Below are 72089 nucleotides of genomic sequence, written 5' to 3'. Positions count from 1 at the left end.
GCTATTTGTAAAGATATACGAGATAGGCAGATTAAAATTTGAACGAAACAAAATACCCTTCAGACGAATTTTGAAATGCTCGACAAGAGCCAGTCAGATCTCCATTATAACATGGACAGCGCCAGGTTGCGCATTATACAGAGATGAAGGCAAATATGGAAGCACAGTGCCTGTTCCGAAAGTAGAGATTCTACGATGCATGCCACCCCTGGAGGTTTCTATTTCACATGAGTCTGAGAGGCATGAGCATCGTCATCAAAGGACGAATGGCTCGGGCCCTTCTTCATCTCATGCCCCATCTTCATCCCAGGCCCAATCCCCATCTTAGGGTCCATCTTCATCACGTGGCTAGGTTTTCTAAAAATATGTAGTTTCAATGTTATTTAGTTGTTTTTATTGTTTTTCTAAGTTCGGATATTAAGTTGTTTAAATTCAGTAGTTAAATTTAAAATCGGTAGTTAATTGTATTTGAATTTTAATATAATTTGGGTCTTTTCAAATTGCGCATTATTTTTATTGTTAATCCCACCTTCCTGAATTGTTTGGGGGTGGTATTATTTACTTTAGCATAATTTGTTATAGGATCCTCCATTTTAGTAGTTGTTTCGGGGTGAGGGTTGAGAATATTATCGATATGGGCATCGCTATGAATAGATATTGTGGTAGGATGAAATCTCGATGAGTTAGGCAGTTTCTATCCTAAATTCAATCTAAAAGATATTAGGGTTGTTTTAGAATAAAAAATATGAGTTGTTTCCATTTTTGGTTTTGGAATTTTTTTGTTTCCAGCAATTGCCTTAAAGCTTTTTGGCAACTTTCCGATTCGTTTTCGCAACTTAAAACCTATAAAAACTTCATTCATTCTACACTGACAACCCACACTACACCTAACATTCATCTCTCACCTTTCACTCCCACGTTTCCCATTTTTCTTCTCCATTTTAGCAACACAGCAGCTAGGAGCGCGCCTGCGCCCCAGTGGAGAACCACCTGCGCCCTAGGCACTGTCAGTCAGAATTTCATCAGAGCGCGACCCGCACCCTACCAAGCCCAAAGCTGAGCGCGACCTGCACCCAAAACACTGACATTCCAGTTTTCATCCTGAGTGCGACACACGCCCATCCCAGGCAAAGAGTGAGCGCGACCTGCGCCCAATTAAGTGCCTGGAACTCGAAATTCTTCGGAGGGCACCCCGCGCCCATCTCAGGCATGGGTTGAGCGCACCCCGCGCCCTAAACTCGTGGGCACGAAAAAATCCAATTTTTTGTGGGTTGTTCCAGGATCCTTTGCAGCTATTCCAGCGAGTTTATTTGAGGATGACATTCCCTCGTATCATACCGGAATAGTCTTTTGAAGACTTGCTCCAAACTGACACCTATGGTGCGTGGTTTTGCAAAGTGATCATTCTAGTAGGCTGGGAGCCACTATTGGTAAGTCCTGATGAACTTTATTCTCCCGCACTTACATCTTATTTTTATGATAATTGTAAGTTCTTTGATAGACTAGATGGAGAACAAGTGTTCTCCATCACCATCGGGGATGAACCAATGGAAATTTCCAGGTTCTTGCTAGCCTTTGTGCTTGGACTTGCTATGCAGGCCGAATACAAGACTCATGGGCCTATTTGGTAGATAATATATACATGTATAACTATAATGATTTGCATGAGCATTACGGGGTAGGAATCTTTAGGATAGAGGGCCAAGGGGATTATAACGTCGCCCTTGGTAGCCTGTCTATGAACGTGGGCACTGCTATGTTTTGGATCATGCTAAACATTAGAGGGGAATGGCATTATTCTTCTGTGAATGACGAAACTTGTGATATTTTCCTTGGTTTAGCTGGGGGACGTACACTCTATGATATTCCCCAGACCCTAATGTCTAGTTTAGCCCGAGGCCATAGCAAGAGGCATGAGTATATTCTTATGCCTGCTTTAATTTGCCATATAATGCTATGTTTCTTCCCAATTTTTTGTGCCCGTTTCACGGATTGGGTTGTGGTCGACATTGTGAGACCCACCAATTGTATTATTCGATCGTTCCGTGCAATGACTTGGCAAGGGTGGAGGATACAACCTCATCAGGTTGCGCCTTACACCCCATCTGACCAAGTGGTGCTTGACAGGTTAGCTATAGTAGACGATAAGTGGCGTGAAGCCTGGCAAATTACCATGGCGCGGTAGGATGCAAAGGAACCTCATTTCTTTATTAAGGATGAGGAGGAAAATGCTTAAATAGGAGTTAAGGTTAGTTTTTATTTCAATTAGTGTCTGCTTATGTCCCAAGCAATTTGTTTCTCATTAACCCCATTATGGGTGGAACTCTTATAGAGTTGCGTCAATTTTTCTTTTCTATATTAGTATGTTTAACCTTGTTTTCCAGATGTTCCAGAATTTCACACGTTTCAATGGTATTTCTCTAACATATTTATTTAAATACTTTGAGGACAAAGCATGCTTCTTGTTTGGGGGCATATAAACACGTGTAATTAAGGAATCTGTTAGGATATACATATGTATAATATGCACTTGTTTTCTAGTTAAAAAAATTCAAAAATTTTAAAAATATAAATTAAAAGTATGTTATACACTTAGGAATATTGGTATTGATTTCCTTCTCTAGACCCTTGATAATTGATAAGAGCCCAAAACTGTAGTTTTAACCCCTTAACAATCGCACTTTTAGACCAATTATGTGAATAATAAGTAAGAGTTAATACTGATTATCTGTTTTTATGCATTCCAGGCTTCAAAGTCCACTATGTGCATAAATGTTCCAGTTTAGCGAGATAAAGGAGCAAAGGTCGGTTGCTAAGGAGTTCTGTGATTAAAGGCCAATTTTCAAGAAGACAAAGCCTCTGTAAAGCCCGGTCAAAAGATGAAAAGTCAAAGTCCACGAGGGCAGAAACAGTGCACAAAGTCAGTAGAACTTCCGAAGACCATATCTTTGGACTCAGACCTCGGAATTGGGCCTACCTTACTTCAAAACGACCGGCTCGGAAAGAGCTTTTCAATGGTCGAAGCCTTGAACCAATCAGAGGAGCATAAGTGGACGTTTGTCGAAGCCAATTGCAGCTGAAGAGCCCATTTTGGACTAAAGAAATTGGGTTTTGGGCCCGATTTTCCGGCCCAAAACATGGCTCCAAGCCCATGCACGATTTTTGGATCTGAAAGTATAAAAACAAAAGCTTGACTCTTTGTTAATGGTAGCTAGTTAGACCTAAAACTATAGATAATTCTAGATCTAGTTTTCATTAAATAAAATTAAGTTTAGTTCATTTCAATTCTTGTTTTAGATTAATCTTTAGAATCATTGTTCCTCATTAGTTTGATAAATAAAATAGCTAGTTTGTCAATTTCGATTTTATCATTTCAATTTATAGATCTAATTTTAATTCTTGTTGAGTATCAATTTTGAGTGGTTAAATTAGATTGAAGTATTGTTAGTTAAATTAGCCAAGTTAGAATTTTGGTATGATGTTTAGTTATAATTCAATGAGAAATAATGGTTTGATGAATCAAGGCTAAAACCTCCATTAGAAGGGTTGATGAAGCCTTGATGAAAACTTAGTTGTTTAGTGTAGAGTCGTTGTAGAGTCTATTCCATTCTAGAAGGTCGTGTTTCGCCATGAGAATGGCTGGACGACCTCACATGCTAGTTATAATTGGCAGAAATGCTATGCTAATTAGGGATTAGAATGAGCAATTCTTACCGTAAGAACATAAGAATTGGATTACAACAGCCTATGCTAGGTGATTAAGTTGGATTCGAGGTGGATTCACTTCCCCTCTAATTCTTTATCTAGATTCACATTTCAGTATTCCGTAGCCTTCCGTTATTCGTAACTTGTCAATTGAATCCACCCCGTAGTATAAAATTCCCCTTGTAAATCTCTCACTAAACTTATGATTGATTAGTTAACACGAAAACATCGCATGCTAAAGAACTAGGAGTGGAACGAATTTGTTACTCCACTCTATTTCGATAGAATTGAGAGTAGAAAACTTGATAGCAATTAGTAAAACAAGTATTTAGTTTACTTACATTTTGAGTTTCATCGTTCATTTCGTAGGTAAACTTTATCTTTTTACATTTATCAAATGGCGCAGCTGCCATCTTAGTTACCTTTAGCATTGTTTTCTTACTATAATTAGTCATTTTTAAGTCCAATTAAACCTACCTACCCTTGTTCGATTCTAACTGTGGTTGTCTTTTTCAGCATTAAACTTCCTCGAAAAAAATTTGCGGGCCTTTTCGGGCGCCTAAAGGAGCGCTAAAGCTTCTTGGAATCGAATCGAGCATGATGACCTGCGCCCAAACCGAGTGCGACCCGTGCTCAAACACTGTAACTTGAAGTTTACACTGAGCGCACCCGCGCCCTGAGCTGAATTTTGCCGGATTTCCATAGGTTTCTTTCGAACTTCGGTTTTTTAAGTTTTTCAGTGTTCTAACTTGTTATATACACTGAACACGCGTAAACAAGATGCTATTTATAAGCGAAGCAAGGACGCAATCAGATATTCCTTTCTTCCATACCTCGCATCTCCAGCTAGAGGTTTATACTAATATATCAAGATTGTTTGGAGTGTTGTCGTGTTTAGACTTAGACTTGCATGAGATTAAGGTCTGGTCGGAGAAAAACACCGAACGTAATTAACCGTCAACGTCAACAAACAAGTCTATCGAGTATACCAATCACTACACCTCTAGCTACTATCCCACCCACCACACCTGACATAATGGCTGAAGAAAGAGAGACTCCTCTCTCCGACTTTTACAAAGCCTTGAGCGATAGCCCTAAATCTTGCATCGTTCTAGCAGACCCAGTGGGGGATTTTCAAATCCCCCCAAACATATTTAATTTGTTACCCGTTTTTCATGGTTTTGGTTTAGACCATGAAAAACCTTATCAGCACATGCGTAGGATTGAACAAGTCCTTACAACATTCCATCATCCTACGGTTGGTGCGGAACAAATTAAACTGAGGGTATTTCCCTTCACCTTAGCCGATAAGGCAGCGTCTTGGTTAACTGCCCAAGCGCGTAACTCTGTGGACTTGTGGGCTAAACTTGTTCAGCTGTTTATGGAACATTTTTACCCACCCCAAAAGACGGATGAGATGCTTTCCAAGATTCATTTTTTTCGACAGAATCCTCATGAATCATTTTCGGATGCTTGGAATCGTTTCACCGATCTACTTATAGAGTGTCCACACCATAACCTAGCAAAAGACACGTTAGTTCGTGCCTTTTTCAATGGACTTCTACATCACCATAAAAGAAGTCCTTGACATAATGAATGGGGGTAGTTTCCTAAGTCAAGGAGCCTCGGAGGCTTACAAATTTTTAGAAGATCAAACTAAACATAATAATAATTGGGGGGGTAGTGATGATATCCCCCGCTCTGCTAGTTCTTCTTCAAGTTAAGGTCGCCGGTATGTTTGAGATGAAACCCGATCCAGAAATTAAAAATTTAATCGAATCTCTAACTAAAAAGGTTGAGGCTATTTCTGTTCAACAAAAGCCTATCCCCGTCATGAATGTAAACTCCAACCCATGTAATTTCTATTTGAGTGCTGAGCACCCTGACTCCTATTGTCCTCTCGCCTATGAACAACAACAATCAGAACAAGATAATGCTTGCTCCATTAATAGCAATCCTATTCCTAATGCCCCATGGAGACAAAATCCCAACTTCAGTTGGCGAAACAATCAACAAGTTACACCTCCAGGGTTTAATAACCAAAATGTTAGGCAAGCAAACAATTATAACCAAGCTCCACCCAGGCAAGGACAAGGAAAAGGTCAGGGGAATTATAATAATTATAACAACCAAGTGCAACCACGACAAGGTCAGGGTAATTATAATAGTTATAATACCAATAGAGGTATCGTTCCGGTTAACAATAGTAACTATCACAACCCACCCATAAATAATCAACGTGAGATAGTTCGGTCGCACCACAGTGACTACTACACCTACACAACCGGATCGCACCGGCGCCATTATCTGAGGTTACCCAACAACTTTTCCAAACAATGACTCAATCAAACCAACGGATCATACAATCCATAAATCGGGGGCATACAACGGTTAGCCCAAGAGAAAGCCAACCAAAAGGCGTGTTTCGGGGACAAAGCGATACCAAACCCTAAAACGAAAAACACGACCTTTGAGGTAAACGATAATACTAGTACGGAAACTACAATCGTAGGTGACCTAAATGCCATCACCACTCTCCGTTGCGGAAGAGTGGTTGATAACAAAGTAACTATGCCTATAGTTACCCCATCGATACTCCACACACGGATATCGAACTAGATACGAAATAGAAACTGAAGAGCCTATCACTGTAGAGGTACCAGTTAAACCACAACCTAAGAAATAGAAAGCCAAGGTTACACATCAAGTCAAGCCATACGCTAAATATAGAGCGAAATCACCGTTCCCTCATAAATTAGCCATGCTAACCAGGGATACAAACTTTGAGGAGATTAGGAATGTTTTTAAAAATCTAACGATAAACCTTCCTTTTCTCGAAGCTATTAAAAAGCTACCTAACCACGCTAAGTTTCTTAAGGAGTTGTGCACTACTAGGCGTAAGACCAACATACCTAAAGACGCCTTTCTAACTGAACAGTTCCCAACTTTATCCGAAAATAATGGAATTGTTAAGTACAAGGACCACCCGGTCATCCCTCTTGTAAAATGCACCTTAGGAGATTCCCACCGCGACGACCGCTTTATTAGACACGGGGCGAGTGTTAACTTACTCCCGTATTATTTGTATAAACAAATAGGTCTACAGAAATGCAACCTACAAAAATAACGTTGCAGTTAGCGGACAGGTCAATTAAGTATCCTAAGGGTGTAGTGGAAAACGTGCTTGTTAAGGTTCAGGATTTCTACTATCCTGCTGATTTTGTTATCCTCGATACAGAAGTCGCTAATGACTTTGTACCGATCATCTTAAGGCGTCCATTCTTGGCAACTGCCAACGGGCTTATAAATTGCCGCGATGGTAAGATGTTCTTATCTTTTGGCCATCTTTCTGTTGAGGTAAATGTTTTTAAAATGATGAAACAGTTACTAGAATCGTCTATAGATGGGGAGGTTAACATGATTGAGAGCTTAGCTCAAGATTATTTTAACAACACTTTTCCCGAAAACAATATGTACAAATTCCTTTCTTTTGGAATTTCAGATTTTGTAAATGACTCCTACTTAGAGGAAGTCAACACCATCCTTGAGTCCACACCAATTGTAAACCCGCTAGTTGCTCCATATACTGAGTATGAAGACTTGCTACCTAAGCAAGTATTCATTATGCAAAATGGGGACCCTGATGAAACATCTATTGGCATTCCTTCCACCCTAGTGCTTAAACCTCTTCCCCCGGAGTTAAAATATATTCAACTTGATCCGGATGGTAGTCATCCGGTAATTATATCTTCTCAGTTAACTAAGGATGAAGAGACACGTTTAATCAGGGTGATTAGGGAACACCGGTCTGCGATTGGTTGGTCCCTAGCCGACATTAAGGGAATTGACCCTAATGTTTGCACTCATCGCATCCATTTGGAGGATAACGCGAAGACTTCTCGCGAACCTCAGCGTCGTTTGAAACCTGCCATGAAAGAGGTGGTTAGGGAAGAAGTCTTACAATTACTCGATGTGGGTATCATATACCCAATCTCTGATAGCGAATGGGTAATCCCCATTCATGTAGTTCCTAAGAAATCGGGAGTTACCATGGTACGTAACGGAAAGGGTAACTATGTTGTCACACAAGGTCCTATGAAATGGAGAATCTGTATTGATTACTGAGGCGTTTAAATGCTATGACACGAAAAGGATCACTTTCCTTTACCTTTTATAGATCGGATGCTTTCGAGCGCCCTAGGCTGGTCATGTTTTTATTGTTTTCTGGATGGCTACTCGGGCTATTTTCAGATTATTATTGATATTGATGACCAAGAAAAGACTACCTTCACATGTCCCTTTGGAACGTATGCCTATAAACGAATGCCTTTTGGCCTTTGTAATGCTCCCCGTACCTTCCAAATTGTGTATGCTTCATATATTTAGTGACATGGTAGAAGCTTTATGGAAGATTTCATGGATGATTTTTCTATCTATGGAGACTCCTTCACAGATCGCTTGTCTAACTTTGTCTAAGGTTTTGACCGCGGTGTGAAGAAAAGAGCCTCGTTTTAAACTGGGAAAAGTGTCATTTCATGGTGAAAAGGGGCATAGTACTAGGTCACATTGTATCTAGTGATGGCATCGAAGTAGATAAGGCCAAACTAGACAAGATAGCGACTCTACCTAAACCATGGACTGTTCGTGATATTAGAGCCTTTCTAGGCCATGCAGGTTTTAATAGGCATTTTATTAAAGATTTCTCGAAAATAGCTAGGCCTTTAACTAATCTGCTTTTGAAGGATGCAATGTTTGATTTTAATTTTAACTGTAAGAAGGCTTTTGAAACTTTAAAAGCCGCCTCTAACCTCTGCACCAATTATCTGACCTCCCCGATTGGTCTAAACCTTTCGAACTCATGTGTGATGCTAGTGATTATGCACGGTTGGTCTTTGTCTTGGGACTGAAACTAGATAATAAGTCCATCATTATTTATTATGCTAGTAAAACCTTAAACGATGCTCAACGGAATTATACAACTACTGAAAAAGAATTCTTAGCTGTCATTTATGCTTTAGATAAGTTTCGTCCTTATTTGGTTGGTTCTAAAACTTTAGTTTACACGGACCATGCAGCCCTTAAGTACCTTCTTGCAAAGAAGGATGCTAAGCAGAGATTAATCCGATGGATTCTTCTCCTACAATAGTTCACATTAGAAATAAAGGACAAAAGAGGGGTCGAAAACGTAGTTGCCGACCACTTATCTAGACTTACAAACGATGATAATAGTGATTCTGAGTCCATACCGGACTCTTTTCCTGATGAGCATCTGTATGCTATTTTTTCAGCACCATGGCATGCTGACATTGTAAATTATTTAGCGGCTGATGTTATGCCTTATAATTGGTCAAGAAATGAACGTAAGAAGTTCTTGGCCAGAGTTAAGTTATACTACTGGGATGAGCCCTACCTTTTTAAGTATTGTGCGGATCAGATTATTTATTGTTGCATTCTCTAGTGGGAATATAATGAAGTTCTATCGTTCTGCCATGACAAAGAGTGTGGTGGCCATTTTAGTGGAATGAAAATAGCCGCTAAAGTTCTTCAATGTGGATTTTATTGGCCAACCCTTTTTAGGGATGCCTAAGTGCATTGCAAGACGTGTATTCATTGCCAACAACTTGGGCGAATCACGAAGCGTAATATGATGCCATTAAATCCAATCTTGATAGTAGAAATTTTTGACGTTTGGGGCATTGATTTCATGGGTCCCTTCCCTATTTCCCACGGTTTCATTTATATTCTAGTTGTCGTGGACTACGTGTCTAAATGGATAGAGGCCATGGCTTGCCGTAGCAATGACCATAAGACGATGGGTATTTTTATTAAGGAGTATATTTTCTGTCGTTTTGGCATTCCTAAAGCCATCATTAGTGATGGTGGAACACATTTTTGCAACAGAGTTGTTGCATCCCTAGTGAAAAAGTATGGAGTTACACACAAAGTAGTAACTCCTTATCATCCACAAACTAGCGAACAAGTAGAAGTTTCTAATAGGGAAATCAAAAAGATTTTAGAAACAACTGTAAATCCTGATAGGAAAGACTGGTCGAAGCGTCTATCGGATGCCTTATGGGCGTATAGAACTGCTTCAAAACTCTTATAGATATGTCTCCCTTTAGACTTGTATTTGGGATACCTTGTCATTTGCCCGTTGAAATAGAGCACCGTGCTCTGTGGGCTATAAAAAGTCTTAACTTCAATATTGATGAGGCGGGTGTAAAACGCAAATTGCAATTGAATGAGATTGAAGAAATCCGTAGCGATTCTTACGATCTCGCGAATGATTATAAAGCTAACATGAAACGTGTTCATGATAAGCAAATCTTACACAAAGAGTTTGTGGTTGGTCAAAAGGTTTTACTTTATAACTCCCGTCTACATATTTTCCCAGGGAAACTAAAAACCCGTTGGTATGGTCCTTTTCTTGTTACTGAAGTCACCCCTTACGGGGCAATCACCTTGGTAAATCCCAAGGATAACAGTACCTTTCAAGTCAATGGCCAACGGTTAAAACATTTTCACGAGCTTCTGTCCCCTAATGTAGAGGAAGTCCTTTTACAGGACCCTGTAAATGAGGACTGACATTTGTCTTTTGGTGTACTTCCTTTCACTTCCATATAGTGGTAAGTGCACCATTCAGGCAATCGGGCCCTCCCTATAGAGTGTGTGGCTATAAGTACCGGATCTTAAGTCCACGTTTCACATAATTCACGTCTCCAACTTTTGCATGTGTTCTCGATTTTTGAGTCATGTTCCTCTATGGGGTGAATTATGTATTTATTGTTTTTCGTTTTTCTTATAATAAACTAATAAAAAAAAAAAAATAATAATAATAATAATAATAATAAAAATAAAAATTTTAAAATCATAGAAATAGCAATCCAACAAGTCTTGAGAATCTGACTTTAAACGACCCACGGTTAAAACAAATTTTGTGTTTAAAAATTTGTTTGGGGGTGGGCAGTCGATCTTTCCATCCGGATTGCTCGAACTTTCCATTGTGTTGCTTAGGCCCGTTAGTCGTAGTTCTTTCGGGTTGACATTATCTATAACATAGATTCCCTTCGTTCGCCTAACTTACGTCACTCATACACTACGAGGCATTTTCCACCTTCTTATACGTCATCCATGGTTGGAATTGAGTGTTTTATGGATCATTGGATTGGAAATTCTCTGCTGATCATTTCCATAACTCATTGGCCAAAATCGGACTAGTAACGAAGCGGCAAATTGAATTTGAAATTGCGAGAAATATTGGAAAAGTCCGGAATTCGAATTAGGCTTGGGCCCAAACCGCACGCATGTCTGTGCGTCTCCTTCCTTCCTAAAAACACACAGTTTGTTTCCTTCTCCAATCCCACCAGTTACCAAAAGTTAAAACAAAACTTAAACACCAAAATAAAAAAAAATAAAAAAAAAACACAAAAACACACCTATTTACACCACGCCCATTGTAACCAACAGCCCGAGTCCTCTCAAACAAAATTTCCACACCACCGAAAACAACCACCAATTCAAGCTTCCAACCTACCACCGTACCCACCATCGCCACCACCAGTGTTTTAGGTTGTTTTACATCAAACTCGCCTCCTCCACCGTCTACAAAACCATTGGTTGTTTCAAAAACATCAATGGCGCTACGACGAAGAATTTTGTCGGAACAAGCATTTAGGCCCGACCATTTCACCCCATTTTATGCGGTGGAGATGATTAGAAAGGATTGGAATGGACTCTGGTACTCGACTGAGGAGTTCTACCACTTTGATTTGGTAGAACAGTTTTATAAGCGAAATGGAGGGGGATAGAATTTTCATTAAGGTAGCGAGGAGCGAAAAGGAAATAACGCTGCGGCGATTACTAGGCTAAAAAGCTATTAGGCGTTACGCTGAAAGCAACCTAAAACGACCATTCGGGAATCGATTATCTTTGGAGTTCCTGCTTTGATGAAAGATACTGTCGTGGAGGGTGAATACAATACGATTTCTCATTGCGTCCGCCAGGCAACCCTGAGAACCAATCAACTGGCTGTAGCTCAGTGGATTTGTAGGACCGTCCTCGGGAAAGAAAAAGTCAGCAACATCGGTCTGCGCAATGTCGCGCGTTCTCGGATTTTGCAAACGAATAAGTATAATTTCTGCATCCTCGATTTAATTTTTAAGGTGATTAGAGGAGTGGGAAAGAGCATTAAGCGCTCTTCCCGTATTGATCACTAAGATCATGCTCTCATTTAGAGTTGTCACAAAATCTGCCCCTATTATGATCAAGTTGCATTCAAATGCAACTATTTATCTTGAAGTGCATCAAAAAGACTTGGCGGTTGTTCGGGAAGATGATGTGGTTGAGTCGGAGGATGAAAGGGAGGATATGACATGTCCGATGATGACGATGCATTAGATAGTTGTAGTTCTAATTTAGAACGCGTGCAAGTCTTTAAACCGGCTTGCATTGCGTTTATGGTATTTGTGAAGATATCCGAGATAGACAGATTGTACTTCGAAATAAACAAACGAACTTTCAGACGAGAGTTGAAATGCTCGAAAGGGGTCAGGAAGATATCTTGTCTAACATGGAGACTATCCACCAGCATCACCAAGCCCAGTATGCAGTACTCATGAATGAGATGGAAGCACGGCTCTTGTTCCGAATAGAGATGCTACGACCCATGCCACCCGTGGAGGATTCTGTTTCAGCCGAGTCTGAGAGGCATGAGCGTCGTCGCCGAAGGACAGATGGCTCAAGCCATTCTTCATCCCAGGACCAATCTCCATCTTAGGGTCCATCTTCATCACATGGCTAGGTGTTCACCATCAGTTTGTGTTCGCTGTTATTTCATTGTTTTTATTGTTTTATTAGTTGGATTTTAATTCAGTTGTTAAATTTAAATATTAATGTGTTTGTTTTATGTTGTTTGGATTTAAATTTTTTTTAATATAATTGGTTATTTTCGAATTGTGTGTGTCTTTATCATTAATCCCACCTTCCCGAATTGTTTGGGGGTGGTAATATTTATACCGAGCATAATTCCTTATATGATCATCTTATGTAAAGTTGTCTTGGAGTAAAGGTTGAGAATTTGGCCGATATCGGCATATCTATGATTATGTGTGGTGGTAGCAGGAAATCTAGGAGAGTTTAGAAGTAACTATTCTAAATCTAATATAAAAGATACCAGGGTTGTTATAAAATCTAAAATATGGTTTGTTTTCGTTTTTGGGTTTGGAAATTTTCTATTTCTGGAATTTGCCTTAAACAATTTGGCAACTTGCCGATTCGTTTTGGAAGCTCAGAACCTATTTAAACTTCCTTCATTCTACACTCACAACCCACACTACACCCCACCATCATCTCTCACCTTTCACTCCAAGCTTTTCTTTCTTTTTCCTTGTAAATTTCTGTTTTCAAGATTTTACTTACGAGCGCTTTTTCGCCTCGATGCAGAAACACACTTAGCCCTAAACACTGTTAGAAATTTTACTCAGAGCGCACCTGCTCCCAAGTTGAGTGCGACTCATGCCCAAACACTGTAAATCCAAAACACCCGGCGTACTGCGCATTCAAGTGGAAGCGCTTTCGCTGCCCTCTCCAGTAAACACAAAAATTTCCAATTTTAGGGGGTGTTCCAGGATTTTTGGAGCTGTTCAAAAGAGTAGTTGAGATGACATCTCCTATAGTCATACCTGAACAGTCTTTCAAGAGACGTGTTGGGAACCGAGACCTATGGACATTGGTTCCGAAACAGGATCCTGCGCGATTAGGATGGCGCCATCTCTTGGTAAGTGATGACGATTCATATTCAAAGACAAATACTTCTTTGCTTATTTCTACGACCACGTTAGATTCTATTGTAATCAGGATGGAGAACAAGAATTCTCCGTCGTAGTCGATGACACGACACTAGAATTCAATAAATATGTGGTAGCTTTAGTTTCGGGATTACCAATACCTAATCCTGTTCACACATGGGGATATATGACCGATAATGCATACTTTTATGATATACATATTTCCATGAGTATTATGGGGGAGGGGTATTTCGAGTAATGGACCAGGGGAGATATAACATTGCCCTTGGTAGCCTGTCCCTAAACGTAGGCACCACCATGTTATTCATCCTGATGAATATTTTGGGGGAATGGCAGTTCATTTCTGTAAACAGTACTGCTGGTGAAATTTTCCTCGCTTTAGCTGAGGGACGTCACCGATATGACATTCCCGAGTTTTAGTTATTAGTCTTAAGAGAGCCCAAAGCATGAGGCGTAAGTATCTTCTTATGCTTGTTTTGGTAAGCCGCAACATGCGTAGTTGTTTACTTGTATTCTGTGCCCAATTCACAGATTGGAAAAGGGTTGAAGTCATGAGACCCACCAATTGGGTGGTTCGCTCATTGCGAATTATGACTTGGCGGGATGGCGGTCAAGACCTCATTTGGTCGCCCAAGACATCCCATCGGACATAATAACACGTAACAGGTTAGCATTAGTAGATGATAAATGGCGGCAAGCTTGGCAAGTTATAATAGCCTGGCAGGCTGCGAAGGAACCTCATTTCTTTGATGAGGAGGAGGATGCTTAAGCGGGAGATAAGGTAAGTTTTCATTCTAGTTAGTGTGCGCTTATGTCCCAAGCAATTTGATTCTTGTTAACCCCATAATGGGAGGAACTCTTATAGAGTTCGTCGGTTTTATATTAATATGTTTTAACCTTGTTTTGCGGATGTTCGAATTTCCACGCGTTTCCATGGTATTTTTCTACCCTCTTTATTTAAATGCTTTGAGGACAAAGCATGCTTCTTGTTTGGGGGGGGGCATAGAAACACGTGTAATTAAGGCATCTGTTAGGATATAAATATGTATAATATGCATTTGTTTTCTAGTTAATATTTCAAAAATTCAAAAATATAAATAAATAAGTTATCTTATACACTTAGGAATATGGGTATTGTTTTCTTTCTCTATGCTCTTAACAATCTAGAAGTCTCACGTAGCTTTTGCATCAAAATAATTATTAGAAACTTAGGTTAATATGTGGGTAATAATCTTTGCATCTATCTATAAATATATTACATGAGTATCTATGATTGTTAGCAGTAAGTTTCTAAAATCTAGGCTAAAATACTTATTCTACAAATCCTGTGAGAATATAGCCTAAAGCCTTATATGAGCAAAATATTTGAGAAATAACACAAGGGAGAAGTAAAATCCGGATAGAGAAATCACACGTCCACTTGCTTGATCACTATGCCATATCCTAAAAGCGAATTTTAGGCCCTCTTCGATTGATATAGCCAGAAATTCAAACCTATGAATTATTTTCCGCTAGTTAAGCCCCTCGAGCCTTTCTTTAGCCTTCCATAAACCACAATTCCTTTACCCTGTTACAAAAACAAAACAAAATAAAAAATTCAACTTACCCAATTTAGAATAAGTCTGAGAATAGAAAGAGTGAAGAAAGAAGAAGAGAAAAACCTGTGTAAACAAAAATTAGTTAGTTGCTTCAGAAAAAGAAAAGAAGTTTCCATCCAAGGAATAAAAAGGAGTCAAAAGCCAAGGAAAAGAAAAAGAAAAATTTGGCTAAGGATGGAAACAAAGTATAGAAGCAAAAGAAAATAACAAGGTTTTCTCTAAGTTACATAATATGAAGACTCTATTATCTCATACTTGTCCTTTTGAATATCCATTTCCTTCCTTCTTAAACCATCTCCTAATCCCCGCAACACCTAATAAAGACCTCTAGCTCAATTAGGAATAGGTTAGTGTGATAGTAAGTGGCAGATGTGTTTGATCGACTCCTGCTTCCTTGTTTGTCATTGAGATTGTAAGGTAAAGTGTGCCCACTACACACTGGAGTAGCGAAACTTGAGCGGAAAAATCAGAGTGGTTTTTGTCTTGACATTTATGTAAGGACCTACTTAAGGACGCTATTCCAAGTTTTCATAAATGAACCTGCTAGGCATTTCATAGTATTACTCATAGTATATATATTTGTATCATAGATGATTGATTATTATGCATATATTAGCTTAGGTTTTTGACTTGGTTATTCTTATTCATTTGCTAGTAAGATGTATAGATAGTTGAGACATGAATGAGGAAACAATAGTTTTATTTCTTAGTCGTTGTAGTATAGATGAAGTTTGTGACGTACCTTCACTAGAAAACTCTCACGAGGCTATAACTCATCCACTAGGGAATTCCTAGTGGTTTAAGGCCTTATTGCATATGGTAAATGCAATCGCACTCAGCGAAACGAGAGTAGTTAGAACTCCATTTTTGGTCACTTATTCTAATTTCTCATATTTGCTTGAGGACAAGCAAAATATGAAGGTTAATACTTACATTTAGTTTTTATTAACCTACAGTTTTGGGCTCTTATAAACACGACCTTCTAGAATGGAATAGACTCTACAACGACTCTACACTATACAACTAAGTTTTCATCAAGGCTTCATCAACCCCTCTAAGGGAGGTTTTAGCCTTGATTCATCAAACCATTATTTCTCATTGAATTATAACTAAACATCATACCAAAATTCTAACTTAGCTAATTTAACTAACAATACTTCAATCTATTTTAACAACTCAGAAATGATACTCAACAAGAATTAAAATTAGATCTATAAATTGAAATGACAAAATCGAAATTGACAAACTAGCTATTTTATTTATCAAACTAATGAAGAACAATGATTCTAAAGATTAATCTAAAACAAGAATTGAAATGAACTAAACTTAATTTTATTTAATGAAAACTAGATCTAGAATTATCTATAGTTTTAGGTCTAACTAGCTACCATTAACAAAGAGTCAATCTTTTGTTTTTATACTTTCAGATCCAAAAATCGTGCATGGGCTTGGAGCCATGTTTTGGGTCGGAAAATCGGGCCCAAAACCCAATTTCTTTAGTCCAAAATGGGCTCTTTAGTTGCAATTGGCTTCGACAAACATCTACTTCTGCTCCTCTGATTGGGTCAAGGCTTGGACCAATGAAAAACACTTTCTGAGCCGGTCATTTTGACGTAAGGTAGGCCCAATTCCGAGGTCTGAGTCCAAAGATATGGTCTTTGGAAGTTCTGCTGACTTTGTGCACTGTTTCTGCCCGTGTGGACTTTGACTTTTCATCTTTTGACCGGGCTTTAGAGAGGTTTTGTCTTCTTGAAAATTGGCCTTTAATCACAAAACTCCTTAGAAACCGAACTTTGCTCCTTTATCTCGCTAAAGTGGCACATTTCTGCACATAATGGACTTTGAAGCCTAAAATGCATAAAAACACGTAATCAGTATTAACTCTTACTTATTATTCACATAATTGGTTTAAAAGTACGATTGTTAAGGGGTTAAAACTACAGTTTTGGGCTCTTATCAAACCCGTAAAAACCTTTTTAACACGTGCGCTAAAGTATAACAGTGAAGGTTAATACTTACATTTATAAGAGCCCAAAACTGTAGTTTTAACCCTGTAACAGTCATACTTTTAGACCAATTATGTGAGTAATAATTAAGAGTTAATATTGATTACGTGTTTTTATGCGTTCCAGGCTTCAAAGTCAATTATGTGCAGAAATGTGCAACTTTGATGAGATAAAAGAGCAATGGTTGGTTGCTAAGGAGTTCTGTGATTAAAGGCCAAGATTCAAGAAGACAAAGCCTTTCTAAAGCCTAGTCAAAGCTGAAAAATCAAAGTCAACACGGGCAGAAACAACACACAAAGTCAGCAGAACTTCCGAAGGCCGTATATTTGGACTCAGACCTTGGAATTGGGTCTACCATATGTCAAAACGACCGGCTCGGAAAGAGCTTTCCAATGGTCCAAGTCTTGGCCCAATCAGAGGAGCAGAAGTAGATGAAAAATCTGTCAAAGCCAACTGCAGCTGAATAGGCCTTTTTGGACTGAAAGAATTGGGTTTTGGGCCGGATTCTCTGGCCCAAAACATGGCTCCAAGCCCATGCACAATTTTTGGATCTGAAACATATAAAAACAAAAGCTTGACTCTTTGTTAATGGTAGATAGTTAGGTTAGAAAATAAATTAGGTTAGGATAAGAAAAGTAGCCATTAAACCTTAGTTCTAGATCTAGTTTTAGATTAATTAATTAGTTTTTATTCTTGCCTTAAATTCAGTATTAAATTATTGTTATTGCTATTCATTAGATAAATAAAGTTAATTAGTTCTCCATAATCTAGTTTCATTTTCATTTATTTATTAGCTTAAATCCTTAGATTTACTTATTTGTCATTATTAGTTTAATTCAATTATTGCATGAGTAGTGTCAAATTGACTTTAAACAAGTAAAGTTCAAATCTTTATATTATGTCTTGTTTAGATTCCATGAGAAATGATAGTCTTATGATTCTCGGCTAAACGTCCATTAGAGTGGGTTGAAAAACCTTGATGAAGCTTGATTTCGATTAGTGTAGAATAATCATAATTTCCCATTCAACTCTAGAAGTAATTAGTCCACCATGAGAATGGGGTTGAATACTTCACATGCTAGATGTTAGTTGGTAGAGAATACCATGAACACTAGGGATTAGGAAGAACCAATTATTCAAATCCCCCCTAATTCCTTATCATTGAATCATTTTAGTTCATACCTTGTTATTTGAATTATCGCGTCTTGTTAGTATAAATTGAATCCGTAGTATAATCGTAGAATAGAAATTTCACATAACACATTACTCTCACCATTGTTCTTTATGTTTGTTCAATTGAATTTGTTTAAGTCTTGAGAGTTAAGAGTAGAACGATTCCGTACTCTATATATTGCATGAATATACATGTGAGAGTAGGAAATAAATTATTGATACCGTAAGAATAAGGTTAGAGTAATATAATTGAGTTTTTACGGGTTATCAAATAGCGCCGCTGCCATCTTAATCTCGTTCAAGACAAGAATTCAATTGATTGAATCCAAGGGGCAATCCCCCATTCTCTACCCACCCACCCTTTTAATTTTTCATTCTTATTTCTTGAATTTTTGGAACTGTTCACTGTTTAGGCATAGGGGCTGCGGATTCACGGAGGAAAACACTGCAGTAAAGGTTTGTTCCAAATTTTCATTTCTTCAAGTCATTCAGTGTTTCTAACATCATACAAACACTGAGATCGGCATAAAGACGCTATTCATTAAGTAAGCAAGGAGCCATTCAGGTACTCCTTCTTTCACTCCTTGTTTCTTACGTCGGAGAGTTTTTAATTCTAGTATAATCAGGCTTGTTTTCTTAAAACGAAATACCACACGCCTATCTAGAAATGTATGCTTAAAGTTGTGGTTGCATATTGATTGCCCTATAATATATTTGAAAAACCAATATGGCATATCAATATGTAGACCAACAATCATATGATAATTATGCAAACCCTTCACCATGTTCATGCTGTGGTAGTCCTGACCATTGGGCTTCTCAATGCCCATCATATCAACAACAATCATGTAATTATTATGAAAACCATTCACCATGTTCATGTTGTGGTAGTCCTGATCATTGGGCTTCTCAATGCCCATCATATCAAGAGCAATCTTGTAATTATTATGGGAACCCTTCACTATGTTCATGTTGTGGTAGTCCTGACCATTGGGCTTCTCAATACCCATCATATCAAGAGTCTGAGCCTACTATAGGATATAATAATAAATATGAGCCTCAATTTTTAAATTTTTATAGTGACTTATACAATCAAGAGTTTTCTAGTCATCCAAACTATTCATGTAATTCCACCAATAACAATCAACCATTATTCAAATTTCAACCTAACCCATCACAAGATGACATCAACCGAGTCACTCAAATGCCAATAACTATGACTATCAAACACCATACCAACCAGGACCCACACCACCAAGCTTCCCTCAGCTAACAACATTCGATGAAATAATGGCCCAAAACAAAATAATACTTGAGAAATAAACGGAACCTAAAGATACTAGGTTCACCTACATTACATTTCTACCATGCGGAGATCGACACTATTCCCATAACTAACCCAGTCAACCTAGTTCACACCTACCCTACATTTCATGAACCATTACCTTCCAAGACCCTCCCATTAACCATGATATTAACTCCACACCCCACCTGGATGAGGAAATTCTTGTAGATCGACTCTTTAGGACTAGTTTCGGATGACCACTCAAACTTGAGATGTCTCCCATGAACTTCTTCCCATCCATCCACTTGACGATGAATATAATGATGACACTTTAGAAGATATTTGTAAAGGTGTGACGAAGGAAGAATTTGATAACTATTGGCATTCTTGTAATATGGACCCTCCTGTTGAGCATGTCCAGGCCTTTGAGTTTGCTAACCGCACTCGGCTGGATGATGTCTCGACACATTCGAATGAGGCCATTGAGGATACTTGTAGTGTTTTAGAGGAAGAGGGTGAGGACATGGAGATTAACAATTCAAATCTAAGGCAAGAACAAGTTAATGTGCAAGAAAATGAGGAAGTTACATCTTTAGAGCAATGTGAATCTCAATTCAGTTTGGCAGCTGAGGAAATAACAAGGAAAGAAATAAAGGAAAATCTTAAAGATAAAGCCACGAGCCACAACCTTGTGGATTCAGCTAAGCCAGATGTAGAGTTCTTAAGAGCATGTGAGGATCCACCACTCGATGAACCACCAACCAACCACCAACCACCATCCACCTGAGTTACCACCTCCTATAATCTAACCATCTACCACAACAAAGCCATCCATTCACCCACCATTTAAAAGGAACCTCAATTTTGCCCTTGAGCCAATTGCCTCAGAGACCATCTATAATTTTTTCAACCCTCACAGTGAAGAGTGTTTGCCTAGCACACAATCCCATGAGTACACCATTTTCAGGTAATGAGAGACAAGCTCGACCGAGTGTAGTGAGAAACCTAGTTTGCCTTATTTTTCCTCATCTGAGCTTCATGAAAGACATCAGGATCCACACTTCATTCCCTTCTCACCTAAAGTATTGCTAATTCATATTTTTGGTCATTCCAACTATTTAAAACAATTACAACATGATGGTTTGCATATGTTCTTTGATAGGATGCATAATTTTTCATTCCTTCGCTTACATGTTTGCTTCCAATTATACAACATTATTCTATTTAGGGGTGCATTTAGTATCATGTTTTTATGGCTAGACCCCCAACTCTTCCGACTATTTGTTTATAGTTGACCACGCATCATCCACTTTGTGCCACCCCAGTTTCGTGCTTGTTTGGGGGTGTGCACAGTCTAGGGGAATCTGACATAAAATGACCCCACATTAAGTCTCGGGAATCTGACTTTAAAAGACCCACATTTTAAAACAAATTTTTACAAACCTGTTTTCAAAATTTTGTTTGGGGGTGGGGGTGGGGTGTTTGGTTTTTCCATTCTTGATCACTCAAATTCCTATTCTTACCCCCACCTCGCTCCCCTGAAGAGTAGCCAGATTTCTTCTTGTTTGTTGTTTTGATGTTGTTTTTTATTATTATTAGTAGATAGGATGTTACGTTGTTAAATTCCATAGTTAACTTTGAATTTGGTAGTTAAATGTTGTTTGAATTTCAATTTTAATATAATGTGGTTCTTTTCAAATTGTGCATGGATTTTATTGTTAATCCCACCTTCCCGAATTGTTTGGGGGTGGTATTATTTATTCTATCATGATTTGTAGAAGATCCTCCATTTTAGAGTATGTTTTGGAGTGAAGGTTGAGAATATTGCCGTAATTGGCATACCTATGATTAGATGTGGTGGTAGGATGAAATCTAAGAGAGTTTAGAAGTTACTAGTCTAAATCCAGTATAAAACATATTAGGGTTATTATAGAATCAAGAATATGGGTTGTTTCCATTTTCGATTTTGGAAATTTCTGTTTCCGGCAATTGCCTTAAAACGTTTTGGAAATTTCCCGATTCGTTTTTGGAAACCTAACCCTATATAAACTTCATTCATTCTCCACACACACACACATCTCTCACATCCATCCCTCATTTTCACTCCCAATTTTAAAAGCTTAATTTTCCTTCGCAAGACTTCGCACTTCTAACACCCCGAAAGCACCTACTTCCCTAATCAATTTCAAAAAATTCTACCCTCGAAAGTGCACTGGCCCAAGTTGAAGCGACTCGCAAAACACTGTAAATCCAAAACACCCGAGCGAAATTCTTGTGCCCAGAACTCGATGAAGCGCTAAATTTCCGATTTTTGCATGGGTTGTTCGGGATAGTTGCAGCTGTTCGAGAGTAGTTTTGTGATGACATCCCTCACAGATCATACCGGAACAGTCTTTCAAGACTTGTTCCAAAGTGACACCTATGGTGCTTGGTTTCGCGAAGTAATCATACAAGCAGGATGGCAATCTTTAATGGTAAGTTCTTATGAACTTTACTCCCCTACACTTGCCTCGTATTTTTATAACCATTGTACATTCTTTTATCGAATGGATGGAGAACAAGTGTTCTCCATCAACATTGATGATGAAACAATGGAGATAACTAAGTCCTTGTTGGCTTTTGTTATTGAGATTCCTATACCTACTAAGATTCAAGACCTATGGGGCTACATAGTTGATAATTTCTCTGCCTACAACTATGAGCTTTTACATGAGAATTATGGGTCCGTCATTTTCCGTGTAGAGGACCAAGGGACATATAACGTAGCCCTTGGTAGTTGTCTCTTAATGTGATATGGTAATGTTCTTTATCATGCTAAACATATTAGGCGAGTGACATTTTTCTTCTGCGAATGATGCCACTTGCGATGTTTTCCTTGCTTTAGTTGAGGAACGCCTGCTATATGACCTTCCTAAGACCTTAATGTCTAGTTTAGCACGAGCCCATAGCATGAGGGATAAGTATCTTCTTATGCCTATATTAGTTTGCCGTATTATGCTATGTTTCTTCCCTGTTTTTTGTGCCCATTTCACGGACTGGGTTGGGGTCGATATTGTGAGACCCACCAATTCTATTATTCGATCTTTCCATGCAATGACTTGGCAAGGGTGGAGGATACAACCTCATCAGGTTGCACCTTACACCCCATCCGACCAAGTGGCTTTACGTTAGCAGCATCCGTAGATGATAAATGGCGGCAAGCTTGGCAAATTATAATGTCATGGCAGGGATCGCGAAGGAGCCTCACTTCTTTATAGAAGAGGAGGATGACGAGTAAACGGAGTGGAGTGGAGGTAAGTTTTAGTTTCAGTTAGTGTCTGCTTATGTCCCAAGCAATTTAATTCTGCTAACCCCATAATGGGTGGAACTCTTATAGAGTTCGCGTCGGTTTTTATTTCCTATATTAGTATGTTCTAACCTTGTTTTGCAGATGTTCCAGAATTTCACGCGTTTCCATGGTATTTTTCTACCCTCTTTATTTAAATGCTTTGAGGACAAAGCATGCTTCTTGTTTGGGGGTGGGGGTGGGCATAGAAACACGTGTAATTAAGGCATCTATTAGGATATAGATATGTATAATATGCATTTGTTTTCAAGTTAAAAATTTCAAAAATATAAATAAATAAGTTTATGCTATACACTTAGGAATATTGGTATTGTTTTCTTTCTCTATGCTCTTAACAATCTAGAAGTCTCACGTAGCTTTTGCATGAGGATAATTGTTAGAAGTTTAGGTTAATATGTAGGTAATAATCTTTACATCTATCTATAAGAGTATCTATGATTGTTAGCAGTAAGTTTCTGAAATTTAGGCTAGAGTACTTATTCTACAAATCCTGTGAGAATATAGCCCAAAGCCTTATATGAGCGAAACATTTGAGAAATGGCACAAGGGAGAAGTAAAATCCGGATAGAGAAATCACACGTCCACTTGCTTGATCACTATGCCATATCCTAAGTGAGAATTTAGGCCCTCTTTGGATCGATATGGCCAGAAATTCAAACCTAGGAATTATTTTCCGCTAGTCGCCCCTCTGAGCCTTTCTTTAGCCTTCCATAAACCACAATTCCTTTACCCTGTTACAAAAACAAAACAAAATAAAAAATTCAACTTACCCAATCTAGAATAAGTCTGAGAATAGAATGAGTGAAGAAAGAAGAAGAGAAAACCTGTAAAACAAAAATTAGTTAGTTGCTTGAAAAAAGAAAAGAAGTTTCCATCCAAGGAAAAGAAAAAAAAAAATAGAAATAAATAAAAACTCCAAAAATAGAATAAAAGGGGGTCAAAAGCCAAAGAAAAGAAAAAGAAAAATATAGCTAAGGATGAAAACAAAGTATAGAAGCAAAAGAAAATAACAAGGTTTTCTCTAAGTTACATAATGTAAAGACTCTATTATCTCAGACTTGTCCTTTTGAATATCCATTTCCTTCCTTCTTAAACCATCTCCTAATCCCCGCAACACCTAATAAAGATCTCTAGCTCAATTAGGAATAGGTTAGTGTGATAGTAAGTGGCAGATGTGTTTGATCGACTCCGGCTTCCTTGTTTGTCATTGAGATTGTAAGGTAAAGTGTGCCCACCGCATTGGAGCAAAAAAAACTTGAGCGGAAAAATCAGAGTGGTTTTTGTCTTGACATTTATGTGAGGACCTACTTAAGGACGCTATTCCGAGTTTTCATAAACGAACCTGCTAGGCATTTCATAGTATTACTTATAGTATATATTTGTATCATAGATGATTGATTATTATGCATATATTAGTTTAGGTTTTTGACTTGGTTATTCTTATTCATTTGCTAGTAAGATGTATAGATAGTTGAGACATGAATGAGGAAACAATAGTTTTATTTCTTAGTCATTGTAGTATAGATGAAGTTTGTGAGTACCTTCACTGGAAAACTCTCACGAGGCTATAACTCGTCCACTAGGGAATTCCTAGTGGTTTAAGGCCTTATTGCATATGGTAAATGCAATCGCCTCAGCGAAACGAGAGTAATTAGAACTCCATTTTTGGTCACTTATTCTAATTTTTTATATTTGCTTGAGGACAAGCAAAATGCTGTTTGGGGGTGGTTTGCTAAGAGCCCAAAACAATAGTTTTAACCCCTTAACAATCGTACTTTTAGACCAATTATGTGAATAATAAGTAAGAGTTAATACTGATTCCGTGTTTTTATGCATTTCAGGCTTCAAAGTCCATTATGTGCAGAAATGTGCCACTTTAGCGAGATAAAGGAGCAAAGTTCGGTTGCTAAGGAGTTCTGTGATTAAAGGCCAATTTTCAAGAAGACAAAGCCTCTGTAAAGCCCGGTCAAAAGATGAAAAGTCAAAGTCCACGCGGGCAGAAATAGTGCACAAAGTCAGCAGAACTTCCAAAGACCATATCTTTGAACTCAGACCTCGGAATTGGGCCTACCTTATGTCAAAACGACCGGCTCGGAAAGAGCTTTTAAATGGTTGAAGCCTTGACCCAATTAGAGAAGTAGAAGTGGACGTTTGTCGAAGCCAATTGCAGCTGAAGAGCCCATTTTGGACTAAAGAAATTGGGTTTTCGGCCCGATTTTCCGACCCAAAACATGGCTCCAAGCCCATGCACGATTTTTGGATCTGAAAGTGTAAAAACAAAAGCTTGACTCTTTGTTAATGGTAGATAGTTAGGTTAGAAAATAAATTAGGTTAGGATAAAAAAAGTAGTCATTAAACCTTTGTTCTAGATATAGTTTTAGATTAATTAATTAGTTTTTATTCTTGCCTTAAATTTAGTATTAAATTATTGTTATTGCTATTCATTAGATAAATAAAGTTAATTAGTTCTCCCTAATCTAGTTTCATTTTCATTTATTTATTAGCTTAAATCATTAGATTTACTTATTTGTCATTATTAGTTTAATTCAATTATTGCATGAGTAGTTTCGAATTGACTTTAAACAAGTAAAGTTCAAATCTTTATATTATGTCTTGTTTAGATTCCATGAGAAATGATAGTCTTATGATTCTCGACTAAACCTCTATTAGAGGGGGTTGAAAAACCTTGATGAAGCTTGATTTTGATTAGCATAAAATAGTCATAATTTCCCATTCAACTCTAGAAGTAATTAGTCCACCATGAGAATGGGGTTGAATACTTCACATGCTAGATGTTAGTTGGTAGAGATTACCATGAACACTAGGGATTAGGAAGAACCAATTGTTCAAATCCCCCCTAATTCCTTATCATTGAATCATTTTAGTTCATACCTTGTTATTTGAATTATCGCGTCTTGTTAGTATAAATTGAATCCGTAGTATAATCGTAGAATAGAAATTTCACATAACACATTACTCTCACCATTGTTCTTTGTGTTTGTTCAATTGAATTTGTTTAAGTCTTGGGAGTTAAGAGTGGAACGATTCCATACTCTATATATTGCATGAATATACATGTGAGAGTAGGAAATAAATTATTGATACCGTAAGAATAAGGTTAGAGTAATCTAATTGAGTTTTTACAGGTTATCAAATGGCGCCGCTGCCGTTTGACATAACCCGTAAAAATCAAATGGCGATGATAACATAAATGGTCCCCGGCATCTTAAATATGATTACATTTAGTATTAACTCTTAAATAAATAAGTTTATGCTATACACTTAGGAATATTGGTATTGTTTTCTTTCTCTATGCTCTTAACAATCTAGAAGTCTCATGTAGCTTTTGCATCAAAATAATTGTTAGAAACTTAGGTTAATATGTAGGTAATAATCTCTGCATCTATCTATAAATATATTACATGAGTATCTATGATTGTTAGCAGTAAGTTTCTAAAATCTAGGCTAGAGTACTTATTCTACAAATCCTGTGAGAATATAGCCTAAAGCCTTATATGAGCGAAACATTTGAGAAATGACACAAGGGAGAAGTAAAATCCGGATAGAAAAATCACACGTCCACTTGCTTGATCACTATGCCATATCCTAGATAGTAACTTCTAAACTCTGGTATCTTTTATACTGGATTTAGAATAAGTTTGTGAGTACCTTCACTGGAAAACTCTCACGAGGCTATACTCGTCCACTAGGGAATTCCTAGTGGTTTAAGGCCTTATTGCATATGGTAAATCCAATCACACTCAGCGAAACGAGAGTAGTTAGAACTCCATTTTTGGTCACTTAATCTAATTTCTCATATTTGCTTGAGGACAAGCAAAATGCTGTTTGGGGGTGGTTTGATAAGAGCCCAAAACTGTAGTTTTAACCCCTTAACAATCGTACTTTTAGACCAATTATGTGAATAATAAGTAAGAGTTAATACTGATTACATGTTTTTATGCATTCCAAGCTTCAAAGTCCATTATGTGTAGAAATGTGCCACTTTAGCGAGATAAAGGAGCAAAGGTCGGTTGCTAAGGAGTTCTGTGATTAAAGGCCAATTTTCAAGGAGACAAAGCCTCTGTAAAGTCCGGTCAAAAGATGAAAAGTCAAAGTCCACGCGGGCAGAAACAGTGCACAAAGTCAGCAGAACTTCCGAAGACCATATCTTTGGACTCAGACCTCGGAATTGGGCCTACGTTACGTCAAAACGACCGGCTCGGAAAGAGGTTTTCAATGGTCCAAGCCTTGATCCAATCAGAGGAGTAAAAGTGGATGAATCGTTTGTCGAAGCCAATTATAGCTGAATAGCCCATTTTGGACTAAAGAAATTGGGTTTTGGGCTCGATTTTCCGGCCCAAAACATGGCTCCAAACCCATGCACGATTTTTGGATCTGAAAGTATAAAAATAAAAGCTTGACTCTTTGTTAATGGTAGCTAGTTAGACCTAAAACTATAGATAATTTTAGATCTAGTTTTCATTAAATAAAATTAAGTTTAGTTCATTTCAATTATTGTTTTAGATTAATCTTTAGAATCATTATTCTTCATTAGTTTGATAAATAAAATAACTAGTTTGTCAATTTTGATTTTGTCATTTCAATTTATAGATCTAATTTTAATTCTTGTTGAGTATCATTTCTGAGTGGTTAAATTAGATTGAAGTATTGTTAGTTAAATTAGCCAAGTTAGAATTTTGGTATGATGTTTAGTTATAATTCAATGAGAAATAATGGTTTGATGAATCAAGGCTAAAACCTCCATTAGAGGGGTTGATGAAGCCTTGATGAAAACTTAGTTGTTTAGTGTAGAGTCGTTATAGAGTCTATTCCATTCTAGAAGGTCGTGTTTCGCCATGAGAATGGGTGGACGACCTCACATGCTAGTTATAATTGGCAGAAATGCCATGCTAATTAGGGATTAGAACGAGCAATTCTTACCGTAAGAACCTAAGAATTGGATTACAACAGTCTATGCTAGGTGATTAAGTTAGATTCGAGGTGGATTCACTTCCCCTCTAATTCTTTATCTAGATTCACATTTCAGTATTCCGTAGCATTCCGTTATTCGTAACTTGTCAATTGAATCCACCACGTAGTATAGAATTCCCCTCGTAAATCTCTCACTAGACTTATGATTGATTAGTTGACACGAAACCATCGCATGCTGAAGAACTAGGAGTGGAACGAATTTGTTACTCCACTCTATTTCGATAGAATTTAGAGTAGAAAACTTGATAGCAATTAGTAAAAATAAAGTTTTAGTTTACTTACGTTTTGAGTTTTATCGTTCATTTCATAGGTAAACTTTATCACTTTATGATTATCAATAATCTAGAAATCTCATGTAGCTTTTGCATTAGAATAGTTTTTAAAAACTTAGGCTAATATGTAGGTAATAATCCTTGCATCTATCTATAAATATGTTACATGAGTATCTATGATTGTTGGCAGTAAGTTTATGAAATCTAGGCCAGAGTACTTATTCTACAAATCCTGTGAGAATATAGCCTAAAGCATTATATGAGTGAACATTTGAGAAATGACACAAGGGAGAAGTAAAATCCGGATAGAAAAATCACACGTCCACTTGCTTGATTACTATACCATATCCTAAGTGAGAATTTAGGCCCTCTTTGGATCGATATACTTTCTTGATTACTCATTGTATATATGTTTATTCGTAGATGATTGATTATTATGCATATATTAGCTTAGGTTTCGACTTGATTATTCTGTATTCATTGCTAGTGAGATGTATAGATAATTGAGACATAGATAAGGAAACAATAGTTTTATTTCTGAGTCATTGTAGTATAGATGAAGTTTGTGAGTACCTTCACTGGAAAACTCTCACGAGGCTATAACTCGTCCACTAAGGTATTCCTAGTGGTTTAAGGCCTTTTTGCATATGGTCAATGCAATCGCACTCGGCGAAACGAGATTAGTTAGAACTCTATTTTTGGTCACTTATGCTAATTTCTCATATTTACTTGAAGACAAGCAAAATGCTGTTTGGGGGTGGTTTGATAAGAGCCCAAAACTATAGTTTTATCCCCTTAACAGTAATACTTTTAGACCAATTATGCGAGTAATAAATAAGATTTAATGCTAATTATGTTCTTTTATAATTTTAGGCATTAAAGTCAATTATGTGCAGAAATATGCCACTTTGGCGATATAAAGGAGTAAGGGTTGGTTGCTAAGAAATTCTGGGATTAAAGGCTAAGACGGGCAGAAACAGCACACAAAAGTTAGCAGAACTTCCAAAGACCGTTTGTTTGGACTCAGGCCTCAGAATTGGGCGTACCTTCTGTCAAAACGATCAGCTCGGAAAGGTCTTTCCAATGGTTGAAACCTTGACCCAATCAGAGGAGCAAAAGTGAACAAAAAGCATGTTGAAGTCATAGCCAGCTAAAAAGGGCCCTGTGGACTGAAGAAATTGGGCTTTGGGAAACACTACGAAAATGTGGATCTGGTCTCCTCTATTTCCACACACAAGACTTAGCTCTTAAGTATCAATTAGTTTAGGATAGAAAGTAGCCATTAGAGTAGCCATTAAAGCTTAGTTCTAGATCTAGTTTTTCAAGTAATTAATTAGTTGTTATTATTGTGTTAATTTTAGTATTGAATGATTGTTATTTAGTTGTTAGATCAATAAAATATTTAGTTATTGATAATCTAATTTTGTTTTCCATTAATTATTAATTTCAATTCTTAGATTTACTTATTTGTCATTATTAGTTTAAATCAATTATTGCATGAGTAGTTTCCATTTGAGTTTAAATAAGCAAAGTTCCAATCTTTTTATGATGTCTAGTGTTAATTCATATGGAAATAATAGTTTGATAAATCAAGGCTAAACCTCCATTAGAGGGGTTTGATGAAAACTTGATTGTGTAATGTAGAATCGTTGTAAGAGTCTATTCCACTCTAGAAGGTCGTTGATTCGCCATGAGAATGGGTGGACGTCCTCATATGCTAGTTATGAATTGGTAGAGATGTCATGTATAATTAGGAATTAGAACGACCAATTCTTACCGTAAGAACGTAAGAATTGGATTACAACAATCTATGCTAGTCTATTAAGTTGGATTCAAGGTGGATTCAATTCCCCCCTAATTCTTATTCTAGATTCAAACCTTAGTATCCCGTAGCATTTTGTAGTTAAATCATTATAGTTAGTATCTTGTTCTTAGAATTCCCTTCGTAAAACTCTCGTTAGACTTTGGATAGATTCGCAATTACAGAAAACTTAAATGCTAAAGAACTAAGAGTGGAACGAATCTTCTATTCCAACTCTACTTCAATAGTATCGAGAGTAGAAATCGTTAATAAACACTGTCTTCGTATAAGTTTAGTTTTACTTGTGTTTGAATTTTATCATTTATTCGTAGGTAGAATTATTCAATTTTTACGTTTATCATTTGTTATGCAAGAGGAGCGGGAGATGAAATGGGAGAAAAGGTAACAGTCTAACAGAGAATTTGTCAGAAGGTCACAGCTTAGGAAGCAGGCAAATGAAAATGTTTTAGTTTGTTTCTTGACATTTTGTTGAGCAGCTATTTTGATTATTTTGTTATTTTCTGAGTGTTATCCTCTTCTTCGGTTCTTCCAGGCCAAGGCCGAAGAACTTGCTGTAAAAGTTGACTCTCTAAATGCTGAGAATTTGGGCCTTAGGTCTTAAATTAACCAATTAACAGAGAACTCGGACAAATTGAGGCTCGAAAATTCTTCATTAATGGTTTTCTTCTTTAGCTCATTTATCTATCTTTTGATCATCTATCTTGATTTAAGTTCTCTTTCTATTTTATTAGTATATATATATTTTGGTTGGTAAGCGACATGTAAATGCATTGCATAATTTTTTTTTAGTAAATGTAGTTTATTATTGGGTTGATGTATTTGTTAGTGTGTAAAGGGCAAATTGCTTGTGGTTGGTATGATCGACTCTTATTGCAATTTGTTACAAGAGAAATTGAAAAGTAGACAACATGAAGGGGCAGGAGGAATGGTCTCCAATAATATGTTGCCACAAGAGGGGCAACCTGTTAGTACAGAGAACTTCTTATCCAAAGTAGAGAATTTCCTGTCCAATAGTCCAATACTACTAAAGGCGTTGAAACCAATGACAATCCAAATTATGGATCCAAGCTACGGCAGCTCTTAGAATCTAGTCCAAGGGGTGATGCTGTGGTAGAAAGCTGATCTAGTAACTGACAATTGTACAATGGACTTTTTGTTATTTTCTTTTAATTATGCTAGTTCTTGCAAGGCACAGGGAAAAGTGGAACCGGAGGATGAAACGAGGAATGAGACTTTCATGCAGGTCAAACAACTCTGATATCCTTCTATTTGTTTTTCCCTTTTTGGGTGATTGCTAAATATCTATATTTGGACCATATACCAGAGAATACAGGGTCGGAAGATTCTCTTGCTAAGAAGGAATACTACACTAAAGAGCTGGAGAATAAATTGACAAAGGACACCAACAACATATGCAAGATCCGTTCAGGTGATAGTCAAGTGATCTAGTGGCCCATGTCAGAGATGCAAGCTGGTTAGACATTTAATGGTGGTGTTACTAGTAATCTTGTTGTGCTTTAGAGTTGACCAGTCTTAATTTTGAATTTCAACAAGTTGTTAACCAATTGGTGCTTAGTCATTGCTAGGGTACTAGAGATTACTAGGACTGGTTGCTAGATAGATGGTGTGGTGCTAATTTTTGGTTTCTGAATGAAGTAATATGCATACTTAGTGAATGACATGTTTTATTCCTATTTTTTTTTATGAATACATTGTTTCTTTATGAATACATTGGCGTTTGTAGTATTTGAGTGGGAACTTGCAAGAATGTAATTGGTGTAGGAAAGAATGTAATGTTGGGATACCTGAAATAATTATTATAAGAAATATATTTTTTTTAAATAAAGAACTAATACCCGACGGATAAAAACTATCTAGTAGCAAACTACCCGAAGGCCAACTATTGAAATACCCAACGGTCAGTAGCAGTTAGCATATCCGATGGCTTATGACACCTGTACTATCCGACGGCTAGTGACAGCTGGTCTAACCAATGGTTTATAACAGCATGCATATCCGATGGGTTTTCACAGCAGAAATTATCTGACGGTTTTTTACACAGCCAGAAAATCCGACAGTTTTTAACAGCAAGAATGTCCGTCCGGCAAAGATCATCAACCCCGATGGCCTGTTCGGACCAATATTAACCGTTGGAAGCCTATGCCGACCAAGCATTTTCCGACGGTCTTGCGGCAGTTTTGGTTTATCGGGTAATACCTTTCGTGACAGCCATATTCAGTCGGGTAAAGTCGTTCTTTTTGTAGTGCATTCACATCTTCTCATTAAATTGATATAGAATAATTTATAATATCTTAATTATTTATTTTTACCATATTAGTATAATTAAACCATTGCTCTCATTGATATTGTAGAATTGTTTAAGATAGAGAAATTGTCACGTCTAAGCAACTAGGAGTGGAACGAATCTTTACTCAAGTTATTGCATGATAATCGAGAGTAGAAATTTTGATCTAAACCTACATTACTAAAAGAAGGGCTTTTTGTGTAACTTTTTTTTTAAGCCTCGTGTCACTTAATGAAAAAAAGTGACACACCAAAATCTTATGTGTCACATTTTAAGAACATTGAGCTAGTTGTGACACTTGTTAAGAAAGTGACACAATTGAAATCACATTTATGTGTCACTTTGGTCAAAAGCAGCACGGGTAGAGATATTTAATGTGTCACTTGGTCAGATGCGCCACCTGTAGAGAAATTTAATGTGCCACTTATGGATAAGGCTAGACGTTAACTTTTTACCATATTTTGAATTTGAACAAAAGTGACACAAGAAAATGTTTCCAAACCCCCTTGCGTGCACGTGCCTTACCTCCATCATCCCCAAACAGGATAGAAATCCGCAATACGAACCCACAAAATTACGTAAAGCCCAAATAGTAAAGTTTCTACCCAATAACTCGCCTCTTTCAAGCTCGTATCTCAAACTTTTTTTTTTTTTGATAATGTATCTCAAACCTAGGTTCAACGAGGAAGACAATGTTTTCCTTCCCAATCTATCAGTCGAATCGAAGAGAAAATGGTTCGTCCTTATTGAAGAAACTGAGGTACACTACTGTTTACCTCGGTTGTCTAAATAAATAAAAGAGGAATAAAAAAAGGGCAGAGGGTAGTTAGTTGTATTTTCATTTAAGAAGAAGAAGGGGGGGGGGGGGCTGCTGTCGATAAAGGAGTAAGTGAGCAAGAGAGTCAAGTTAAAAAAGTCTTTGGCTCAACAAATTCCTCTTTATTTCTTTCGGGTATTTGGTTTTTTTCTACTGCCTACCCAATACCTGATATTCTTCTTCTTCTTCTTAAATTATTATTATTATTATTATTATTATTAAATTCTTCCTGGTTGAGAGAGATACAAGGGCTGGTTGCATCCATTTATTAATGCTGTTTGGAGATGCTCTGTCTCAAGGTGGCAGGGGGAGAGGTCTCGATGAAGAAGAAGAAGAAGAAGAAGAAGGATAATGGAAAATTTCGAATGAAGGATAATGCAACACTTGGTCTGCTGACATTTGTTTCTATCCATATCTTGTAGATTACAGCATTGCAGAAGCAGCTCAAATAAGAGATTGATTTACATTAAGTGCTCGCAAGTGCAATTGACCAATCCAATGTTACTTTCTCGAATTCTATTGGTCACCTCCCAGATAAGGTTAGTATATCTAATTCAAAACTTGTTTTCCAATATTTTGAGTCCGCGTCGCACTATATGATGATCCAATTGCAGGCTCAAGAGCTTGTGACTAACATAGTTGTGCTGGAGATTACTGTATCAAAGCTTGAAGAGGAATTGGTTGCATTGCATTTTCAGCTTAGTCAAGAGAGGAATGAGCATCGTCTTGTTGAGTACCATTTGAGACAGTTGCCATCTTCTTTACCATCACCTCGCCCTTATTGTCCTCCTATATCTTTATCTCTACGTGCTTCTTGTTTAATTTGTTTGTTCTTTTTGAATTTAGAAAATGCTCTTTCTATAATCTTCTCTTCAAAATTTCTTATTGTTTAGTGATAAACCATAAAATGATTAATCTACCTACGAAATGAACGGTGAACTCAAAACGTAAGTAAACTAAAACTTTCTAAGTGTCTATTTTTATCAAAGTTTCTACTCTCGAATCTATCGAAATAGAGTGGAGTAACAAATTCGTTCCACTCCTAGTGCTCTAGCATGGAATGTTTTCTAATCTAATTAGTCGGTCTTAAGTCTAATGAGAGCTTTACGAAGGGTGTTATACTACGATACCTATATGGAATATATTATGTTGAATTTAACTACGAATGCTATGGAAATATGATTGTTTTTGAATCTAGATAAAGGATTAGAGGGGAATTGAATCCACCTCGAATCCAACTTAATAACCTAGTATAGATTCTTGTCTCTCGATTCTTACGTTCTTCGGCAAGAATTGAGTTCTAATCCCTAGTGTTCATGGCATTTCTACCTAATATTAACTAGCATGTGAGGTCGTCCACCCATTCTCATGGCTTAATCACGACCTTCTAGATTGGAATAGATTCTACAATGCTTCTACACTATACCACTAAGTTTTCATCAAGGCTTCATCAACCCCTCTAATGGAGGTTTTAGCCTTGAATCATTCCATAATCATTCCCATATGAATCTAAACTAAACATATTATCAAAGATTCGAAATTTACTAATCTAAATTAAACAATAATTAAATTCTAATTAACAACTAAGAAATGGTAACCAACAATAATTAAAACTAGATCTATAAATTGAGATGACAAAATCGAAATTAACAAAATAACTATTTTATTTATCTAATCAATCAAGAACAATGATTCAAGGACTTAATTTAAAACAAGAATTGAAAATGGAACTAAAACTTAATTAAAATACTGGAAACTAGATCTAGAATTATCTATATTGTTTAGGTCTAACTAGCTACCATTAACAAAGAGCTAAGCTTTTCTTTTTATATGTCCAGATCCAGAAATCGTGCATGGGCTTGGAGCCATGTTTTGGGCCAGAGAATCAGGCCCAAAACCCAATTCTTTCAGTCCGGAAAGGCCTCTTCAACTGCAGTTGGCTTCAACAGACTTTTCGCCCACTTCTGCTCCTCTGATTGGTTCAAGGCTTAGACCATTGGAAATCTCTTTCCGAGCCGGTCGTTTTGACATAAGGTAGGCCCAATTCCGAGGTCTGAGTCCAAAGATACGGCTTTCCAAAGTTCTCACGACTTGTGTCTTTGCTTCAGCCAATCGACTTTTCAGCTTTTTTGACTGGCTTTAGAAAGACTTTGTCTTCTTGAATCTTGGCCTTTAATCATGGAACTCCTTAGTAACCGACCTTAGCTCCTTTATCTCGCTAAAAGTGGCACATTTCTGCACATAATGGACTTTGAAACCGAAATGCATAAAACACGTGAATCGTGTTAACTCTTAATTATTACTCACATAATTGGTCTAAAAGTATGATTGTTATAGGTTAAAACTACAATTTTGGGCTCTTATCAAACCACCCCCAAAACAGCATTTTGCTTGTCCTCAAGCAAAGATGAGAAATTAGAATAAGTGACCAAAATGGAGTTCTATCTACTCGCTTACTTGAGTCGCGATTGCATTGACCATATGCAACAAGGCCTTAAACCACTAGGAATTCCTAGTGGACGAAGTTATAACCTCGTGAGAGTTTTCCAGTGAAGGTACTCACAAACTTCAACTATACTACAAACGACTAAGAAATAAAACTATTATTTCCTCATTTATGTCCCAACTATCTATACATCTCACTAGCAATTGAATAAGAATAACTAAGTCAAAACCCTAAGCTAATACATGCATAATAATCAATCATCTATGATACAAATATAAATACTACGAGTAATGCTATGAAATGCCTAGCAGGTTCGTTTCTGAAAACTCGGAATAGCGTCCTTAAGTAGGTCCTCACATAAATGTCAAGACAAAAACCACTCTGATTTTTCCGCTCAAGTTTCGCTTACTCCAAAGGTGTAGTGGGCACACTTTACCTTACAATCTCAATGACAAACAAGGAAGCCGGAGTCGATCAAACACATCTGCCACTTACTATCACACTAACCTAATCCTAATTGAGCTAGAGGTCTTTATTAGGTGTTGCGGGGATTAGGAGATTGTTTAAGAAGGAAGGAAATGGATATTCAAAAGGACAAGTCTGAGATAATAGAGTCTTCGATTATGTAACTTAGAGAAAACCTTGTTATTTTCTTTTGCTTCTATACTTTGTTTCCATCCTTAGCCATATTTTTCTTTTTTTTTTTTTGGCTTTTGACTCCCTTTTATTCTATTTTTTGGAGTTTTTATTTATTTCTATTATTTTTTTTTTTCCTTTTCCTTGGATGGAAACTTCTTTTCTTTTCCTCAAGCAACTACTAATTTCTGTTTTACACGTGTTTTTCTTCTTCTTCTTCACTCATTCTATTCTCGACTTATTCTATATTGAGTAAGTTGAATTTTTTATTTTGTTTTGTTTTTGTAACAGGTAAAGGAATTGTGGGTTATGGAAGGCTAAAGGAAGGCTCGGAGGGGCTTACTAGCGGAAAAATAATTCATAGGTTTGAATTTCTCGCTATATCGATCCAAAGAGGGCCTAAATTCTCGCTAGGATATGACATAGTTATCAAGCAAGTGGACGGTGATTTCTCTATCCGAATTTTACTTCTCCCTTGTGTCATTTCTCAAATGTTTAAACCATATAAGGCTTTAGGCTATATTCTTACAGGATTTGTAGAATAAGTACTCTAGCCTAGATTTCAGAAACTTACTACTAACAATCATAGATACTCATGTAATATATTTATAGATAGATGCAAAGATTATTACCTACATATTAACCTAAGTTTCTAACAATTATTCTGATGCAAAAGCTACGTGAGACTTCTAGATTGTTGAGAGCAAAGAGAAAGAAAACAATACCAATATTCCTAAGTGTATAGCATAAACTTATTTATTTATATTTTTTTTTAAAATTTTTTTAACTTGAGACAAATGCATATTATACATATATATATCCTAACAGATGCCTTAATTACATGTGTTTCTATGCCCCCCCCCCCCCTCCCCCAAACAAGAAGCATGCTTTGTCCTCAAAGCATTTAAATAAAGAGGGTAGAAAAATACCATGGAAACGCGTGAAATTCTGGAACATCTGCAAAACAAGGTTAGAATATACTAATATAGGAAATAAAAACTAACGCAACTCTATAAGAGTTCCACCCATTATGGGGTTAATAGAATTAAATTGCTTGGGACATAAGCAGACACTAATAAGGTTAATAACTTACCTTATCCCCCGCTTAAACATCCTCTTCCTCGTTGGTAAGACGAGGTTCCTTCGCATCCCACCAGTCCATTATAATTTGCCAAGCTTGCCGCCATTTATCATCTACTAATGCTAACCTGTTAAGTGTTATCATGTCTGATGCGATGTACGGGGCGACCAAATGAGGCTGCACCTACCATCCCGGCCAAGTCATTATTCACAACGAGCGAACCACCCAATTGGTGGGTCTCATGACTTCAACCCTTTTCCAATCTGTGAATTGTTCACAGAATACAGGTAAACAACTACGCATGATGCGGCTAACCAAAACAGGCATAAGAAGATACTTATGCCTCATGGTTTGGGCTCTCTTAAGACTAATGACTAATACTCGGGGAATGTCATATCGGCGACGTCCCTCAACTAAAGCGAGGAAAATGTCACCAGCAGTACTGTTTACAAAAATGAACTGTCATTCCCCCAAAATATTCATCAGGATGAATAACATGGTGGTGCCTACGTTTAGGGAAAGGCTACCAACGGCAATGCTATATCGCCCCTGGTCCATTACTCAAAATACCCTCCCTCATAATACTCATGGAAATATGTATAATCATAAAGATATGCATTATCGGTCATATATGCCCATGTGTGAACAGGGATCGTATTGGTAATCCCAAACTAAAGCGACCACATTTTTATCTAATTGATGTGTCGGGTCTTCTTCGACTACGACGAGAGAATTCTTGTTCTCCATCCCGATTATAATAGAATTTAACATGGTCGTAGAAAATAAGCAAGAAGTCGTGGTGAATATGAATCGCCATCAATTACGGTAGATGACGCCATCCTAATCGGGATCCCGTAGTCGAACCAATGTCCATAGGTCTCGTGCCCAACACATCTTCGAAGGACTGTTCGTATGACTATAGGAGATGTCATCACAACAACTCTTTGAACAGGTTCAAAAAATCCTTGGACCCCTCAAAATTGGAATTTCCCGCGTTATCAGAAGGCGCGGGCGGAGTGCGCCATATATAGGGCGGTCGCTCGCTGGGGTTTTAGAATTACAGTGTTTTGGGCGCGGGTCGCGCTCAAGGAGGGCGCGGGTCGCGCTCTGACAAAATTTTGTGAAAATGTAGAGGGCGCAGGCGCGCTCGTAAGTGCTGAACCCGGAGTTTAGAGCAAAAAGAAAGAAAAACTTGGAGTGGAAGGTCCGGGATGATGGTGGGGTGTAGTGTGGTTTGTTAGTGTAGAAAGAAGGGAGTTTAAATAGGTTCTGAGCTACCAAAACGAATCGGCAAGTTCCCAATTTGTTTGAAGGCAATTTCCGGAAATAGAAAAATTCCAAACCCGAAAACGGAAACAAACCATTTCCATGATTTTCTATAAATCCTGGTATCTTTCATACTTGATTTAGAATAGTAACTTCTAAACTCTCCTAGATTTCATGCTACCACCACACAAATCATAGATATGCCGATATCGGCCAAATTATCAACCTTTCCTCCAATACAACTTTACAGCAGATGATCATATAACGACTTATGCTCGGTATAAATATTTCCACCCCCAAACAAGTCGGAAGGTGGGATTAATGATAAAACAAGCAGTACTCGAAAATAACCAATTATATTAAAAATAAAATTTAAATCCAAACAACATTAAATAAACACATTACTATTTAAATTTAACTACTGAATTAAAATCCAACTAATAAAACAAAATTATGAAATAACAGCGAACACAACTGATGGTGAACACCTAGTTCTGTGATGATGATGGGCCCCGGATGGAGATTGGCTTGAACCATCTATCCTTTGGCGACAACGCCATGCCCGGCCGACTCGGCTGAAACAGAGTCCTCCACGGGTGGCATGCGTCGTAGCATCTCTATTCGGAACAAGCGCTGGGCTTCCATCTCAGTACCGAGTACTGCATACTGGGTTTGTTGATGCTGGTGGATAGTCTCCATGTTAGACAAGATATCGTCCAGAACCCCTTCGAGCATTTCAAATCTCCTCTGAAGGTTCCCTTGCTTCTTTTGAACTACAATCTGTCTATCTCGGATATTTCCACAAATACCATAAACGCACCGCAAGGCAGTTTGCAACACTTGCATGCGTTCTAAATTATAATTACAATTATCTAATGCATCTTCATCCAGACATGTCATATCTTCCCTTTCGTCCTCTGACTCAACCATTTTTTCTTCAGACAACAGCCAAGTCTCTTGGATGCAATCCGTATAGATACTTGCATTAGAATGCAATTTGATCTTAATAGGAGCAAATCTTGCGACAGCTCTAAAGGTGAGCATGATCTTAGTGTTCAATACGGGAAGAGGCGCCAAGCTCTTCCCCACTCCTCGAATCACATTAAACATTAAATCGAGGATGCAGAAATTATACTTATTTGTTTGCAAAATCCGAGAAACGTCACGCGACATTGCGGGGCGATATCACCGACTTTGTCTTTCCCGGGGCGTTCCTACCAATCCACCGAGCTCTGACCCGATTGATTGGTTCTCGTGGTGGATCGGGCGGACGCAATGAGATGTCTGATTGTATTCACCCTCCGGACAAGTATCCTTCATCAAAGCAGGAACTCCAATATAATGGGATTCCTGAATTGTCGTTACCAGGTTGCTTTCAAGCGAAATTCCTAACAGTTCGGCCAACAACTGTCTCGTTACTTCCCTTCTCGCTCCTGCTACCTTTATGAAAATCCTATCCCCCTCCAATTCTCGCTTTTTATAAAACTGTTCTACCAAATCATAGTGATAGAACTCCTCGACGAAATACCACAAATCCGTTCAATGCCTCTTAATCATCTCCGCATCGTAAAATGGCGCGAAACTGTCGGAAACAAACGCGTGCTCCGGCAAAATTCTACGTCGTAGGGCCATTGAAGTTTCTTAGATAAGTAATGGTTTTGTAGACTGTGGGGGAGGCGAGTGTGAAGAAAAACTACTAAAAACACGGTGGTGGCGGTGGTTACTTGAACTGGTGGCTGTTTTTTCGGAGTTGGGGTGGTGGTGGTAATGGTTTAGAGAAGATTTAAGTTGGCTTTGATTATCTTGGTGTGGGTGTAGTTAGGTTTCCTTCTCTCTCTATATATATATATATTTTTTTTTTATTTTGGTTTTCAAAGTTTATTTAACTTGTAACCGGCCGGATTGAAAGGGAAACACCGCGGCGCGGTTTGGGAAGGAAGGAGACGACACCGTTAGTGGAGTGCGGTTTGGGCCCAAGCCTAATGTAAATTCGAAATTTTCCGATTTTTCGCAATTTCGATTCAATTTGCCGCCGTTCTTGGCCGATTTTTGGCGAATGAGTTATGGAAATGATCAGTAGAGAATTTCCAATCCAATGATCCATAAAACATTCAATTCCAACCATGGGTGACGTATAAGAGGGTGGACGAATGCCTCGAAGTCGTGTGTGACGTAAAGTTATCTTAACGAAGGAAATCTAAGTTTAGATTACGTCAACCCAATTGAACTACAAGTAATGGGCCTAAACAACACAAATGGAAAGTTCGAGCAATCCAGATGGAAAGATCGACTACCCACCCCCAAAAAAATTTTTAAACACAAAATTTGTTTAAAACGTGGGTCGTTTAAAGTCAGATTCCCAAGAATTGTTGGATTGCTATTTCTATGATTTTAGAATTTTTATTTTATTTTATTTTTTATTAGTTTATTATAAGAAACACGAAAAACAATAAATACATAATTCACCCCATAGAGGAACATGACTCAAAAACCGAGGAAACATGCAAAAGTGGAAAACGTGAATTATGTGAAACGTGGACTTAGGATCCGGTAGTTACAGCCACACACTCCATAGGGAGGGCCCGGTTACCTGAATGGTGCACTTACCACTATATGGGAGTGAAAGGAAGTACACCAAATGACAAGGTCAGTCCTCATAGACAGGGTCCTGTAAAAGGACTTCCTCTACATCAGGGGACCATCAGGGGACAGAAGTTCGTGAAAATGTTTTAACCGTTGACCATTAACTTGAAAGGTACTGTTGTCATTTGGATTTACCAAGGTGATTGCCCCGTAAGGGGTGACTTCAAGAACGAAAAGGGGCGGACCAACGGGTTTTAGTTTTCCGGGAAAATATATAGACGGAGTTGTAAAGCAAGACCTTTTGACCGACCACAAACTCTTTGCGCAAGATATGCTTATCATGAACACGTTTCATGTTAGCTTTATAATCCTTCGCGAGATCGTACGAATCGCTACAGATTTCTTCAAGCTCATTCAATTGCAACTTGCGTTTGACACCTGCCTCATCAATATTGAAGTTAAGGCTTTTTATAGTCCACAGAGCACGGTGCTCTAATTCAACGGGCAAATGACATGGTTTCCCAAATACAAGTCTAAAGGGAGACATACCTATAGGAGTTTTGAAAGCAGTTCTATACCCATAATAAGGCATCCGATAGACGCTTTGACCAAATTTTTCTATCGGGGTTTACGCTTGTTTCTAAAATCTTTTGATTTCCCTATTAGAAACTTCTACTTGTTCGCTAGTTTGTGGATGATAAGGAGTTGCTACTTTGTGTGTAACTCCATACTTTTTCACTAGGGATGCAACAACTCATTTGCAAAATGTGTTCCACCATCACTAATGATGGCTTCGAATGCCAAACCGATAGAAAATATATTCTTTAATAAAAATACAACGGTCTTATGGTCATTGCTACGGCAAGCTAGGGCCTCTATCCATTTAGACACGTAGTCCACGACAACTAGAATATAAATGAAACCGCTTCGCGGAAACCAAGCTGAAAACTTAAAGCACCTGTTCTTTGACCGCAATTTCTCCCAAAAGGTATGGGCTCATGGTGAAAACAAGGTCAATAGGCCAGAAGGTAAGAGTCAAATCTTGAATGGTATCGCCTCCGAGAATTACTCGACCAAACTCTACTGCCGATTGAGATAACTCGGACACTGATTTGTGCTACGGTCTATGGGATCTGGAATGAAAGAAACTGCCGCAAGTTTAAAAGCAAGACCCACACGGAAGCCGCGATCAGCAGAGATATAGTAAAACAGGATGAGGATTTACTTACAAAGGGTGATAAAAGAAGATGACGATTCTACGGAAACTAAAAACATGATGAGTGCTCTTGGGATTGAACTCTTGGTTAAGCGAAAACAATCGATACAAGGACAATGGGTAAAGCCACCACCGGGCACGACAAAGATTAACTTCGGATGGAGTCAGAAATGCCGCGGAGCAGGATATGGGGAGTCCGAAAACCATGAGGGAGCACCTTTGATTGTGTTCATGGGTAATACCAATCTCAGGTCAGTGATTATACAGAGCTAAAAGGGATCGGCGGATCGATAGCGGCTTTGCTACATGAACTGTAAAAAGGATCATGTTGGAGTCGGACTCTTTGGCGAAAGCAAAGAAATGTGATTAATCGAAAGGAGGACTGTCCTTGGTATTGTTGGGACCTAGTCGAGTCCATTAGGAAAAGCATGCGTCTCTTTGAGACAGTGGAGGTAACTCATGTATACAGGGAGATGAATAGAGTAGCCGATTGGCTGGCAAAGTCTAGTACAGAAAGTGATTGTATATATCCTGGTGTGAGGCTAGGTACTGTTTTTAACACTCCTCCACTTGTCTATGAGCTGTTTGTAATAGTGGAGGAGGATGCAAGAGGTATGATGTATCAAAGAGTTTAAGCTAATACAGGTTGGGGTCTGCCTAACCCCTAGCTGTTTCAAAAATAAAAAATAAAAAAAATAAAATAAAATAAAAATAAATGAAACCGTGGGAAATCGGGAAAGGACCCATGAAATCAATGCCCCAAATGTCAAAAATTTCTACTATCAAGATTGGATTTAATGGCATCATATTACGCCAGGATTCGCCCAAGTTGTTGGCAAACTAATACACGCCTTGCAATGCACTTGGGCATCCTTAAAAGGGTAGGCCAATAAAACCACATTGAAGAACTTTAGCGCTATTTTCATCCCACTAAAATGGCCACCACACTCTTTTGTCATGGCAGAACGATAGAACTTCATTATATTCCCACCGGGAATACAACGACGAATAACTCGATTCGCCTGATACTTAAAAAGGTATGGCTCATCCCAAGAGTATAACTTAACTCTGTCCAAGAACTTCTTACGCTTCATTTCTTGACCAATTATAAGGCATAACATCAGCCGCTAAATAATTTACAATGTCAGATACCATGGTGTTGAAAAATCGCATACGATGCTCATCGTGAAAAGAGTCCGGTATGGACTCGAATCACTCGATCGCCGCTTGTGAGTCTAGATAAGTGGTCGGCAACTACGCTTTTCGACCCCTCTTTTGTCCTTTATTTCTAATGTGAACTCTTGCAGGAGAAGGATCCATCGGATTAATCTCTGCTTAGCATCCTTCTTCGCAAGAAGGTACTTAAGGGCTGCTCCGTGTAAACTAAAGTTTTAGAACCAACCAAATAAGGACGAAACTTATCTAAAGCATAAATGACAGCTAAGAATTCTTTTTCTGTAGTTGAATAATTCCGTTGAGCATCGTTTAAGGTTTTACTAGCATAATAAATAACAGTGGACTTATTATCTAGTTTTTGTCCCAAGACTGCACCAACTGCATAATCACTAGCATCACACATGAGTTTGAAAGGTTTAGATCAATCGAGAGGCTATATAATTGGTGCAGAGGTTAGGGCGGCTTTTAAAGTTTCAAAAGCCTGCTTACAGTTAAAATTAAAATCAAAGATTGCATCCTTCAAAAGCAGATTAGTTAACGGCCTAGCTATTTTCGAGAAGTCTTTAATAAACCGCCTATAAAAACCTGCATGGCCTAGAAAGGCTCTAATATCACGGACACTCTGTGGTTTAGGTAGAGTCGCTATCTTATCTAGTTTGGCCTTATCTACTTCGATGCCATCACAAGATACAATGTGACCTAGTACTATGCCCTTTTTCACCATGAAATGACACTTTTCCCAGTTTAAAACGAGGCTCTTTTCTTCACACCGTGTCAAAACCTTAGACAAGTTAGACAAAACAATCATGAAGGAGTCTCCATAGATAGAAAAATCATCCATGAAAACTTCCATAAAGCTCTACCATGTCACTAAATATATGAAGCATACACCAATCGGAAGGTTCCGGAGCATTACAAAGGCCAAAAGGCATTCGCTTATAGGCATACATTCCAAAGGGACATGTGAAGGTAGTCTTTTCTTGGTCATCAATATCAATAATAATCTGAAAATAGCCCGAGTAGCCATCCGTAAAACAATAAAAAGCATGACCAAATTTTAGGCGCTCGAAAGCATTTGATCTATAAAAGGTAAGGGAAAGTGATCCTTTCGCATAGCATTTAACCGCCTAGAATCAATACAGATCCTCCATTTTATAGGACCTTGGTGACAACATAGTCACCCTTCCCATTTCGCACTCCATGGTAACTCCCGATTTCTTAGAAACTACATGAATGGGGCTTACCCATTCGCTATCGAGATGGGGTATATGATACCGCGATCGAAAGTAATCGTAAGACTTCTTCCCTAACCACCTCTTTCATGGTCGGGTTCAAGTGACACCGAGGTTCAGCGAGAAGTCTTCGCGTTATCCTCCAAATGGATACGATGAGTGCAAATATTAGGGTCAATTCCCTTAATGTCGGCTAGTGACCAACCAATCGTCGACCGATGTTCCCTAATCACCTGGATTAAACGTGTCTCTTCATTCTTAGATAACAGAGAAGATATAATTACCGGATGAGTACCATCCGGATCAAGTTGAATATATTTTAACTCTGGTGGAAGGGGTTTAAGCACTGGGGTGGAAGGAAAATCAATAGATGTTTTGTCGGGGTCCTCATTTTGCATAATGAATACTTGCTTAGGTAGCAAGGCTTCATACTCAATATGTGGAACAACTGAAGGATCTACAATTGGTGTGGACTCAAGGATGGTGTTGACTTCCTCTAAGTAGGAGTCATTTACAAAATCTAAAGTTCCAAAAGAAAGGAATTTGTACATATTGTTTTCAGGAAACGTGTTGTTAAAATAATCTTGAGCTAAGCTCTCGATCATGCTAACCTCCCCACCTATAGACGAATCTGGTAATTGTTTCATCATTTTAAAAACATTTACCTCAACTGTAAGATGGCCAAAAGATAAGGACATCTTACCATCGCGGCAATTTATAAGTCGTTGGTAGTTGCTAAGAAGGGGCTTTAAGATGATCGGTACAGTCGCTGGCTTACTTTCCGTATCGAGGATAACAAAATCAGCAGGATAGTAAAAATCCTAAACCTTAACAAGCACGTTTTCCACTACACCTTTAGGATACTTAATTGACCTGTCCGCTAATTGCAACGTTATTTTTGTAGGTTGCATTTCCTGTAGACCTATTTGTTTATACAAGTAATACGGGAGTAAGTTAACACTCGCCCCCAGGTCTAATAAAGCGGTCGTCGTGTGGGAATCTCCTAAGGTGCATTTTACAGTAGGACGACCAGGGTCCTTGTACTTAACGATTCCATTATTTTCGGATAAAGTTGGGAATTGTTTAGTTAGAAAGGCGTCTTTAGGTATGTTGGTCTTACGCCTAGTAGTGCACAACTCTTTAAGAAACTTAGCGTGGTTAGGGAGCTTTTTAATAGCTTCAAGAAAAGGAAGGTTTATTGTTAGATTCTTGAAAACGTTCCTAATCTCCTCAAAGTTTGTATCCCCGGGTTAGCATGGCTAACTTCGAGGGAATGGTGGTTTCGCTCTATATTTAGCGTATGGCTCGACTTGATGTGTTACCTTGGCTTTTGTTTCTTAGTTTGTTGTTTAACCGGTACCTCTACAAAGGTAGGGGTCTTCAGTTTCTACTTCGTATCTAGTTCGATATCCGGTGGAGTAATCTTGATGGGTAACTATAGGCATAATTACTTTGTTATCAACCACTCTTCCGTGAGCGAGAGAGTAGTGATGGCATTTAGGTCACCTACTATTGTCATTTCCGCACTAGTATTACCGCTTACCTCAAAGGCTATGTTTGTTGGTTTTGGGTTTGGTATCGCTTGTCCTGGAAACACGCCTTTTGGTTGGGCTTTCTCTTGGGCTAACTGTTGTATGCTCTGATTTATGGATTGTAAGATCTGTTGGTTTGATTGAGTCATTGATTGGAAAAGTTGTTGGGTAACTCAGTATAAAGGCGTCGATACAATCCGGTTGTGTAGGTGTAGTCACGTGGGTGCGACCGAACTATCTTATGTTGATTATTAATGGGTGGGTTGTGATAGTTACTATTGTTAACCGGAACGATACCTCTATTGGTATTATAACTATTATAATTATTCTGACCTTGTGCTACACCTTGTCGTGGTTGCACTTGGTTGTTATAATTATTATAATTTCCTTGACCTTGTCCCTGTCCTTGCCTAGGTGGAGCTTGATTATAGTTGTTTGCTTGCCTAACATTTTGGTTATTAAACCCTGGAGGTGTAACTTGTTGATTGTTTCGCCAACTAAAGTTGGGATGTTGTCTCCATGGGGCATTAGGAATAGGATAGTTATTAATAGAGCAAACATTATCTTGCTCTAATTGTTGTTGTTGATAGGCGAGAGGACAATAGGAGTCAGGGTGCTTAGGACTCAAATAGAAATTACATGGGTTGGAGTTTACATTCATGATGGGGATAGGCTTTTGTTGAATAGAAATAGCCTCAACCTTTTTAGTTAGAGATTCGATTAAATTTTTAAGTTCTAGATCGGGTTACATCTCAAACATACCGCTGCCTTAACAAGTTGAAGAAGAACTAGCGAGCGGGGATATCATCATTCCCCAATTGTTATTATTAGGTTTATTTGTTCTTCTTCTAAAATTTGTAAGCCTCCGAGGCTCCTTTACTTAGGAAACTACCCCCATTCATTATGTCAAGGACTTCTTTATGGTGATGTTGAAGTCCTTTGAAAAAGGCACGAACTAACGTGTCTTTTGCTAGATTATGGTGTGGACACTCTATAAGCAGATCGGTGAAACGATTCCAAGCCTCAGAAAATGATTCATGAGGGTTCTGTCGGAAGAAATGAATCTTGGAAAGCATCTCATCCGTCTTTAGGGGTGGGTAAAAATGTTCCATAAATAGCTGAACAAGTTTAGCCCACGAGTCCACAGAGTTAGGCGCTTGGGCAGTTAACCAAGACGCTGCCTTATCGGCTAAGGTGAAGGGAAATACCCTCAGTTTAATTTGTTCCGCACCAACCGTAGGATGATGGAATGTTGTAAGGACTTGTTCAATCCTACGCATGTGTTGGTAAGGTTTTTCATGGCCTAAACCATGGAAAACGGGTAACAAATTAAATATGTTTGGGGGGTTTCGAAAATCCCCCACTGGGTCTGCTAGAACGATGCAAGATTTAGGGCTATCGCTCAAGGCTTTGTAAAAGTCAGAGAGAGGAGTGTCTCTTTCTTCAGGCATTGTGTCAGGTGTGGTTGGTGGAATAGTAGTTAGAGGTGTAGTGATTGGTATACTCAATAGATTTGTTTGTTGATGTTGACGGTTAATTACGTTCGGTGTTTTTCTCTGACCAGACCTTAATCTCATGCAAGTCTAAGTCTAAACACGACAACAATCCAAACAATCTTGATATATTAGTATGAACCTCTAACTGGAGATTCGAGGTATGGAAGAAAGGAATACCTGATAGCGTCCTTGCTTCGCTTATGAATAGCGTCTTGTGTACGCGTGTTCAGTGTAAATAACAAGTTAGAACACTAAAAAACTTAAAAATCGAAGTTTGAAACAAACCTGTTGAAATCTGGGATTTTTGGCTTAGAAGCGCAGTCCGATAGGCGCCGTGGCTCTCTCCTTGTTCCAGTGACTTAGCGCGGGTCGCGCTCGATATGAGGGCGGGTCGCGCTTGTGTTCCGGACTATAGGGCGCAGGTGCGCTCCTTATAGGCGCGGTCACGCTCAGTGTAATTTTGTCGAAATTTTTTGACACTGAAACAGATAACCACAGTATGAATCAAACAAGGGTGGGTGGGTTTAATGGGACTTAAAAATGACTAATTCTACTATGAAAACAATGCTAAAGTGCACTAAGATGGTAGCGACACCATTTGATAAACCATAAAATGATTAATCTACCTACGAAATGAACGATGAACTCAAAACGTACGTAAACTAAAACTTTCTAAGTGTCTATTTTTATCAAAGTTTCTACTCTCGAATCTATCGAAATAGAGTGGAGTAACAAATTCGTTCCACTCCTAGTGCTCTAGCGTGGAATGTTTTCTAATCTAATTAGTCGGTCTTAAGTCTAATGAGAGCTTTACGAAGGGTGTTATACTACGATACCTATATGGAATATATTATGTTGAATTTAACTACGAATGCCATGGAAATATGATTGTTTTTGAATCTTGATAAAAGATTAGAGGGGAATTGAATCCACCTCGAATCCAACTTAATAACCTAATATAGATTCTTGTATCTCGATTCTTACGTTCTTACGGCAAGAATTCGAGTTCTAATCCCTAGTGTTCATGGCATTTCTACCGAATACTAACTAGCATGTGAGGTCGTCCACCCATTCTCATGGCGAATCACGACCTTCTAGATTGGAATAGATTCTACAATGTTTCTACACTATACCACTAAGTTTTCATCAAGGCTTCATCAACCCTTCTAATGAAGGTTTTAGCCTTGAATCATTCCGCAATCATTCCCATATGAATCTAAACTAAACATATTATCAAAGATTCGAAATTTACTAATCTAAATTAAACAATAATTAAATTCTAATCAACAACTAAGAAATGGTAACCAACAATAATTAAAACTAGATCTATAAATTGAGATGACAAAATCGAAATTAACAAAATAACTATTTTATTTATCTAATCAATCAAGAACAATGATTCAAGGGCTTAATCTAAAACAAGAATTGAAAATGGAACTAAAACTTAATTAAAATACTGGAAACTAGATCTAGAATTATCTATATTGTTTAGGTCTAACTAGCTACCATTAACAAAGAGCTAAGCTTTTCTTTTTGTATGTCCAGATCCAAAAATCGTGCATGGGCTTGGAGCCATGTTTTGGGCAAGAGAATCAGGCCCAAAACCCAATTCTTTCAGTCCAAAAAGGCCTCTTCAGTTGTAGTTGGTTTCAACAGACTTTTCATCCACTTTTGCTCCTCTGATTGGGTCAAGGCTTAGACCATTGGAAAGATCTTTCCGAGCCGGTCGTTTTGACATAAGGTAGGCCCAATTCCGAGGTCTAAGTCCAAAGATACGACTTTCGGAAGTTCTGCTGACTTGTGTGCTGTTTCAGCCCGCGTCGACTTTTCAGCTTTTGACCGGGCTTTAGAAAGGCTTTGTCTTCTTGAATCTTGGCCTTTAATCACGGAACTCCTTAGTAACCTACCTTAGCTCCTTTATCTCGCTAAAGTGGCACATTTCTGCACATAATGGACTTTGAAACCTGAAATGCATAAAAACACGTAATCAGTGTTAACTCTTAATTATTACTCACATAATTGGTCTAAAAGTATGACTGTTATAGGGTTAAAACTACAGTTTTGGGCTCTTATCATTTAGTTATCCAGTTGGTTCCTTTTAATAATTCTTGAGTAGTGAGATTTGCAACATCTAGCTGGTCAAGTTGATACATTGGCAGTATAACTTTATTGATCTTCTATGAACATGTAATCTGGTATAGTAGAGCCTGGTTACAGTTATGGTAGATGCAAAAGTAACGAATATAAGTTTTTACTGACGTAGGTTGCAAGTCCAAGCAAACGAAACGGACAGGGTATGACGCTGGATGACCTGCTTCTACATACAGATGAAATGGAGGGGAATAAGGATTCCTATCTGGAGAACTTGAGGGAACAACCTAATCAACTCTCAGAAGAAATGGTGCGATGTATGATAAATATTTTCCTTTGCCTAGCTGATTCATCCAAGTTCTCTTCATCTAGGTGCATGGTTTCACCAGCATCACCATAGGGCCACCTTTCCCATTCTTCCATTGCATCTTTTCCAGACTCATTCGCAATACCTGTATCAAAACAAAGCCCTTCAGTTGATTTAAAGCATGAAGTTTTGGCAATGGAGAATACCTTTGATCCTTACCGAGTTCAAGGGAAGTTAAACTGGACAAAGTACATTGGACTGTATAGTGTGGCGGTTGAATTGTCTTGGATGTCTGTTGGAGAGAAACAACTGAAGTACGCCACTGGGCTCTGAAAAGATTTGTCTTGACGTCTAAAGTTCTTTTTGATCTTTTAGTGTACACTTTTTGCACAACTCACTTCTTGCAACTTAGACTGGACTCAAGAACACCCATTTTTCGGTTATTGGCTTCACTAGGCCAATTTGGTGAAAGCTATTAACTCAGTGTATAAGTAACTTCATATTAGCTGACCTCTGAATCAATTGAGTCCATCTTAGACATATGTTCCTGACAGAGTTTTCACACTTCCACTGAGTACGCATGTCAGACTTGTTTCCCTTCCTTTACTGTTCTTAGATTTAACCCCTAAGAAGTTGTTTAAATTGGAGTTCATAGATTTAGGGATATTTCAAGTGAAAAGGCATTTTTTTTATAGAGATCTAAGGATGGAGACAAACCAGGTAATTAAGCCCTCTCTTGATCTATTTTCTCTCATCTCTGTCTTCGTATTTCAAACAAGTTGTATTTTCCATCTACTATGCCGATTTAAAATTAAAAAATCATTAACAAGTTAGCGTATTTGATTAAACTATTATGAGTTTGGGGTTTTCCATTCATATTTGCTTACCTACAAAGTTTAGGGAAGTCTCCAAGTGGTTTGGGAGCTAGAACTCTGGTTGATTGAATAAAGGATTTTCAAGAGGGCATGGCATCCTATGTTGAATAAGTACCTTGAATAGCCTGAAAGCTCTTAGGGCAGTAGGTTTGTTGATAGTGAGTTACTGAAGGTGTTGTTCTTTTCCATCTCCAACTTCGGGTCATCCAGTAGGAAATTGGCCCATTCAGTGATAGACCTCTTTCAACTATAGACTTAGAGGTAAGGGGGCGAGACTGGTCGTAGTTAGAATGCTTTGAATGTAATGAAATCCGTATTGGGAATTTGCCACCTTCTAGGGTCTACATATATAGAAATGATTTTCTTTTTTAGTAATCTATATGAATAGAAAGATAGATCCATCCATCTATCCTATTTTTCTTTTTTATATTTAAAAATAATAATAATTCAACATTTAATTCAATTCAAAGAACTGCACTTAGCCCCCCTCTTCATGAAACGGCTCTGCTGCAATGGATGTTCCCTTTTTGCGATTTTGGTTCTCGATCGAAGGCTGGGCTTTGAATTGTTTTAGTACGCAACACTCACAACAAAAGGCTTATAGCCGAACTGAGGATTCCACTTCCCCTTGCTTCGATACCCTGTCTGCCACGCTGGGCTATAAGATAAGACACAGTTGTTATACTACTTTACTGGTAAGAAAGAGCTACAGTAAGAACTGGAAAACTCTTGTATGTACTGTAACCCTCTCGAGATTGGGGAGTAGGTAGGAATCCTCACTGAGACTCCTATAAGAGGTCGAACTCGAATGGGTATATGAATTGTCAATAACACTTGAGTTGTTATGTTTCAGCCCAAAATTAAGGAACAATCTGAATGCATGTCCTTGTCTTTCTGTTGATTTTAAATATTAGGGTGAGTGAGTGGACCTGGTCTTCTAGTTATTTTGATTTTACCTTTTCATATTCTTAAGTTAGTAACAATGTTTTGGTTTGATGGTTGCAAGGGTTAGAAAATTGGAAGTTGAAGTGCACACCACCCAACTTTTTTAGCGTTTAATTTCTAGTGGATTAGTATGTTCCCCTTCTCTCATGCTATACTATATTTTTAAGCTATGTTCATTTGACAAGTTCAAATGAATGTAGTTTGGTGAGTTAGTCTACTTTACCAAATCCATCTCTATTCCATGTTTTAATCCTTGTTTTTCACTTTCATGACCCCATCCCTTTAGTTCATTGTTTTCATTGTTAGAAAGATTAGAAAATAGTAGAGAGTGTAGTTTCCATCCATCAAAATCATTCCTCCCACCATAAAAATCTAAGATGAACAACAAACCCAACTCCCACTTTCTTAACTTGTAAGTGACAAATGAAATGGTGGAAGAACTTCTTGAAATACTTAAATGGCATAAGTTATGAGGGCTATGGAAAATCTAGAAGACTAGATTGTGTCACACGAATCTATACGACTTAAAGCAGCATAAACAAAGATAGGAAGTTGAGAGAACAAGGTGGGGTGATTACCCACCCCCAAACAAAATTTTGGAATATGATGAAAAAAATTTGTTGTGGTGAAAAAGAAGGTCTTTTAAAGTCAGATACCCTAGACTTTATAATCTATCTACTATTTATGGGTTTTATATTTTCTAATTTTTATGAAATTGATTTTTGAAAAGCAAAAAACAAACAAATCAAGTAAAAATGTAAATCACTCCATAGAGAAACACTTCTAAAAAGAAACTAGAAAAAGTGCAAGAAAAGAAAGGAATGCGTGAATTACATGAACGTGGACTAAGGATTCAAAACATACAACCACATACTCCGAAAGGAAGGTCCGGTTACCTTAATGGAGTACTCCCAAAATATGGACTTAATATAGGAAGTACACCAACATAGAGGGTCAATCCTCATAAACAGGGTCTTGTAGAAGGGTTTCTTCTACAGTGGGCGAACGTAATTCGTGGAAATGTTTTAAGCGTTGGCCATTTACTTGAAAGGTATTGTTGTCTTTGGGATTTACCAAAGTAATTACCCTTTGAAGAGTGACATCAGTAACCAGAAAAGGTCTGCACCAACGTGTTTTTAATTTACCAGGAAAAATATGCAAACGTGAGTTATATAACAAAACGTTTTGACCAAGGTCAACCTCTTTACGCAAAATATGTTTATCATGAATACATTTCATGTTAGCTTTATAATCCTTCGCTAAATCGTATGAATTGCTATGGATTTCTTCAAACTCATTTAATTATAATTTGCACTTGACACCAGCGCCATTAATGTTGAAATTAAAACTTTTAATAGCCCAAAGGGCACGGTATTCCAACTCAATAGGCAAGTGACAAGGTTTACCAAAAACTAAACGATAATGGGACATACCAATAAGTGTTTTAAAAGTTGTTCTATATGCCCATAAAATATCTGTTAGGCGTCTAGACCAGTATTTCCTATCAGGATTAATTGTCATTTCTAAAATCTTTTTAATTTCTCTATTGGACACCTCTACTTGCCCACTAGTTTGAGGATGATACAGAGTCGCCACCTTATTGGTAACTCCATATTTCTAGACTAAAGTTTCAATAACTCTATTATAGAAATGTTTTCCTCCATCACTAATGATGACCTTAGGTAAGCCGAAACGTGAAAAGATATACTCCTTCGTAAACAATACTACAGTCTTATGATCATTACTACGACAAGCCATGGCTTTAATCCATTTAGAAACGTAGTCTACAACTACAAGAATATAAATGAAACCTTGTGAAACAAAAAACAGGCCCATGAAATCAATACCCTAGACATAAGAAATCTTCACTATAAGAATTGGATTTAAGGGCATCATATTACGTTGAGTAATACGGCCAAGTTGTTGACATATAATAGACGCTATACAGTGTGCATGGGCATCTTGAAACAGGGTTGGCCAATTAAAACTGCATTGTAGAATTTTGGCAACAATTTTCTTTCCACTAAAATGACCCCCGCATGATTGTTCATGTCAAAAGGATACAAATTCATTGTGCTCCCACTGGGGAATGCAATGATGAATTATCTGATTCGCACAATACTTAAAAAGGTAAGGTTCATCCCAGTTGTAAAATTTAACTTTGGACAAAAATCTTTTGCGTTCATTTCTGGTCCATATATTAGGAATGATCTCAGACACTAAAAAATTAACAATGTCTACATACCAAGGTGTAGAAAAAATTGAATAAAGATGCTCATCCAGAAAAAAGTGAGATATTGATTCGGAATCACTGTCATCCTCATTAGCTAACCTAGATAAATGATCTGCAACTACATTTTTAGCTCCTTTTTACCCTTAATTTCTAAGGTAAATTTAGTTAGGAGAAGAATCCAATGGATCAATCTCTGCTTAACATCCTTCTTCGCGAGAAGGTACCTAAGCACGACATGGTCTATATAGACGATGGTCGTGGAACCAACTAAGTAGGGATGAAACTTATCCAAGGCATAGACAACGGCTAGAAATTCCTTTTCAGTAGTAGTGTAATTACGTTGAGCATCATTTAAGGTTTTATTAGCATAAAAAATAATGGTAGACTTATTATCTAACTTCTGTCCTAACACAACACCAATGACATAATCACTAGCATCACTCATAAGTTCAAAAGGTTTAGACCAGTCTGGTGGTTGTATGATAGGTGCAGAGGTTAAAATGGCTTTCAAAGTTTCAAAAGCTTGTTTGCAGTCATGATTAAAATAAAAAATGAAATATTTTAAAAGCAATTTTGTTAAAGGCTTAGCTATTTTTGAAAAATCTTTTATGAAACTCCTATAGAAACCTGCAGGGCCTAGAAAGGCTCTAATGTCATGGATAGTCCGTGGTATAGGCAGAGACGCTATCTTATCTAATTTAGTTTTGTCTACTTCTATTCCATTTTTAGAGATTATGTGGCCTAAAACTATGCCTTTAGTGACCATAAAATGACATTTATCCCAGTTTAAGACTAAGTTCTTTTCCTGACACCGTTTCAAAACTTTAGAAAGATTTGAAAGATAATCTTCAAAGGAATGACCATGAATGGAAAAATCATCCATAAACACTTCCATGAATTTCTCCACCATGTCACTATACATATGCAACATACAACGCTGGAAAGTACCAGGCACATTAAAAAGGTCAAAGGGCATTCTTTTATATGCATATGTACTAAAGGAACATGTGAATGTAGCCTTCTCTTGGTGATCAGGGTTAATAATAATCTAGAAATAGCGAGAGTAGCCATCTAAAAAACAATAGTAAGCATGGCCGGCTAGACGTTCAAGTATTTGGTAGACAAAGGGTAAAATAAATTGATCCTTACATGTCATAGCATTAAGCTTCCTATAATCAATACAAATCCGCCACGTTATAGGGATTCGGGTGGAAACTAATTCTCCATCGGCATTACGAATAACTGTAACACCTGATTTCTGAGGGACTACATGAACTGGGCTCACCCATTCACTATTTGAGATGGGGTATATAATGCCAGCATTGAGTAATCTCAAAACTTCCATTCTAACTACCTCTTTCATGGCAGTGTTCAAGCGATGTTGTGGCTCACAGGAGGTTTCGCATTATCCTCCAAATGTATATGATGTTTGCATACGCTAGGGTCAATACCCTTAATGTCGTCTAAAGACCAACCAATCGCAGAACGATGTTCACGAATAACCCTAATCAAATTTGCATCTTCAGTAGCGGATAAATGAGATGAGATAATAATCGGATGAGTGCCATCCACATCTAAATGAATATACTTTAACTCAGCAAGAAGGGGTTTCCTCCTCTAAAACACATATTTGTTCATAAATGAGTTCTTCAAACTAAGAGGTCATGTACTTCTTGGATGTAAGAATCATCAATACTACCAAAGGAATGAAATTGGTGCATCTGATTATCTAGAAAAGTTTTGTTAAAATAATCTTGAGTAAGACTCTATAATGCTAATTTTGCCATCTATAGTCATGTCTAGTGTTTGTTGCATCACCTTAAAAACATTTACCTCAACGCAAGGTTTCCAAAGGAAATGGACATCGAACCATTGCGGCAATTAATGAGGGCATTGGCAGTTGCCAAGAAAGGACACCCTAAGATGATTGGAACAGAGTAATGCGCGACTTCTGTGTCTAGAATGACAAAATCAGCTGGATAATAGAAGTCTTGTACTTTAACAAGAATATTTTTAGCTATGCCTTTAGGATACTTAATCGAATGATCGGCTAACTGCAAAGTCATTTTAGTCAGTTTTAGATCATGTATACCTAGTTGTTTATAAAGGTCAAACAGGATTAAGTTAACACTCGCTCCTAGATCTAGAAAAGCAGTTGTTGTGAAAGTATCTCCTAAGGTGCATTGTACAGTAGGGCGACCAAGGTCCTTGTACTTAACGATTCGGTTGTGTTCAGATAAAGAGGGAAACTATTCTATTAAAAAGGCTTTTTTAGCTATGTTTGTTTTCCTCTTTGTGGCGCACAAATCGTTAAGAAACTTAGCGTGTATTGGAAGACATTTTATGGCATCGAGGAAGGGTAGGTTTATAGTTAAATTTTCAAAAACTTCCCTAATCTCGTCAAAATTATCGTCCTTCTTTAGCATAGCTAGTCTCTGGGGAAATGGAGGTTTTTCTCTATATTTAGAATAAGGGTCAATAAGAATATTGCCCGTTTATTTAACTTTTGTTAGTACTTCTACCGTGGTAGGATATTCAGTTTCAACTATGGTATCTAGTAAGATTTCTTTATCTTGTTGTGGGTAATCCTCTAGCATTATTACTTTGTTGTTAACCACTTTCCTTGAACGGAGATTAGTTACGGCCTTTAGTTCTCCTTGTATTATATTTTCATTACTAGAACTACCATTTAATTCAAAGGCTATGTTTGTTGATTTTAGATTAGGTATAGGTTGACCTGGAAACACGCCTTTTTGTTGTGGTTTTTCTTCGGCTAACTGTTAGATGGATTGTTGGATGGCTAATAATATATGTTGTTGAGCTTGCATGTATACACCGAATCTGTCAGTTTGGGAAGGTTGAGTTGCCACGGGTTGTGTAACAAGAACTATCTCACGTTGATTATTAACGGGTGGATTTTGATAGTTGTTATTTACCGGTTCTATTATTATTATTATAGTTACCTTGCCCTTGTCCTTACCTTTGTTGATATTGATTGTAGTTGTTGGTGGACCTAACGTTTTGATTATTAAAACCTGGAGGTACTCATTGATGTTGATTACTATGCCAACTAAAATTTGGATTTTGTCTCCAAGGTGCATTAGGTATATAATTAAAAGCACAGACATCTTCGGGCTATGATTGTGTTTGTTCATAAGCAAGAGGACAATAATGATCGAAATGCTCAAGACTATAACTGAAATTACAGCTGAAGAGAGTTTATATTCATGATGGGAATTGGTTTCTCTTCTTGTTTATTAACAAAAAGGGCATCTACTTTATGAGTGAGGGATTCAATTAACGTTTTAAGTTCAGGATCTTGTTTAATCTCAAACATACTGGCTGCCTTAGCTATAGAAGAAGGAATGGAGCAGGAGTAATCATTACCTCCCCAGTTGTTACTTTTCTTAGATTGATTATCTAAGAAGTTATATGCATCTGTGGCTCCTTTACCTAGGAAATTACCTCCATTCATGATATTTAAAGTCTCTTTATGATATTGGGATAGGCCTTTAAAAAAGGCACAAACTAGTGTCTTTACCTAGATTATGATGTGGACATTCTACTAGAAGATCAGTGAAACGATTCCAAGCCTCAGAAAAAGATTTTTGAGGTTTTTGGCAAAAGAAATGAATATTTTGTAGCATCTCATCAATTTTCTGTGGAGGGTAAAATTGTTCCATAAATAATTCTACTAATTTTTCCCATGTATCGACACAGTTCGGCTTTTTTGCTATTAACCAAGTAGCCAGTTTGTCAGTTAGGGTGAAAGGAAACACCCTGAGCTTTATTTGTTAAGGCCTTACATTAGGATGATGAAATGTAGTAAGAACTTATTGTATCCTACGTAAGTGTTGATAAGGCTTCTCATGGTCTAAGAAATAGAAAGCAGGTAGCAGATTTAATATATTGGGGGGGGGGGGATTCTAAAATCTCCCGTAGTATCTGCAAGAATTATGCAGAACTCAGGTCCATCGTTCAAAGCCTTATAGAAATCACAGAGGGGTCTCTCTACTATTTCTTCACCCATTGCTACAAATGTAGTGTTGGTGGGTGTAAGTGATCTGTGTGTGGTGATTGGTTAATTTTTATATAGGCGTTGATTTTTACATCTATGATAAACAAATATAGCAGGTTTATGCGTACCAGATCTTAATCTCGTGCAAGCTTTAAGTCTAATAGGCAAGTCCTAACGAGCATGCAAAAATAGCCTGATTATTACTATAAATATAATCCTCTAATAGTAATTTGAGGATGTAAAAAGGTGTTACCTGGAGCGTCCTTGCTACGCATATAAATAGCATCTTCGACAGCCTTGAAGCAAGTCTACGTTACTTGAACAATTATACGAGTACTGGTCATGGTAGACTGTGTGGATTGTGAAGTCTTGTAAAAAGATTTACCTTATTACTTTGTAAATTTTTAAGAATTAGGAAAAGGCTTTTTACTATGGGCTTCGTGTTGGGCTTTGATGTCAGGCCTATGAAACGGGCTTTCGTAGTGGGTGGGTTTACTAATTTAGCTACGATTTAATTAATTAATTTTTTTTTTTTATCAAACCAATGGTCAGGTCACTTAGGAATTTGAGGGAGCTTATCCGTGCGTGCACATTCCTTAATTAGAGAACCCCAAATTCTGTCAGTTTTCTTGACACCGTTTAGAAAGAAGAAAAATAATTTTAAAAATTTAGTAATTTTTAGCATAGGAGTACTGTACTATACTCGTGAGATAAGATTGCAAATAATATTAAAAAATTGAGTTACTGTATTTAACCTAGGGCGCGTGCGCGCTTAGAATTTAGATATATTGGGAGCGGGTCACGCTTGATATATGGAAGGCGGGTCGCGCTCAGTGAAGGCAATTTTGAGGCGTGTGCGCGCTTGTTACTTAAAAATAGGGTTTCAAATTTTAGGGTCATGTCATGGGAGCGCAGGGAGTTGGCTGAGCAACTCGTATGCTCTCAAACAGTAGCAGAAAAATTTGAAAAAAGTACGGACAATGTTTTAGTGTGTGTTTTGTGAATAGTGAAAACAATGTTTTCTAAACTAAATATACGTAATGTAAACTAACTAGATAGTAGCGGCACCATTGATGTGATGATATTTAGTTTATAATGATGAACAGCAGAATTATGAGATCGTGAATAGTAAGCTATGGTGGAAAAACAGTAGATAAATACTCTCTAAATCATGCGAGATAAAGGGGAGTAGTCTTGTTCGCCAAACTCTTGTTGTACACTACTTGGATGCGAGTGTAGATTAGAAGTATGCTTCACTAATGAGAGTCATAACAATAGATATTAACTAAAAACAGTGAATTTTAATGATGAATAAAGGTATTACAAGGGGTTTAATCTGCTATGCGATTCGATTGACTATTAGTTAGTATCGAATTGATTGTATTGATCCCTATTGAAGATCAAGTCCTCTCAAATCGAGATTTCACTAGCATGAGAGTGTAGCTCCACCACAAATCTCTTTAGTGGTAGCTCTATACTCTAGTTCTCCGTTATGAGCTCTATCTCTAGTTACTCATAACGAAGAACTTGAAGTTCTTATTTGCAAAATAATAAATACTAATGATTAATCATCCTTACATGGCTTCATAAATCTCCTCTAATGGAGGTTTAGCCTAGTGTCATAGGAATCAAACTAATTAAATAGTAATAATAAGACATAATGTAAAGAACAATTATTGAAATTAAACTAAAGCCTTTTATTGATGGAAAATAATGGAGGCTATAATGCTAAACCTAATTATAAACTAAAGAAACATAAACATATATTAAACTAAGAGTTTGCTAGAAGAGGAGTATTAAGTTTAGCCTTAACCCTCTTTAAATAGGAGAGGGTTAGGGTTACATTTTCGTGCATGGGCCAAAAAGGGAGACTTTGGGCATCTAATGTGAGCCCAAAGTCCATTAGGTTAAATCTAAAAGGGCCTCAGCTGCTGTAAATTACTTCTATGCCTATTTCGTCCACTCTTATAGTTCTTATTAGGACATTGCCAGGTCTATTGGAAAGCTAATTCCAAGTCGGTCATTTTGACATAAAGTAGGCCCAATTCTAATGCATGCGTCTAAAGATACGACCTATTGAAGTTATGTCGACTTTTTTATTCCTTTTCTACCCGGATTGACTTTGACTTCCCAGCTTTGACTGGTCTTGAAAAAGGCTTTTCTCAGGATTATTGGGCTTTAAATGTAGAACTTCCTTAGCAATCTTGACTCGTTTTCCATGCAAAAGTGGTGCTTTTAGCCACCTAATCAACATAAAGTCCTGAAATGCTCAAAAACAGGTAAACAATACTGACTCTCATTTATTATAAATATAATTGGCCTAAGTGAAGTACTATTACGGGGTTTAAAGTACACTTTTACGTACTTATCGCATATTACTCAACATAATATGATGCCCCTAAATCCCATTCTCATAGTGGAGATTTTTTATGTTTGGGGTATTTATTTCATGGGTTCGTTTCCTATCTCGCATGGTTTCATTTATATTCTTGTAGCTGTAAACTAATTTTCTAAATGGATTGAAGCCATAGCTTGTCAGAGTAATGACCATAAAATTGTAGTATTATTTATGAAGGAGCATATCTTCTCACATTTCGGCGTACCTTAGGCCATCATTAGTGATGGAGGAAAACATTTTTGTAATAGAGTTGTTGAAGCTTTAGTCAAGAAATATGGAGTTACCCATAAGGTGGTGATTCTGTATCACCCACAAACTACTGGTCAAGTAGAGGTGTCCAATTGAGAAATAAAAAATATCTTAGAAACGACAATTAATCCTGATAGGAAAGACTAGTCTAGATGCCTAACAGATGTTTTATTGGCATTGGAACGACTTTTAAAACACCTATTGGTATGTCGCCCTACCGCTTAGTTTTTGGTAAACCTTGTCACTTGCCTGTTGAGTTGGAATACCCTGCCCTGTGGGCTATTAAAAGTTTAAATTTCAACATTAAAGCTGCTGGTGTCAAGCGCAAATTACAATTAAATTAGCTTGAAGAAATTCGTAGCGATTCTTATGATGTCGCGAAGGATTATAAAGCTAACATGAAACGTATTCATGATAAAAATATTTTGCATAAAAAGTTTGACCTTGGCCAAAAAGTTTTGCTATATAACTCACGTTTGCATATTTTTCCTAGTAAATTTAAAACACGTTGGTCAGGACCTTTCCTAGTTACTGATGTCACCCCTCACGGGGCAATCACCTTGGAAAATCCCAAAGACAACAGTACCTCTCAAGTTACTGGCCAACGTTTAAAACATTTTCACGAATTAAACTCGCCAGCTGTAGAAGAAACCCTTCTACAAGACCCTCTTTATGAGGACTGACCCTCTATGTTTAGTGTACTTCCTATATTAATTCCATATTTTGGTAGTGCTCCATGAAAGTAACCAGACCCTCCTTTTGGAGTGTGTGGTTGTAAGTGCCGGATCCTTAGTCCACGTTCATGTACACGTATTCCAATCTTGCACTTTTTATCGTTTCTTTTGAGTAATGTTTCTCTACGGTGTCATTTACATTTTTACTTGCTTTGTTTCTATGATTTTCAAAAATCCATTTCATAAAAATTAGAAAATATAAAAATAGATATTAGATAGATTAGTAAGTCTAGGGAATCTGACTTTAAACAACCCACATTTTCACCATAACAAAAAAAATTCATCCTATTCCAAAATTTTGTTTGGGAGTGGGTAATTAATAAGAGCCCAAAACTGTAGTTTTAACTCCTTAATATCATTACATTTATACCAATTATGTGTATAATAAATATGAGTTAGTACTGTTTACGTGTGTTTATGTATTTTAGGCATTTGAGTCAAACATGTGAAGAAATATGACACTTTTGCGAGATAAATGAGCAAAGGTTGGTTGCTAAGAAGTTTTATGATTAAAGACCAAGATTCAAGGAGAAAAAGCCTTTCAAAAGCCTGGCAAAAACTGAAAAGTCAAAGTCAACGCGGGCAGAAATAGAGGATAAGAGTCAACAAAACTTCTATAGGCCATATCTTTGGACTCAGACCTCGGAATTGGGCCTATTATATGTCAAAATGACCGACTCGAAAAGAGATTTCTAATGGTCTAGGCCTTGATCTATTCAAAGAAGAAAAAGTGGACAAAAAGGCTGTTGAAGTAATTTATGGCAGAGAAACCCTTTATGGACATTTATAATTAGGTTTTGGGCTTGATTTAAGGGCCTAAAATATGGCACCAAAGCTCATGCTTTAAAATGTAGACCTAGCCTCTCTTATATAAAGAGGACTAAGGCATAACTCTCAATATGCTTAGATATACTTAGACTTAGATAGATATAATTAATTAGAGATAGATAGTTAGAACTTAGACTTAGTTATTAGTTTAAACTCAAGCTAGGTACTGTTCTTCAGTATTCATTAGATTAATAAAATAAAGTTATTGTTCTTCATTATGTCTTCTTATTTATATGTTTATAATAGTCTAATGACTTCTAGCTAAACCTCCATTAGAGAGGTTTGATGAAGCTTGATGAAGACTTGATGTGCTAGTTAGGATTATTGCTTTTAAGAGTTTCACTCTAGTAGGATAGTTGATTCTCCATGAGAATGGGTTGGACTTCCTCACATGCTAATTATTAGTTGGCAGAGATTGCCATGAATAATTAGGGATCAAACACTTAATCTTATTTGATTAGGATTGCAATAATCTACACTAGCATATTAGGAGTACATCAAGTGGATACAAATTCCCCTAATCCCTTCTCCATATTCACATTTTAATATTCAATCGTCATAGTATACTTTAATACATCTTATTTAAGTTCAATTTCCATTTTAGTATAATTTCAATTCATTACTCTCAATCGTTTTGTTAGTATCGATTAAACTAGCGGAAACTTATGTTTAAAGGACTAGGAGTGGAACGAATTCTCTACTCCATTTATTGCATGATTCACGAGAGTAGAACTTTGATAATTTAGAGTAAATTAGTATGTTTTACTTCTGTTTAAGTTTAATTAGTTAAGAAGGAGTAAACCATACTCTTCACATTTAATAAAATGGCGCCGCTGCCATCTTAGTTATGTTTAAATTTGTTTCCTTTAGTATTTTCGTCCCTACCAAAATCCCATTAAACCCACCCACCCTTGTTTAGTTCTAACAGTGTTTGTTTGGTTCAGAAATTTTTTTTTCAGAATTTTATATGGAGCGCGCCTGCGCCCATAGTAGGCTATCTCGAGAGCACGCACGCCCTAAAAACACTGGACATTGGTTCAAGCAATAGCGCGCCCGCGCCCACTTCTGAATTAGGTCGATTTTTACAGGTTAGTTTCCAACTTTATTGGTTCAAGTTTTTCAATGTTTCCAACTTTGTGACTACACTGTGATTGCATATACAAGATGTTATTCAAACGCGTAGCAAGGAGGCATTCAAGTACTCCTTCTTCCACTCCTCGCCTCTCCTATTAGAGGATTTATTCTAGCATCTCAAGGTTGTCTGACTATTGATAGTGGTTTGTTTTATATTGGCGTTATCCTTGTATGAGATTAAGGTCCGGTACTAGTAAACCATCTTCTGTTATTTATCGCAAACATCAATGCACACGCCTATCTAGAATACCACACACTACACCTGCACCAATGGGTGACAAAACATAGACTCCTCTCTCTGATTTTTACAAGGCCCTTAACGGTAGCCCTAAGTTTTGCATCGTTCTTGCAGATCCAGTGGGGGATTTTCGAATCCCCCCGAATATATTTAATTTGTTACCAGTTTTTCATAGGTTAGACCATGAGAAGCCTTATCAGCATATGCGTAGGATAGAACAAGTTCTTACCGCATTTCATCATCCTACTATTGGTTCGGAGCAAATTAAATTAAGGGTGTTTCCTTTCACACCTCCCCGATAAGGTGGCATCTTGGTTAACTGCCCAAGAGCCTAATTCTATGGACTAATGGGCCAAACTTGTTCAATTATTCATGGAACAATTTTACCCACCACTAAGGACTGATGAAATGCTCCAAAATATTCATTTCTTCCGCCACAATCCTCATGAATCCTTTTTAGAGGCCTGGAATTGGTTCTCTAATCTTCTCATCTCGAGTGTCCACATCATAACCTTGCGAAAGACACGCTTGTTCCTGCCTTTTTGAAAGGGCTTTTACATCAACATAAAGAGGTTCTTGACATAATGACTGGGGGTAGTTTCCTTAGTAAAGGTGCTTGAGGCTTATAGGTTCTTGGAAAATCAATCTAAACATCAAAATAACTGGAGGGGTAATGACATCTCCCGCTCCAGTAATTCTTCTTCCACAGTTAAGGCTGCCAGTATGTTAAAAGTTAAATCTGATCTTGAGCTAAAAACTTTAAACAAATCTCTCACTAAAAAGGTAGAAGCCATTTCTGTCCAACAACAACCTACTCCTGTCATGAACGTCAACACTCTTCCATGTAATTTATGTTACAACCTTAAGCATCCCGACTCCTATTATCCTCTAGTCTATGAACAACCATCCACTCAACCGGACAATGTTTGTTCCATTAATAGCGAACCTAACGCGCCTTGGAGACAACATCCCAACTTCGGTTGGAAAAATAATCATCAAGTTACACCTCCAGGGTTTAATAATCAAAATGCTAGACCAATGCCAAATTACAACCAAGCTCCACCGAGACAAGCACAAGGACAAGGTAATTATAATAATTATAATGCTAATAAAGGTATCATTCCGGTTACTAATAACTATTGCAAGTCATCCGTTAATAATCAACATGAGGTAGTTCCAATCACACCACCTGTGCCCACTACACCTTCACAACCGGATCGTCTTGACGCCTTCATACAGGTTAGCCAACAGCTTTTACAATCCATTAATCATTCTAACCAACAAGTTTTACAATCCATTAATCATTCCATCTAACAGTTAGCCCAAGGGAAAGCCCCACCAAAAGGTGTATTTCCAGCTCAAGCCGTACCAAATCCTATAATGCCAAACACAGCCTCTGATGTAACTGGTAATCCTAGTAATGAAAATATCAATGTAGGTGAGCTACTTGCCATCACCACTCTCTGCTATGGCAGAGTGGTTGATAACGCCGTAACGATGCTTGTTGTTACCCCACTAGTGGTCCCTACACCTGATATTTTACTAGATACCAAAGTCATAACTGATGATCCTACTCCTGTAGAGGTGCCAATTAAACCTCAAACTAAGAGAAAAATAGCCAAGGTTAAACACCTATTGATCCATATGCTAAATATAGAGAGAACCCACTGTTTCCCCAGAGACTAGCCATATTACACAAGGATACTAACTTTGATGAGATTAGGGAAGATTTTAAAAATCTAACAATTAACCTACATTTTCTTGACGATATTAAAAAGTTACCACCACATGCTAAGTTTCTAAAAAAGTTAGGCAGAAGACCAATCTTTTTAACTGAATAGTTCCTAACTTAATGGAATCGTTAAGTACAAGGACCCTGCTTGTCCTACTATACAATGCACCTTGGGGGATAACAATACAACGACGACTGCGCTATTAGACCTAGGGGCAAGTGTTAACTTATTCTCTTATTATTTATATAAACAAATAGGTCTACAAGAGATGCAACCTACTAAAATGACGTTGCAATTAGATGATCGGTCTATTAAGTATCCTAAGGGTGTTGTTGAAAACGTGTTGGTTAAGGTTCAATATTTTTACTACCCAGCAGACTTCGTTATCCTAGACACAGAAGTTGCTAACGACTCTGTTACTATCATTTTAGGGAGTCCTTTCTTGGCAACTGCCAATGTGCTAATAGACTACCGTGATGGTTCAATGTCTATGTACTTTGGTCATCTTTCTGTTGAGGTAAATATTTTCAAGATGATGAAATAGTTACCCGATTCATCTATAGATGGGGAAGTCAGCATGGTCGAGAGCTTAGCTCAAGATTATTTCAACAATACATTTCCAGAAAATTAGATGCACCAGTTCCTTTCCTTTGGTAGTTCCGACTTCGACGATGACTTCTACTTAGAGGAAGTCAGCGCCTTTTTCGAGCGCGCCTACTCCTTTCTTAGATCCTTCTAATGCTCTACCTTCCGAGTTTGAGGAGCTTTTACCTTAACAGGTCTTCGCTACTCAAGACGAGGATCCTCCAGAATCCTTTTTGCCAATTCCTCCCACCCCTTGCTCAAACCTCTTCCTGCTGAGTTGAAATATATCCAGCTTGATCTGGATGGTAGTCATCCAGTGATCATATCTTCTTAGTTATCTGCTGATAGAGAAGCATGTTTGATTAGGGTGATTAGGGAACATCGTTCCATGATCGGTTGTTCCCTAGACTACATTAAAGGGATTGACCCTGGTGTATGCACACATCGTATACATTTGGAGGATAATGTGAAAACTTCACGCGAACCTCAGTGTCACTTGAACCCTGCTGATAAGTGTAAAATGCTAGGTTTACCTACGAATAAGTAACGAGACTCAAACGCAAGTAAAACTAAAACTAATTCCGATTATATTATCAATGTTTTTCTACTCTTGATGCTATCGCAATAGAGTTGGAGTAGAGAATTTGTTCCAATTCTAGTTTTTTAGAATTAGCATTTTCTAAAAATATCGGTCTATCCAAAGTTAATGAGAGTATGATGGGAATTATACTATGATGCAAATTATGCTAACAATATACAATAATTTAACTGATAATACTAAGGTTTGAATCTAGATAAATAATTAGGGGAATTTGATTCCACCTTGAATCCAACTTAATAAACTCATATAGATTGTTGTAATCCAATTCTTACGTTCTTAAGATAAGAATTGATCGTTCTAATCCCTAATCAATCATGGCAATCTTTACCAAATAATGACTAGCATGTGAGGAAGTTCAACCCATTCTCATGGCGAATCAACTACCTTCTAGAGTGGAATAGACTCTTACAACTATTTCTACACTACACAATCAAGTTTTCATCAAGGCTTCCTCAAACCCCTCGAATGGTGGTTTAGCTTTGATTCATAAAACTATCATTTCTATATGAATTTAAGCAAGACATTATATAAAGATTCTAAATTTGCTTATTTGAATTCAAATGGAAATCTAATCATGCAAGAATTAATTGAAACTAGTAATGACAAATAACTAAATCTATGAATTGAAACTAAATAATTAATGGAAAATGAAACTAGATTATGAAGAACTAACTAACTTTATTGATCTAATGAAGAAATAACAATTGATTCAATAACTAAATTAAAACAAGGTAAATAAAACTAATTAATTGAATCTAAAAACTAGATCTAGAATTATATGCTAATGGCTACCTAAAAAAACTAGATGCTTAAGAGTTAAGTTTTCTCTGTTGAAATGGAGGAGACCAGATCCACATTTTTGTGCATGGGCTGAGGAGCCATGTTTTAGGCAGAAAAATCGAGCCCAAAACCCAATTTCTTTAGTCCACAGAGGTGTTTTCAGCTGGATTTTGGTTTAACAGACTTTTTATTCCATTCTGCTCCATTGAATAGGTCAGTGTTTGGACCATTGGAAAGCTCTTTCCGATCCGGTCGTTTTGACATAAGGTAGGCCAAATTCCGAAGTCTGAGTCCAAAGATATGGCCTTCGGAAGTTCTGCTGACTTTTGTGCGTTGTTTCTGCCCGCGTTGACTTTGACTTTTCAGCTTTGACCGGGCTTTAAAAAAGCTTTTTCTCCTTGAATCTTGTCCTTTAATCACAGAACTTTTATCTCGCAAAAGTGATACATTTCTACACATAATTGACTCCAATGCCTGAAAAACATAAAAACACGTAATCAACATTAACTCTTATTTATTACTCGCATAATTGGTCTAAAGGTATTATTGTTAAAGGGTTAAAACTATAGTTTTGGGCTCTTATCAAACCACCTCCAAATAGCATTTTGCTTGTCCTCAAGCAAATATGAGAAATTAGAATAAGTGACCAAAAATGGAGTTCTAACTACTCTCGTTTCGCCGAGGGCGATTGCATTGACCATATGCAACAAGGTATTAAACCACTAGGAATTCCCTAGTAGACGAGTTATAGCCTCATGAGAGTTTTCAAGTGAAGGTACTCAAAAACTTCATCTATACTACAACGACTAAGAAATAAAACTATTGTTTCCTTATTTATGTCTCAATTATCTATACATCTCACTAGCAATGAATACAGAATAATCAAGTTGAAACCTAAACTAATATGTGCATAATAATCAATCATCTATGAATAAACACATATGCAATGACTAATACTATGAAATGCATTAGCAGGTCCATTTCTGAAAACTCGAAATAGCGTCCTTAAGTAGGTCTTCACATAAATATCAAGACAAAAACCACTCTGATTTTTCCGCTCAAGTTTCGTTACTTTAGTGTGCAGTGGGCACACTTTACCTTACAATCTCAATGACACACAAGGAAGCCGGGTTTGATCAAACACATCTGCCACTTACTATCACACTAACGTATTCCTAATTGAGCTAGATGTCTTTATTAGGTGTTGCGGGGATTAGGAGATGGTTTAAGAAGGAAGGAAATGGATATTCAAAAAGGACAAGTCTGAGATAATAGGGTCTTCATATTACGTAACTAGAGAAACCCTTATTCTTTTGCTTCTACACTTTGTTTCCATCTTTAGCCTTTTTATTTTGGGATTTTGACTACTTTTATTCTATTTTTGGAGTTTTTATTTTGTCTTTATTTTTATTTTTCTTTTCTTTTCTTTGGATGGAAACTTTTTTTCTTTTTCTTTTCTGAAGCAACTAACTAATTTTTCTTTATACAGGTTTTTCCTTTCTCTTTTCTTCACTCATCCTATTCTCAGACTCATTCTATAATGGGTAGGTTGATTTTTTATTTTGTTTTGTTTTTGTAAAAGGTTAAAGGATTTGCGGTTTATGAAAGGCTAAAGAAAGGCTCAAAGGAGCGACTAGCGAAAAATAATTTCATAAGGTTTGAATTTCTAGTTATATCGATCCAAAGAGGGCTTAAATTCTCAATTAGGATATGGTATAGTGATCAAGCAAGTGGACGTGTGATTTCTCTATCCGGATTTTACTTTTTCCTTGTGTCATTTCTCAAATGTTTCACTCATATAAGGCTTTAGGCTATATTCTCACAAGATTTGTAGAAAAAGTACTCTAGCCTAGATTTCAGAAACTTACTGCCAAACAATCATAGATACTCATGTAATATATTTATAGATAGATGCAAAGATTATTACCTACATATAAACCTAAGTTTCTAAAACTATTATAATGCAAAAGCTACGTGAGACTTCTAGATTATTCAGAACATAGAGAAAGAAAACAATACCAATATTCCTAAGTGTATAGCATAAACCTTTTTTTTATATATTTTTGAATTTTACTAGAAAACAAGTGCATATTATATATATCTATATCCTAACAGATGCCTTAATTACACGTGTTTCTATATGCCCAAAAACAAGAAACATGCTTTGTCATCAAAGTATTGAAATAAAAAGGGTAGAAAAATACCATGGAAACGCGTGAAATTCTAGAACGTCTGCAAAATAAAGTTAAAATATACTAATATAGAAAAAGAAAAAATAGACGCAACTCTATAGGAGTTCCACCCGTTATGGGGTTAACAAGAATCAAATTGCTAGGGACATATGCAGACACTAACTAAAATAAAAACTTACCTTAAGTCCCATGTTTAAGTATCATCCTCATCCTCTTCAATAAAGAAATGAGGTTGCTTCGCATCCTGCCACACCATGGTGATTTGCCAGGCTTCACGCCATTTATCATCTACAATCGTTAACCTGTTTAGCGCCACTTGGTCAGATGGGGTGTAGGGGGCAACCCAATACGGTTGCACCTGCCATCCCAGCTAAGTCATAGCACGGAAAGATCGAATAATACAATTTGTGGGTCTCACAATGTCGACCCCAACCCCATCTGTGAAACGGGCACAAAAGACAGGGAAGAAACATAGCATAATACGACAAACTAAAACAGGCATAAGAAGGTATTTATGCCTCATACTCTGGGCTCGTGCTAAACTAAACATTAATGTCTTGGGAAGGTCATATAGCAGGCGTCCCTCAGCTAGAGCAAGGAAAACATTGCAAGTGGCATCATTCGTAGAAGAAAAACGCCACTCCCCTAATATGTTTAGCATGATAAAGAACATGACCGTGCCCACATTAAGGGACAAGCTACCATGGGCTACGTTATATGTCCCTTGGTCCTCTATACGGAAAATGTCGACCCCATAATTCTCATGCAAAAGCGCATAGTTGTAGGCAGAGAAATTATCAACTATGTAGCCCCATGGGTCTTGAATCTCAGCAGGCATAGGAAGCTCAACAACGAAAGCCAGCAAGAACTTGGTTATTTCCATTGTTTCGTCATCAATGTTGATGGAGAACACATGTTCTCCATCCGTCCGATAAAAGAATTTACAATGGTCATAAAAATACGAGGTAAGTGCAGGAGAGTAAAGTTCATCAGAACTTACCATTAGAAATTGCCATCCTGCTTGTATGATTACTTCGCGAAACCACGCACCATAGGTGTTACTTTGGAACAAGTCTTCAAAAGACTGTTTTGGTATGATATGAGGGGCTGTCATCACCATACTACTCTCTAGAATAGCTGCAAATGATCCTGGAACAACCCACAAAAAATCGGAATTTTTTGTGCCTACGGATGTCAGAGCGCGGGGGCCGCTCAAATTTAGCCTGCGTAAGGCGCAGGTTGCGCTCTGGCTATGATCGAGTTCCAGGCACTTAGGCGCAGGGCGCGCTCACTTTTTGCCTTGGATGGGCACAGGTTGCGCTCAGGTCTGAATGGAGTTATAGTGTTTTTGGCGCGGGGCACGCTCAGATTTGGTCTGGGTAGGGCGCGGGTTGCGCTCAGGTGAATTTCGAGTTACAGGTGGTTCAAGCGCAGGTGGCACTCAATTGAGGTGCATGCGCGCTCTGTGTAGCTTAAGTGCTGAAGTGAAGAAGAAAAGAGGTATTTATTCGAAATTGGAAACAACCTATATTCTTTATTCCAAAACAAACCTAATATCTTTTAGGTTGAATTTAGGATAGTAACTGCCTAACTCATTGAGATTTCATCCTACCACAACATCTAATCATAAGCATGCCAATATCGGCATTATTCCCAACAATCACCGCAAAACTACTTCTAAAATTGTGGATCATATAAAAATCATGCTAGAAGAAATAATACCACCCCAAACAGTTCAGGAAGGTGGGATTAACAATAAAATCAACGCACAATTTGAAAAGAACAACATTAAATTCAAATTCAAATTTAGCTACTGAATTCAACCACTTAACATCCAAACTAATAAAAATAATAAAACAACTAAATAACATCAAAACAACAAATTTTTCTAAACAACTAGCCACGTGATGAAGATGGACCCTGAGATGAAGATTGGGCCTGGGATGAAGAAGGGCCCGAGCCATCCGTCCTTTGGCGACGACGCTCATGCCTCTCAGACTCATCTGAAATAAAACTCCCCAGGGGTGGCATGCGACGTAGAATCTCTACTCGGAACAGGCGTTGTGCTTCCATTTCTGCCTTCATCTTTGTATGATGCGCATTCTGACACTGAACGAGAGTTCCCATGTTACACAAGAGATCCTCCTGACCCTTGTCGAGCATTTCAAAACTCGTCTGGAGGTTCTTTTGTTTATTTCGAATTATAATCTACATATCCCATACATCTTTACAAATACCATAAACGCAACACAAGCTAGTATGCAGTACTGACATGCGTTCTAAATCAGAAGTACAACTCTCCAAGGCATCTTCATCCAAACATGTCATATCCTCTATTTCCTCATCCGAATCAACCA

The sequence above is a fragment of the Coptis chinensis genome, chromosome 5, assembly GCF_015680905.1.
Source record: "Coptis chinensis isolate HL-2020 chromosome 5, ASM1568090v1, whole genome shotgun sequence".
Classification (NCBI taxonomy): domain Eukaryota; kingdom Viridiplantae; phylum Streptophyta; class Magnoliopsida; order Ranunculales; family Ranunculaceae; genus Coptis; species Coptis chinensis.
This window is presented reverse-complemented; position numbering follows the sequence as displayed.